The sequence below is a fragment of the Sylvia atricapilla genome, chromosome 6 (assembly GCF_009819655.1).
Source record: "Sylvia atricapilla isolate bSylAtr1 chromosome 6, bSylAtr1.pri, whole genome shotgun sequence".
In the NCBI taxonomy this organism is placed as follows: Eukaryota; Metazoa; Chordata; class Aves; order Passeriformes; family Sylviidae; genus Sylvia; species Sylvia atricapilla.
Window position 1 is genome coordinate 41,085,945 of NC_089145.1, and position 56,565 is coordinate 41,142,509.

Genomic DNA, 56,565 nt, shown 5'->3' on the forward strand with positions numbered 1-56,565 from the left:
CCCAGCCCCCCAGCCTAGCTGAGAGTGCCTCTTCACCTGCGGCTCCTGGGCCCAGCCTTCCCTGGAAGCAGGGTGCCAGAGCGGGTGCTGCCAAGTCTGCTGTCAGTTCCTACATTTCATCTTCCCTGCTACACTGCTTTCCTGTGAGTGCTCTCTGTTCCACCTTCATTTTATGCTTATGAAAGATGGGATAAGTGCAAATTTATGCTAAGATTAGCCTCCTTTTAGTTCAGCATGAGATCATAGCCATGTGCTTGAGAGAGATGGTTCAAGAGGTTGCTAGTCCCCCTCCTGCAGCAAGGCACAGTGCCTGATCAGGCATGAGCTTTTGAAGGGTTTGCTGCACAACAACAAAGTACAAGGGCCAAAAAATAGCCCCAAGCATCCTCAGAGATTAATGGAGAATGTTCTCCAACCTGCACTTCCAACATCTCTCTTCTCTTGCAGGATGGATTCATGAATAGGCTATTTTTTTAATACTCTTCTTTGCAGCTAAGGGTGCCAACTAGGTCTTGTCCTACCAAATGGGACACTGAGGACACTTAATTTCTTCTAGCTAAGTACTCGATGGTCCTCTTGTCCTCCTGTTGCTTAGAGAAAAAACTAATTATGTACAAATTTGTTCTCTGTGGGCTATTTGGGCCTGATCCTTAGCTGGTGTTATGGCCATCCATCCCCTGTGCTGTGCTGTTGGGAGAGTGCTGCATCCCATCCTGTAAGAAATAACACAGATTTATGTTTTTAAGTAGTGCTGGGGACAAGAAAGAGGAGAAGATGTTGCTTAGTTGACTTGTTGCATGGCACCAGCACCACAGAAAGAAAACATGATCTAGCTGGGCCAGGATCTGCTGTCCAGCTTACCCAACTTCTGACCTACCTGATCCTTTGCTTGCCGCAGACCCTGCCTTTTATTTCCCTTTCACCACAGCTGTTGGTGCTACCATCTGCCCCTGGGGCATCAGGAATAATTGGATTCCATGCAAAGTGCTCCTAAAGGAGATTCATGGCAGCTTGCCTCCAGCACACCACCGCGTTCCCCAGCCTCAGTTAGCCATCCTCATTGTCTACTTCCCTGCCTCCAGCAGCAACGAGGGAAAAGCTCCTTGCATTGAAGGGCCTCACTTGGCTTTAATAAAGCAGTGGATGGTAATTAGAACCCACCACCCATCTCAAGAGAGAAGCTGTTTCCAAATGAAGTTTATTATCCTGAGTGAATGCGAGCAAACACATCTCAGAGGGGAGCTTTTAAGAAGGCAATTCCTTGTGATGCTCAGGGCACTTTTTCTGCCCTCCTGGCTGGCATTTCAACCCAACTAACCCATTTTGTACCTTTTTTTTTCCCCCCCATAAAGAAGCTGAGGAGGAGGGAGGCCATGTGTGGTTTTCTAAGCCTGGCCTACACTGGAAGCCACTTGCAAGTTCAGAGTGGTGCTTTGCTCAGTTTCTCGTGTGCAAACATGCTGTGAAGCAGTTAATGTCTGTAAAGCCTTTGTGGGCGTCAGCTCCCCGTGGAGATGAATGGGGACGTTCGGGCATCTCAACTGCAGTTTCCTGTAGTTCATCAGCTGCACTGGGTAGTCCGTTTTCTGGAGGCTCTCCCGTCAATCATCACAGCTGGAGACGTGATTTTTTTAAGTCAGATCTCAGCTGCTTTGGAGAGAAGAAAGGCTCCGATGAAAGAGGCACTTTCTCTGGTGTTCTGGGCATGGATTAGTTTGAAGCCAAGAGCTGGCTGTCCTTATCTCCACCCCCAAAGGTGTAGCTCCTGCAGCACTGCCAACAGTGAGTGCTGACAGCTGCGAAGGTTTCAGTGGCACACAAAAAAACAGCTCCCCTCCTTTCCCACAAAGCCAGGAGAACCCCAGTGGTCCCTCCTCCCTTCGGGCTCCCGTACAGTGCCTCCTGCTGCCACCGAGATCCAAACTACAAACCGCAGCTCGATTTCTGCGAGGACCTTTACCTCGAGCTCAAGTTGCTGGTTTTCTGGTCTGCAGCTGCTGTGCACAGCCGGGGCGGGGACGGAAGGTTACTCTGCCAGCGGGCGAGGGATCCTGCCCCATCAGGAGTGCTGCTACCCGCCAGAAGAGCGGTGCTATCCCGCCACGGGGGGGGCTGCTCCCCCGCGAGAGCGAAGGGATGCTGAGCGGCGAGAGATGCTCTCCCATAGCAGGAAGGAGGCGGCGAGCAGGTGCCGGCAGAGCCGGGCCGGGGCGGGGGGCGGGCCGGGGGCTGGCGGGGGGCGGGGGGCTGCCGGCAGCGCCCTCCCCGCCGGCCCGGGGGGCGCGGCTGCGGCGGAGGCGGCGGCGGCAGCGCAGCCGCGCGGAGCGGAGCGGGGCCGGGCCGGGCTGCAGGTGAGGGCGCGGGGGGCCGGGGCCGGGGCCGGGGCGGCTTCGCCTCGGGGGGACCCGCGGGGGCGGCGACACGAGCGGGGTCCCGGGGCCGCCCCCGCGCTCGGTGCCCCGGGAGCCCCGCATGCCCTCGGAGGGCTCCGGCCGTGGGGGGCTCCCCGTGCCCGGGCCGGGGGAGCGGCGCTGCCGGGCGGGTCCTGCTGCGCACCCGCGAACGCCCCCAAAACTTGCCGGGCGCGGGGGCGGCGCAGCCGGGCTGCGGGATGGATGCGCTCGGGGCACCGGCTGCTGCGGGTGCGCGCTCACACGGCTCTGACAGCTCCGCTCGCTTTCCCCTTAAAATAGTCTAATTAAAATAATAATGGTTTTTTAAAAACCCAGATGTGCTGCGGGGGAAGCGTGCCCCGGAACCCCCTTTTAATCACCCTACTCCTGAAAAGCAGAGCGCGAAATGCCGTGTAAAGCCCTGCCCGGAGCCCCCGAGCCTGTCCTGCAGAAGTTGGTCTGTTTGTGGTAACACCTTTTTGCATCGTTCTATCCAAGAGGTTCTGATGATGTTTCGAGGCAGAACTGCTTTTTTTTTTTTTTCCCCTAAGGTTGACACACATCTTACAACATCATGTCTTTGATGAGCACGCACGGTGTTAATTGAGGTTGCCATGGGAGGCATGCACGTAGTATAAATAAGCTCCGTTCTTGCCATGTGATTTCGCTTTTGTATTCCTCAAGCCTCCTTTTTGTATTCTCTGTTTTTTGCATATTGTCATATGGTGCATTAAAGATAAAAATATCTGCTGTCTCAGGGTGTAATTTCCCTAGCTGGAACTATAAGTGCATATGGAGCAGTGGGGAAAGGATTTAGCAAACCGTAGGAGAAGGAAATATGTGTGTGCCTGTGTAATAAGTATTCGCCATAATATGGACAGTTATATAAAAAAAAAGTCCCATTTTACCACAAAAAATAGCAAAATAGTACTTTGTATGATGGAACATCACTGGGTTGACATCTTGTGGCCTTATTTTGCCTTTGGATATTGATGCTAATTAGTGAAAAAAACCTGCTATAGTGCATCTAGCCGTAGTCTGACTCCCAAAATGAAATGTTTAGGGAGAAAAAACTTTTTGGTACTTTTCAAAAATTTCTCTCTAGGTCTTATCACTCGTTTATTGTGTTCCAGATCAAAAGATGAAAGCCTCGGTCATGCTTTGCAGCAAATTTCATGTAACACGAGAGGGGAACTGAAGCAGAAACTAAAGCCAAGGCAAAGCAGCATCTGACCTTGTCACTGGGGGGCAGAAAACAGCCGCTGGTTCCACTGGTGCTTCGATCAAACTCCATGGGCAATGAGGAATTGCAGAGAGCTCACAAAGTGCAAGTTCCTTTCAGGTCCGTGGGGTGAATAAAAACTGTTAATTACTGGCTTGATTTGTCATCCTTGAGGGGAAAAATAAAGGTATGTCAGACTGGCCATTATATGGTTAGACCAAGCACAACTGGAAGTGGATTGCTCCGGAGATGAGACTGACTGAGGCCAGCAAAGCCAAGGAGAAGCCTGTCCAACTCCACATCTCCCCGGGATTCCTTGGAGAGGTGATAAAATGAGTAATAAGGCGAAGTGGGAGTTATAAAGTGGATGCGACAGCTCCAGCAGAACTTCTCGCTGCCACGTACGCTCGTTACAAAGCAACTAACATTATTTGGAAATCTATTTGAGGAAAAAAAATGCACTTTGAGCATCTCTGTGGTTCTTCTGTCTGAAGCATTGATTAGGAAAATTGGCAGCACAACGCAAACAAAGGAGAAGAGAATATGGTGAAGGCAGCTAAGGAAATTCAAATGGAGAACCCAAGAGAGGCAGAGACTCCCAGCACAGGGGCCACATGTTCCCCGCCAGAGGAACAAGCAAAAAAACCCTCCATGCTCTGTTTTAAGAAGCGGAAGAAGTCCTGTAAGAAGGGGCTGGCTGTGAAGGATGCATGTGAAGGAGCCTCAGAGGAGAAAAGCCAATGTGTCAGCACTGACCGAGAGGAGGCAAAAGCTTCCAATCCATCACAATCCTCCAAAGGAGCCTGGGCAGCCATCAAAAACCTTGCCAGACCTGGGAGAAGGCAGAAGTCCTCCTCACGGAAGAAGGTGCCCTCTGATTCCCAAGTGCAGCTGGAGATGGATGCTGAGGAGAGCTGTGCTCAAGACCTCCCAAAGAAACGGGCAAGCTCTGGGGTGAAGATACCCTGTGTGAGGTTCTCCAGAGGCAAGAAAAAACCCAGCCCCTCAGAAGCAGTGGAGGAGTCAGAGGGCAGTGTTCAAGCAAATGAAGTGATGGGTGTTGTGAATAAGGCTAGTGTGGCTTGTGAAGAGCCAGAGGATTTGGCCCCGACGGACAAATCTGAATCCTTCAGCCCAGTCTCTGCACAGGAGGAGCAGGATATGGTGAAGCAGGAGCAGCATAGAATGAAAAAGGACCAGGATACAATGAAAGAGAAGCAGGATATAGTGAAGGAAGACCAGGATACGGTGAAAGAGGAGCAGGATATAGTGAAGGAAGACCAGGATACGGTGAAAGAGGAGCAGGATATAGTGAAGGAAGACCAGGATACGGTGAAAGAGGAGCAGGATATAGTGAAGGAAGACCAGGATACGGTGAAAGAGGAGCAGGATATAGTGAAGGAGGACCACGATACAGCTAAGGAAAGTGACACCTCTGTTGGGAAGAGTGAGCCCTTGACAGAGCCCACAGGTGATGCAGAGGAGCGTTCAGAGTGCACTGTTCAGTTGGAGATAACTGATTCAGAGACAGTTGATGAAACAGCCCAGGACAAACTGCAGGAGGGGAGCCTACCCCAAACCACCAATGATGTGGAGGGCAGGGAAGTTGCTCCTGAGGCTCCTGTTTCTAAAGATCAACCTGACAGTACCCCAGAAATCACAGAGTGGCAGGAAATCCCTAATATCTGCAAAGAGATGCCTGAAAGGGATGAATTGGAAAAGAGCATAAAACCTCCTGAGTGCAAAGCCGAGAAGGTAGTAACTGATTTCAGTGAGTTGGCATCTGGAGGTGATGTAGCAAGTGTGCAGGAGGCAGCAGGTGTGAAGGATGCAGCAGGTGTGAAGGATGCAGTGAGTGTGCAGAACGCAGAAAGCATGCGGGATGCTGTGAGTGTGCAGGATGCAGCAAGTGTGCAGGATGCAGTGAGCATGCAAGAGGCCGCGAGTGTGCAGGATGCAGCGAGTGTGCAGGATGCGGCAATCATGCCGGATGCCACAACTGTGCAGGATACAGCAAGTGCACAGGAGGCAGTGAGTGTGCAAGGGGCGGCAAGTGTGCAGGACACAGCAAGCATGACAGGTGCATCGACTGTGAAGGATACAGCAAATATGCAGGATGTCGTGAGTGTGCAGGAGGCAGCGAGTGTGCAGGATGCAGTGAATGCACAAGATATAGCAAGCATGAAGGATGCAGCAAGTGTGCAGGAGGCAGTGAGTGAGCAAGAGGCAGCAAGTGTGCAGGAGGCAGTGAGTGAGCAAGAGGCAGCAAGTGTACAGGCGGCAGTGAGTGAGCAAGAGGCAGCAAGTGTGCAGGAGGCAGTGAGTGAGCAAGAGGCAGCAGGTGTGCAGGAATGCTCCAGCCACCGGGTATTAGAGGCAAATGCAGGCCCTGGTGTCAGCATCGTCATCACCATCACCGAAGCTGAGGACTCTGACAACACCGACTCTGACCAGGCCTATGAGCCGTCCCCAGTTTTGCACCAAAAAAAGCAAAAAGGGAATAAAAAATCGGACAGAAATGCTGATGTTGGTCAAAAAGAGGGCCCCGAGGCTGGTGGCAGTCCCCAGGCAGAGGAGAAGGCTCTGGCTGACCAGGGTCACAGAACTGGGGAGCAGTACGAGTTGCTCCTCATGGAAACCGCCTCCTCCCTCGTGAAGGCGGCCATTCAGTCATCCATTGAGCAGCTGGTCAACGAAATGGCCCTGGAACAGAATAAACACAACAGCTTTCTGTGATGGCAGCCTTGCCCCAGAGAGAAAGAGTAGACAGAGTGATTTCAAGCTCCATTTGGCCTGCGGGGTGTGTGGAGAACTGCGAGCGCTCCCGGGGCCGAGGTGTAGTTAATTCTGCATGCCCGTTCAGTTGTGTGTCTATGTGAAACGGATCCTGGGATGTGGGCACACCCTCCTGAGTGCAGTGTGTCCCACGGGGCTTCAGACAGCACCTCTGACCACAGCTGCGGAAAAATTAAGGTGTTACAGTGACTGTATTTTCACTTATTGGCACATTTATGTCAAGGCCACATTTCTGCCCTCACCTGTTTCCCTGCTGTTCATGCTGTAGATCTGTACATATCATGTGTTTGAAGAAAGGTGCTGAGAGGCAGTGAGTGCCCAACCTGCTGCTGGGCTGGATTCGGGGCAGGCTGAAGCAGCTGGAGGTTTGCTGGGGCTTTATTGCCGATGAGGAAGAGCGACGTGTCTGCAATATTAGCATAAAAACATCGATGCCAGGCTGTGTTCTGTGCTGTGAACGGGCCCTCGCTAGGCACAGGAGCCAGCAACCGAGGCCACTGCTGTCACATGAAGCCGGCGGGTTCCAGCGAGCTCTCCCTCTCCTTCACTCGGCCTCTCCCCCTGTCAGGAGCAGCCTGCGCATCTCCAGACACGTTAAAGCTCAGCATCAGCCTCGCCTTGCTGACCCCGAGCTGCTCGAACGCCGAGAAAGCGACAGCGCCTCGTTGGCCGGGGGGTGCCCTGCTCGCCCCATTAAACTCCACGGGCAGAATTCCCCGCGGCGTCACGGGCGTGGGCTGGGCGGGGGCAGCCCTGCCGCAGGCAGCCCCTCTCCTCCCTCGCCTTCCTCCGTCCCCGTCCCGCTGTCGTGGTGAAGCTCTCCTCGGATGTAGCGTATTTTTTTATACATGGCATGTGATATAAATAGCAGTGAGCTGCATGCGTGTTAGCAAGTCAACATAGTTTGGGAAGCTGCAATGTGCTGCCGGCGCTGGGATTGCTTTGATTTGGTCTGAGTGCCGCTGGCATCCCTGGCTGCTGGCGGCAGCCTGTCCCGCACCGCTCCCCGCTCGCCGCAAAGCCCTCCTGCCTTCATCCAGCCCAGGCATCCCTTGGGAATCGTGCATTATGCCCGGCTCGCTGCCCGGCTGCTCTGGCACGCCATGTAGCTCGCTCTGAAACATGCAGGGAAAGGCTGGAGCAATCTTACCAAAGTCCTCAGGGAAAAGAATCCAGACATGAGGGCCTGAGGACGTGGCTGGAAAATGCCTGGACAAGCCTACTGCTGTGAAACCCCCGCGAACTGCCCTCCCTCGAGGGGGTTTGCACGGGCCTACCGTGTGTGTGTGTGTGTGTGTGTGTGTGTGTGTGTGTGTGTGTGTGTGTGTGCGTGTGTGTGTATGCGAGCATCGCCTCCAACTACCAGCTCTCCAGGAGAAAGGGGCCTTTTAATAATACGGGATTGCATCTGCATGGCGTCCAGCTGTGGGTGGGCAAGGCAGTGTGTTCCTCTGAGAAAATTCCCCTGCGTGTTCCTCAGCCGGCACAGGAATAGCAGCTGGGCAATTGCTCACTGACCACGCGCTGAGATTTCCCTTCCCGGCGTAGACTTGGGATTCCTGCTCAAATACAAGGGCTGTACCTGTCCCTCGTACCTGGTGCACAACCACGTTTTAAACCTCGATAAAACATCTCCTCAGTGTCACAACAGGACTGCCAGCAGCTAGAGCCACAGCTTGCAAGTAAAACTTAAACCCCAGAGGGTGGTAAAGAAAAATAAGTGTATTTTTTTTCCCTGTGAATTTGTTTATTAAGTTATCAGCTATTGATAATTCAGTGTGTACAATTTTAATGGCTTTGTACTTCATACTGGTCCTTCCAGGTATTTTGCCATAGTTTTGAAAAAGGGACTTTAAAAGGACTTTTAGCTGTACCTTTGGAGCTGCCACAGCACCCCAGGAAGAGCCGTCCTGATGCTGGGAGTGGCTTGTGGGATTACACTGGGCACTGTGGCAGGCTGGTGCTGAGCAAAGGGCTGCAGCATTGCTGTGGGATCCCACTGGAGTCAGCTGCAGAGGAGGATGTCCAAGCTTTAGTAAATAAACACAAAATTACCCCACAGGGCCAGGCTGTCATCCTCTGTCAGCCTGCTAAGCTGTTTTGGGAGGATTTTGTGTTATTTCAGTATTGCCTTTTAGGCGAAACATGTCTTCTAAAAAGGAGAATGGCAGAAATGCTTAGTCCAGACCTGCCCTGCGACTTGCACCATGTCAGGGGGTTGGGTTTGCATCCTCTCTTGTAGCTGGTTTTCCCTCTGTTACAGCTGTACATAGAACTGATAATTATTTCATTAAAGCTGAATGTACCTGTTGTTTTCTTGCCTTGTGATTGAGTGGGCAGTTATGGAGAGATTTTATATGTGAAAGGATTAACTCAAAGCGGTGCTCTGTTGTGTCCAGCTTTTTCAGGCAGTCATACAGTGAGCAGAGAGAAATCTTAATGTTGGTGGCAGATCCAAATTCTTTGGAGGTTTGTTCCTCCTTTGCCCTTTCTATGACACTTCCTTTTGCTTGTTGGTCAGTCACTTCCACTACAGAGTCCTGGCTGCCCAGGGACTGCTATAAGGAGTTTGTGAAGGATCACAAATCTCTGGCAGCTAAGAAAAGCCATCCTGCTGCCCCATGATTAAATTCCCTATCAGATACCCCGTGGCACCAGAGGAAAATGTTTGAGGCTCTGCAGACTGACAAGGGTCAAACCCCACTGCCCATGGAATGGTACAGCTCTGATTCCATGCAGGTGGTTTGGTTTTCTCTGTGAGCTGCTGGCTCCTGCCTCCTGCTCCCAAGGCTTGGGATTGCTGTTTCCAGGTGCACAGTTTGGTGCTGACAACGTTCAGGTTGGGGCTGGCATTTTGGGAGGGGGAGCACTGTCACTTTCTGTGACAGATCAAATCGGTCCCACACCCTAATTGTTGTTTTTTGCATAACGTCCTTCATTGTAATTTCTTGAGACACTTTAAAACATACACAAAATAGGGGGCAAAGAAGTTATACATTTTTAACAGTATTAATACTATTTATTCTTTCAGGTTTACAGAACAAAATATAGGCTCATAACAGCTGCTAATGACTTAATTAAGACTCTCTACTCCTTCCTTATGATTAGAGAGTAGAACATTAATAAAACATTTATTCTTTCATAGAAGAAATTATAAATTTACTATTGTGAAAGAGTGCTGGGCCAGGGAGCCTGTGAGGATGTGGCTATGTGGCTGTGCCAGAGCACCAAAGGGTGGCCTGACTTCAGTACCATCATCCTTACCAACAGCTAAAATAATCTGGAATTATCACAGGACCACAGGATCATTTGGGTTGAAAAAGACCTCTAAGATCATCAAGCACTGCCAAAGTCACCACTAAACCATGTCCCCAGGTGCCACAGCTACATATTCTTTTAAATCCCTCCACGGATGGTGACTCCACCACTGCCCTGGGCAGCCTGTTCCAATGCTGGACACTCCTCTCAGGAAAGAATTTTATCCTGATATCCAAACATTTTTATAGCCCTATTCAGCTTGCTTCTGAGCTGTCTGGCTCCTTACCCAGAAATTCATTGCTTGCTGCCCTCTGACTAATGGAAGTGGTTCTTCTGCTCACCCCACAGCCTGTGCTGCTGCTTTTGTCCCAGACATTTCCAGTGTTCTCCTCAGTGGGGACAATTCTGCTCTATATCCAACAAGTTCCCTATCCCTGCTTTGCTGTGTCATTTCGAATATTTTCATCTCCCACAGCTTTTTTACATTAGCAGCAAAGAAAAGGGTGTTTTAATAGTATAACTCATACCCAGAAAGGCTTCCAGCGGGATAAAAAGCTTTTCTATTAAGTCAACCCTGAGCCCAGCAGAAAACAAGTGTATCCATTGAAAAGTTCCTTGTGGAAACTGCCCGTAGACAATGATGGCACAAACAAATATTGCATTTTCTTTCCCGCCCTGGGACACCAGAAGTGCATTAGAAATACACAGGACTGAATCTCCAGCTGCTGAAGGTCATGTCAGCTCCAGAGGCTTCAAAGGACTGACTCTACAGCAGCCAGGAATCTGGTGCTTGAATCCAAGGTTGTGGCGGCTTTTGTTGTTGTTTTTGTGGGGTTTGGGTTCTTGGATTTTGGCTTTTTGGACTTTTTTTTCACAAATGTCTGTAAGAAATTGAGTAAATTCACAAAATTCGCAGGAATCCTGGTTTGCACTTGGGATGGATGGATGGATGCCAGACCCACATGTTACAGGCAGTGAAGCCTTAATATTTCCTGTGTTATAGATAGAACCTTTCAACATGAGTAACTCAAAATGAACTGCTCCAAGGAAACAGATGGATTTAAATAATTGCTTTAATATGATTTTACCTCTGCAGTTTTATTTCCCAGAGAAATGGTTCTTGTCAGCTCTTGTTGGGTAGTACTAAAATAATGAAATACTTTTCATTTGCAAACAGACAAAATCTTAACATTAAATGTGGCTTTTAAAACAAAAACTAATCAGAGGATGTTATTTCTTATATAGTTATTTAAGCTACAATATAGGTTAATGTTTTTTGGGGGGCACAGCTTTCATGTGTCTTCCTTTTTGTAGACAATTGTGAGGAGTGCAGTTCTGTGCTAAATGATGGGATTTTTCTGCAGTGGGGTTTAAATCCACATAGCCAAAAAGTGGATTTCAGCAAAAATACCCAAGCCCAACATTTTAAAGTAGGTTTTGTTATATAAAAACTGACAAACAGGCTGGATACAAAAGGGGGGGGGGAGATGGTAAGAAAACACGTTTTGCAATTCAGATTGTTAAGATGAAAGTATCATCTGCAGCTCGAGCCGGCAGTCACCCTGTCAGTCCTAAAGTTAGACCTCGCAGAGATATCTGCCTTCCACACCTCTTTAATCTGGGAGACGTGACAGCCCCTATCAGGACGGGTGCTCCAGCAGGGTCCCTTCTGTAGGTACCGCTGTCCTTTCGGGAGGCGCCTCTCCGATGCCAGCTCCTTACCGGTGCACGGACACACCGAGCATCGCTTCGCCGTAGTCCCTGAGAGAAGATTTCAGTCTGGAATCCCGGATCTCTGCGCCCCAGCGCCAGTCACCGGTGTCACATTCGCTGTCAGCATTTGCCATCTGAATGCAGACTCCAGGCCGCGGTGCCGGTGTGTCAGGGCTCGGCGCGGTGACAGCGCGGCGTGACGGGGAGCCCGGTGACATGGCAGCTGGGTGGGAAGCTCAAGGACTGCGACTCCTACGGAGCTCCCGAGCATCCCCCCGGGAAGGGGGAGCGGCGCATCCCCGCTGCTGCCGGCAGCCCCCGCCGCTCCCCGCCTGCCAAACCTCCCAGACTGCGCCGCACGAAGGCGTCGGGCTCCGGCGCAGCCCAGACAGCCTGAAAACGAATTTGCATTCCATTTCCTAGCTGGAGCAAGGCAGGGGAGGCCGAGGCGCTGGGAGACTCGAGTCCCGGAGCTCCCTGACGTGTGTCGGGCAGCCTGCGGGCTGGGGGCCCGGCGGGCGAGTGCAACAGGCGCAACAGGAAGGCGCACCCGCACCCCGATCATTAGAGCGATGAGTAAGCTAATCCCGAAAACAGCCTGGTGGGGGATGCTCGGCCCTAATGACAGGCTGGGGCCCCTGCCCTGCCGGCTCCAGCCGTGCTGCGGGTGGCGGAGGCGGCCGGAGCGGGTCCCTCCCGGGATGGCTGCGGGCAAAGGGGTGACGCGGAGCTGCGGCCGGAGCTCGGCGAGGCTGCACGCCCACCGCCGGATCCTGCCTCCATGGCTGACACCACTGTCTGCCTGCCTCGAGGTTATTCTCCTGCATCCATCACCCCTCGACGGCCCGCTCCCAGACCCTGCCCTAGCGCCTAAAACCAATGCGTTGCCAATCCCAGCGATTGCCAGGAGGGACAGAGGGCTTTAGACAGCGTTTTCTTAACAGCGATTGGGCCAGCAACAGGAGGATTCACACGGACTAAACATTGCTGCAGTGCCCTGTGCATCCCGGGGGGTGCCCCCAAGGCACGGACTGCCTGGAACCCCCAAAGCTTCCCAGGGCCATCTTCACTCAGGTGAAACCCAGTGCAGCAGAGAAGGCTGAGAGCTTTGCCCTGCCTCTGTTTCGAGGGTGTAGCCTCTGGTTTAGAACAGTTGGTGGAGAACATTTCCTCTCCTAGGCTGCTTTTGAAGTAGTGTCATTACTTTTTCTTAATGAAACATGCAAATCCTGTAGTTGCTGCGGTTGCATCTCAGGGAACTCAGTCTTGACAGAGCTCTGGTTGTAAATATTTAACCAGCATGTAATTTAGGGCACATCTGTCCTCATTACCTTTTCCCTCACGATTTCTTATTGCTCAGAATGTATTTTCCTAGCGCTGGACTGCTGGGAAGCCCACTCTGTGGCAGTCTTTTTTGGCAGTCCTGGACAACAGGGGAAGAGACTGAGTTTTATTAAACTGAGAACCTGAAGATCATGGCAGAGGTATGGCACAGCCTGGCTGGCTGATTGCTGTGGGAGGCCTCCATAAGCCATGAAGAAACCTCACATTTTGGCCACTGATAGCACATCGTTCCCTTCAGTGATGCTGAATTGCATATGCTGAAGTCACTTTTCACTGCAGCTCTGAAGACTTCACACAGGATGAATACTCTGTCTCCAAAATACCAGAAAACTCTTCAGTATCAGCATTACACTGAAGAAATGAAATCTCACGATAGCAGTATTTCATGGCCTTATTTTTAACTGTAATTCTCACTGCTTTAGGTTTACATTCCAACAGCAAATTTCATTTCCATGTTCAAACTTCTCAGTGTGCACAAAAGCAAGATTCTCAGTAAAATAACCAGACCCCACACTGTAAGGGGGGGATAAATACACTTTTGTCCACACACTTTGCTGCACTCTAAGAAGCCAGAGAAACACAGACCCTGTTGGATCCAGAAGCATCAGAGCACTAAAAATATTTCAAAATATTTCAAATTATCTATCTTGAAATTGTTTCTCATGCTTTGATGGCTGAGCAAGCTAACAGTCAGCATTTTGCAGCCAGCACCCAGATACATGATGACAGCCACTACTGCACTTAGTGGCATTTCAGAGGTTCACTTGAGCTGGCTGAGGAGCCTGCTCATGCTCAGGGGCTTTGGCAGGGGGATCTGAGCCCCAGTCTTTTAATCTTTACATAAAATATGAGCTGCAGAGCCCACAGACAAGGCACTTCAATAACTGTGGTTCATCAGCTCAGTACTCCTAATGATGGAACCCCTCCAGAGCACGAAGCAAATCTCCAAGGATCCCCTGGAGCTTTGGGACTTCTAGCCTTGAAGTATTCCCACCCTGGGGCTTTCTTTGCCTAAGCCCATGTGCATCTATTAACCACAGATATCTGGAAGGAATCACTAGTATAATTATTCTACACACTGTGACAATTTTTTTTTTTTTTTAAATCAAACTCCAACAAGAAATGAGTATTTTTCAAACCCAGCTGTGCAAGTCAGGCAGCTTTTCAAGCATGCACTGGCATAAAGGTTAAGCACCTCAGTAATTCAAGTGTCTTCCACATACAGTAATAAAACTTCTCATGATTTATCCAGGAGCAGCTGCTGCCCTTGCTTACCAAATGCAACTGCCCTGTAAAATTATTTTCTATTCATAAGACTTGGAGAAAATTATGTTTTTATGTTAACATAACTTGGAGCTGATGACTTCTGTCTCCAGCTTTTCCTTCTGCTTTAATTATAACAGTGCTTTAACATTTGCAGTAGAAAACTGCTGAAAATGCATTTCTTGTATTGCAAATGATGAAAAAAAAGGGTCTTTGGCAGATGTTTGATGTCACAGGTGTTCAATCCCACAAAGGTTAAGCAAAGTACACCTTTAAAAGGAGGTGTGAGGATGACAGAAAATAATTGTTTACAGTTGTGTCTATCCAAGGATACTCAGGACATGAACATAGCCCTGGTTTATGTCCAATTCGGCTTTACTGCTGTATTTGGAGTCACTGCCATGGAGTCACTCCTACAGCACATACAGCTGGAGTGACGTTTGGCTCTTTTGCCCGAGATCACAGCTTTTATAAAAGCTCCCTTTTTAATAGGCAAGAAGCGAACAAAACAGCCCAGCCCACGCACCTGAGGATGAGCAGCGTGTCCCAGAAATGCCTTGGGCACTGCTGCTTGCTGTCCCCAATACTGAGCTCTATTACCGCTACCCCATTACCTCTGCAGAGACATCAAGAGCCCTTTGACTTTCAATACCGATTACTTCAGGCAATTTAGGCGCCTATTGGACGATCCGAGGTGCCTATCTACTGACTGAATAGCAAATATTCTGTGCCTCTAGAGCTCATCTCTACAGCTCTAGCCACCCCAGGAAATGCTTCTCTCTGTTTTCAGATTAAATGCTGGAAGCCGAGGGAAGCAAGGAGCACCTGGAGAAGCTAGCCCACTCAGTAAAGCGTCACATACAAATCGGGAATGGCCATAAAATACCTTTTTCTTTTTTTTTTTCTTTTTTTTTTTTTTTTTTTAACCCCTCATGTAGAAATAAGAGGTCAGAGGAAGCCGGAGGGCATTTCCCCAGTTATGAGCAGCGTGTGCTGGATGTGATTTAGCTGATGCTATTAGGCTGGGAGAGAGGCAGAGAAGGCTCTCTTCTAGGAAATGCTCTGTGTGAACGGCTCCGTGCTCAGATGCAGCATTCACAGGCCTGGGTGTCGGCTGGGTTCTCTTTGTTTGCTTGTTTTCAAGAACGGTTTTTTAAGCAGAGTTCAAATGCGTTCACACCAGAGCAGCTTTAATGGGTACACGCAGCAAAAGGAGCACTGGGGCTTGCAGGGAAGCACATCCCAAACCACAGCCTGCATTTTGCCACACCATCTCGGCAGGCTCAGGGACTGCTTGTTTTGCCCCTTTGTCTTGAAACACAGTTTGGCAGCTCTCAGTGGCCAATCCATCCCCCGGAGTGTGCAGCTCCCTGCCCAGAAGAAGCAGCAACCGCCCTTACAAAGACCTCAGATGGTCTTTTAATTCGGCAGTGATTTAATTGCAGCTCTTGCTCCAGGACAGTATCAAAGACAGCTCAAGAGTCCCGACTACAAAGAGCTCTGGAGCAGGCGTTCTGACAGCAAACTGTTCTCACCATTGTTCAGGCTCCCCCTTTCCAAAGGCTCCACCAGGACTGGCAGGAAGCCTCCAGCTTCTCAAAAACTGGGTAATGAGATTACAGGAGCAGCTCACGAGGCTTTTCCTCTGCGCTGGGGAAGAGCCCTCTGCTCTCCAAGAACTCCGTGTGCCTCCTCGGGGCCTTCTGATTAACAGCATCTCTGAGGGGTGGGCTGCAGCCCATCTGCAGGGACATTTCAGCTGAAAAACTAGGGAGGGACAAACTATGAATTCAAGGGGCATATGTGTAACTTTAACCCCTTCTTGGATATTACCCTTCAGATAACAAATAATGATAAATAAAAAGCAACCTGGTCTAGTGGACAGTGTCCCTGCCTATGGTAGGAGGGCTGGAACTAGAGCATCTTTAATGTCCCTTCCATCCCAAACCATTCTATGATGACATGAAAGGCAAAAAACTTGCATGTTACCATTTCACAGTGGCTCTGCAAACAGAGAAAAAACAACACGCTGTGTATTTGCTCTGAGCAAATATACAGATTGTAATGTTTAAGAATGTGTTTACTCGAAGCTGTTTATAAAGTCAGAAATAATTTTCACTCGGAAAATATGCGTGTGGCATTTGGTCCTGTAAAGACTTAAGTTAGGGTATGTCTCCTCTCAAGGAAGAGAGGACACTCCTTTCAGCTTTCCTTCCTCCCTGTAGAGAAGACAGTCCAATACTGGAACGTGGTCCTAGAGGAGCATCAAAATCTGTCCTTGCTTATGCAGTAGCAGTGAATGAGGGAGGAGTAGGAAGGAGGAAAAACACATGCAAATCCCTAGAGTTCAAAAGTAAATTTAGAAGACAGATGAGGACTCCAGGGCTTGTCAAAATTAAGCTTGCCACCCCTACATCAACACTGCCAGTTCCCTTGAAAAGAGCAGCCTTATGGCTCCTGCAAATATTTATGCAGAAATTTATTAACTGCAGTTACGTGAACAACATGAACTTCAGGATTCATCTCCTTGAGATATTTATTTTCATTAAAAACAAACTGGGAAACGCAATACATATTTCCCTCTACACTTCAATCCATCTGGTTTCAGAGGAGCAATTCTATGGAATACAAACAGTCCTAGGCACCACACAAAGCACTAGACAATGTTTAAACCTCACACTCAGCAATATAGCCTCAACTCCAGCAAAGCAGAGCAGGAGTAAGTTCACATTCAGGAAAAACATAACAGAGTTACATGGATGCCCCCAAGAAGAACTGAGATGGGAATTTGCTAGAGTTGAAAAGTTAGAGAAGTAAAAAAAAAGCAAGTACATAGATCAAAGTACACAGTCCTTCACAGTTACTTCAGAGGTGAGGGGAATGGTGGTTCAAGAAAATCAGCTGCACAGAACAGCCACTCCCTAGGTGGAGAATGCCAAAACATCCAGTTTCAGCATCTCACGGGAGAGAATTACTCTACCAGGATGGTATCAACGCTTTCCTGGATGAGAGCTGACTCCAGTATACATTCATCTAAGTGCTCTTGGGACAAGCTGGAGCTCTTACCCACACCCTCGCTGTCACAGTAAGGGTGAAACCTGGGGGTGGCGGGGCTCTCCAGCCGCTGGCAGCGGCCATACTTGTGCTGCTTTCCTCTGTGCGTGTACATGTGCTCCAGCAGCTGGCTCTTCCGGAAAAACGTGCGGCCGCAGACGGTGCAGCTGATCTTTCTCTTTCTCGAGAAAGAAAAGTTACAGTTCAACTCCACCGGTTCGTGGTCCTTGGAGATGAGGGAGAGCTGTCCGATCTGCAGAGGCTCCAGGTCGCTGCAGCTCGGATGCTCCAGCTGATGCTCATCCTCCTTGAGGAGGAAGGCCCCGAGGCGATGGCCATCACCGGGCTCCCTGTCCTCAGCAAGAGGCTGCACCTCCCCCAGGTCACTGCTCTCCAGGATGGAGGCCGGGACACCGAAGGGCAACGAGCCCGAGACGTGGGTGTGCAAGTGCTGCCGCAGCCCCTCGCGCGAGTCGAAGCGCTCCCCGCAGTAGTGGCACAAGTGCACCTTGAGGCTGCCCTTGGCAAAGACAGGGCTGGCTACCTCCGGAGAAGGAGGGGTGCAGCTCTGGGACACCACGGGCTCCGAGTCGCACCTCTCCTGCTTTATGGAAACCGAGAGCTTTGGGCGCTCCTCTGCCGGCTTAGCCAGAGCCGCGGGCTGGGCCGAGGGGCGAGAGACCTGCTGCTCCAGGGGGCCGTCGTCCAGGCCGATGGCCAGGGACAGCTGCAGCTGGGGGTGGTCACCCTGGGCTGCAGACCTGCCCCCCGCCTTGGGCAGGCTCTCCTTGGCTCCCAGGCGCTCCTTTGCCAGCTTGTGTGCCGTAGAGATCTGGATCCCGTACAAGTTGGAGGACTGGACCGGCTCTGGGGAGAAGGCCTGGTTCATCTCGATGGCGATGTGGGAGAGGTGGTCGGCGTGCAGAAAGCGGATGCCCTCCTCCAGTCGGCTCTGGCTGACAGTCTGCTTTGGCCCTTTCCCAGTGTACATGATATGTAACAAGTAACTAAATATGTCAGGCTGGATGTCTGTAGGCTGAATTTTTATGCATTCGCTGAAACAAAAGAGATGATTAAGTACATACAGGGATCCAAATCCTGATCCACTACCTGCCCATTTGCTGTGAGGGAGCTTTTACAAGCAGCACTCCCTGCCAAGCCCTGCAGAAATGCAGCAGCTCTGTTTGCAAAGCCAAGTGCCTGAGTCCGCGTTTATCCCTGTGATTCTGAAGAACATGTGCACTACTGCAGCTGAGGCTGGTGCAGGTGACCAGCCCTGGCCACCCCATCCCTCCCATGCAGGGCCAGCTGCAGCCACACAGCACCACAGCGATGCCATGCAAGCTCTGCATCACCAATGTGTGCCACTCCATTTATTTAAGTAATAAATTCAGCTGCCAGTACTGTGCAATCTTGATGAGCATTGCACTTAAGTGTCAGCAAACAACATCCATAGGGAAGGGCAGTTAAGTCATCTCACTTCCAGCCAAGGGGCGATGCAGCTGATCCTAAAGGTTATCTGGCAAAGGTGCTGGAGGCCACAATCCTCAGGATGGAGGGGGAATGAAGAAGGGTTTAATCCATTACAAGCAGTCAGGCCCAGGTCAAAGGCCAGACTGGCAACACTGCTGTTGTTATACCTGCAGAACTACTCCTGACCTGGCCAGGTTAGGCATGTGAACAACAGCTTGAAACGAATTGATGATCTCAGTCTCAGCCCTTATCTCCAAGAGTCTGAAGCACAGAACTGTGATAAGGCCACAGCTTCTCGACTGTTTCAAGCCTGTGGATCCTGCCAGAAAGGACAGTCTCACCCAGCAAGTTTGACTACAACCTAAGGCAAAGTACTGGACATATTACACACGGGCAGGAGATACCACGATATCCCTGGATTCCAAATCTGCAAGGTCCTCTCTGCAGGAAGATAGTGGTACTCACGTGCTTTATTTACCTGGTCACACAAATGTCTCATCTCCAAAGTCAGGGTCTGGTGTTATATGCTGACTAAAAAAGTGGTTTTAAAGGGCAGCACGTTCCAGACTGGGATTGTTTAGGGAGCCAAGGCCTGTGTTGGGTTAGGAAAATAATCTCAGGCCATCTAACATCCCCATTTTTAGCCTTTTAGATATTTATACCTTTAGAAAGAAGAAAAAGAAGAATGCTGAGAGCGGTCAAAGGATAGGAGGAGAGCTGTGTGTTCTTACCTCGTCTGATGAATAAATATCATCTTAAAATAGTTTGAAAAAGCAGCGAGCACCGCTCTGTGGGCTTTGAAGTAAACATCTCCAATGGCAACTGTGCAGTCACACAGAAAGCCAAACTCCCGCTGCATGTTCAGCTGCTGGAGGAGGAGGACGCTGTGGCCGGTGGTATCCATGGCGTGCCTAGGAGCAAGGGAACAAGATGTTCGTCTCATTAAGAAATCAGAGAACTCCCAAAGGCTCAAATATTGACTTCTCACCACCGAAACGAGATGGACGCCTGCCATGGAGCCTCTTCCCTCCTCCACATGGTCCCTATACCCCAATGTAACAGTTTCTCCTTCCGATACCACCGCCGTTGCTCAAACCCACGACCAAGGAGCTCAAGCCCTCACGGGGACTTTTCCATCTGCCAGCTACACTCGGAGATGCGTCTCCGCTGATTACCTACGCTCCGTGGGGTGTCAGCACTAACTTTAACCCTGGCTCGCGTTTTCCCTCTGATCTGACGGTGCTTTCTACTACCCCGGAGGCGCGGCGGCAGCGCGGGGGAGCGGGGCCGATCCCGGCGGCTCCGGCACAGAGGAGCCCTGTGCGCCCAACAAAGCCCCCATTGTGCGGGCTGAGCCGCCCTCGCCCCGCCCCGCCTCGCCAGCGGCCCCTGAGCAAATAAACGCTGATATTTGCTATTGTCTCCGCAGAAAATTATTTTCGGGGCGGGGGGGGGAAGGAGGGAACACGACACGCGGCGGGAGGCGTCGAGCACGGCCCGCCCGCGGCCCGGGAGCAGCGCCCTCCCGGCCCGGCCCCGCGGCTCCCCGCGCCCGCGCAGCCGCTTACCCGCGCGGAAGCGCCGCGACCGCCCGCCCCCGCTGCCCGCCCGGCGGATGGGGTGGGCGCTGCCCCCCCGCGCTTCCTGCCGGGCGGGCCGGGCCCCGCCGGGCGGGCAGGGCTGGCCTTCTCCCGGGAAAGGCGAGCGCGGCCCTCGGCGCGGCCCCGGCGCTGCGCTGGGCGCGGCCCCTGCGCGCCTGCGGGCGGCACTGCCCGCGCTGCTCGCCCGCAGCCCCTGCGCCAGGGTGGGAAAGAGCATGTGCACCCCCGTGGTGGTGTTTTTTTTTTTTTTTTTTTTTTTGTTTTTTTTTTTTTTTTTTTTTTTTTTTTTGTGTGTGTGTGTGTGTGTGTGTTTTCCCGTGCTTTGCCAAAGGCATCATCACCCTGGGCTGAGGGGCTTGTCTTCTAAATCGCCCAGCGGCGGAGCGTCGTCTGCTGAGCGCCTCAGCTCTTGGCATAAAGTGAGTGGAGGGTTGATTGATTTTTTTTTTTTTTTTTTTTAACAGAAAAGAAAAGAAAAAGGAGCTTCCCCCGGTCTGGCCGCTCGTAAGAATGGATGAGATGACAAGATAGCATCTTGGTCTCACCAATGTCTGCGGCCTCTGTCCTGTGTGCTGCTTTAGCCACCACCAGTCCTGGGGACTCACCATTTCTCTGTCAGGCCGCCTGCAGTCGCTCACTGATGTTAAACCAGGGGTTATTTTAGGCGAGAGCAGCTGTGCCGGGTGAGGTGCCAGGCAGAGGAGGAGGCACTCCCGCCCTCCCCGCGATTGTCTGGCCAGCAGCAGCCCCTCCCGAGGGTCCCCCTGAGCCCCACCCCTCCGCTCTGGCACTCACTACAACCTCGGAGGTGTCCTTCCGATGAAAGTTACCGAATTGCATTCTAAACCTGTTCAAACTTCCAGTCCATACAGCGTCCTGCTGCCACCAGGCTAATTTGATATTCACACGTTTTTTTGCCAGCTGGAAAAGGCAATGAAAATCACTGTTTGTGTGCTTTTGTCATGATTTTGGTGCAGTTTCCAAGATCCGTCACACCCACCTCCTCCACGGCATCTCTGCTGACTCAGGGCCTCTGCAGAAGACATTCAGTGCCTCGGATCATCCCTCTTGGTTTCCTCTCAGCATTTGATAGTTTGTAGTCCATTTTCTTATTGCATCCCCATAACTGCAATTCTCGAATATTTAAGGCAAATAATACCCCTGGCCACCAGAATGCATCAGCTTATCAGTTTCCAGGCAGCCTGAGCCTGGGTGGATGATGAAGATGGGCTGAGAGATGACAGACCGTAGGCTCCAAAGCATTTTCATCCATGTGTTTGCTGCTTATCCCACTGACCAGCACAGCTTTATCTTTTCTATTGCCGTACATTTTATTTCTTCTATTTTAAATACATATTTTAAATATAAAGTTCACAGGACTCAGGGACCATATCTCCCTGTGTTTCCCTGTGTTTGCTGTGTTTGTGCAGCAGCAGAACTGATAGATCATGGAGCTATAATCCTGCTGCTCCAATAAATATCAGTAGCCACTTTTCTTCCCCAAAAGAGGTTGGCAGTAGGTGGCTCAAGGTTTAATACTCTGTTTTGGGTTATTTAACATATTTATTAACCTGCGTACAGAGTGAGTTGCTATTTGCAGATAGCATGTTATTTATTTAAATGATTAATTATTTACATGTTATTTATGTTGACTCTGGTCCAAAGAGGACATTGAAGAGCTTCAGAGAAACCAGAGCCAAACTGATGAAAGCAGAGGTGTGGAATGAAATCTGGTGTTTTGCTGTAAAACACAGGCAATGATATCACTCACCTCAGCCAATACAAAGTGACACAGTCTATGCTGGTGGGTCAGAAAGGCATCAGGACATAATCACGGCTCGCTCCATGGGTGTTTCTTCTCCCTCCTCCCCTGTAGCCAGAAAACAATAATTTAACAAAAAAAAGTAAATTGGAACGGTAAGCGTGGTGGGAGGGCAGTAAGAGAAGGGGGGTGGTGAGGAAGGGGGACTGCCTTGTGCCCCACCTCACCAGAGGTGGCAGGAGCTCCCGGTGTGACACACATGGGACAGAGCAAGAGGCTGCACAAGCCCCTCATGGGTGCTCTTGGCCTGTGCTGCCCACAGGTGTGTAGAGAAGTGGGGAGAAAAAGACTCTTGAACCGTAAGAGAAGCAACTTTTCGTTGTGATTTGAAAACCATGACTCTGTTGGCAAGTGGAGGTCGTTTATTTAACTTCCTATAAAACAGGAAAACCTACAATGTAGCTGTAACGTGGGGGTCCCTCCACTTTCTGTGGGAGCTGGTGTCTTACAGCCACAGAGGTTTTTTTCCTTTGGCACTGCTACACACCCTTGAGGCAAGGCTGAGCAGAGTGAGGGGGGAAACGGGGATTTTTTAAGACACATTCTGAAAGACATATTTTGAAAGCTCTGCTTTTATTCTGTAGTGGTTAGAAAATCCCCAGACAGACCCAGAAGGAAGGGCTGATCCTCGATTTGGAAACTAGGATTATGATAGTTGGGTTTCTCCTGTTTGCTTACACAGAGGAGGGTGGCCTCAGGAAAACCTTCAGGATACTGGAACATTTTAACATTGTGGCATTTTACCTTGTTGCCTTTTTTTGTTACTTTTGCCATTTTCAAATTTGTCATAAAATCTCTTCATTTTGCTACGATTTAATTTGCCCCTTTGGCTTGTCAGATGCTTTGAGGGATCTTGGTTGCAGCAGCATAAAAACAATGGCATCTCCAGAAACTGAATGATGGAGCTGTGGGGATTAAACACTTATAATGCTTGTGCTGGATGACAAATGTCACTTTAGGGGTGGAAAAGTCAAGTGGCAAGACCTGGAGGAAAGCCTGACCTGGCTTATGTTTTCTCTCAGATCTGCGGCAGAGAGCAGGGGGGCCGGAAATCCCACTTACTCACATGGGATAGTTCCGGAGAAGCTGGATGTTGTCAGACCGGAGAGGTCCAGACACTGGTGGGAAGAGGGCCTGGGACAGCTCCTGGAAGGATGAAAAAAGGCGCTGTCCTCGGGATTTGTGACAGAGCGTGGCGGTGGCTGCCAGCCCTGTGCTCCTGCATCACCGTGAAGCTCCAGGAGGGAGGGCGGAGGTATTAATGTGTGAAATTGTAGCGAGAAGGAAATACTTTCTCACGCGGCTTGCAGTGGTTTTCTCGCAGTTCAGCCGTCCCACGCGGGGGCCGTGGGGCCGCGGGTACAACACTCCATCGCCGGACACCCACACGGGTGACCGGAGACTTCCCGTTAGCACCGGCCGGCTGGTTCGGGGGGACAGCAGAGACTGCCCGCTCCCTGCGGCGAGCCCGGGTGCGCGGGGAAGGGGCGGATCGCGGGGGTCGTGAGAGGAGCGAGGCGGCACGGCCCGGCCGCGGGGTCCCGGTGGGCTCCCGCCGGCGAACGCTGCCCCGCCGCGGGTCCGAGGGGCTCCGCCGGAGGACGGGGAGGAGCCGGGCCGAAGGGGCTCCGGCAGCGCCAGCCCCGCGCCGCGCCGCGTCCCCGGCGGCATGGGAGGAGAGCGGAGCGCGGCAGGGAGCCGCCCGCCGGGCCCCGGCATTGGCGGCGGCGCAGCAGCGCTGGCAGCGGCGGCGCCGGGAGCCGCGGCCGCCGAGGGGAGGGGTCCGGCTCCGTGCGGTCGCGGCGGAGCCGGCGCTGCGGCAGCGGCAGCGCGGCGGGGCGGAAGTCCTTTGTTGCAGCCGCGGCGGCAGCAGCAGCAGCGGCGGGAGCGGCGCGGGCACAGCTCCCCGTCGGCGGCCGCCGCCTCTCCCCGCGCCGCGGTAAGCGGGGCCCGGGGGCCGCCGCCGGGACCCGGGGAGGAGGAGGCGGGAGGCGGCCGCAGCTCCGCCGGCGGCGGGAGGTGGGAAGTGCCGAGCAGCGGCGTGGCCCGGCGCGGCCCGCCATAGTGGCGGCGGCGCTGCCAGGTAGGGGCTTTCCAGCCGCGGCCGGTCCCTGGCCGGCGGCCGGCGCGGTGACCTTGCGCCCGGCGGCCGGGCAGGGCACGGCGCGGAGCGGAGCGGCGCCGCGGGGACCGCGCGGGGGCTGAGCGGCGGCGCCGCGGCGGCGGCTCCGGCTCCTTCTTTCCCTCCCTCCTGCCCTCCCTTCTGCCTTCTCTCCGGGGGTCGCGGCGGGCGCGCTCCACCTGCGGGGCGGGGGTCGGGGGATGCCGCGCTGGAGAGCGAGAAGCGGCCTGCGGAGGTGCAGGGGCGAGAGGCGGGGAAGGGAAGGGCACCGCGCCGCCCGCGTGGCTCCGGGGCTCGAAGTCGCGGTAAACATCTCGAGTGCCGCTATCGCGCCTGGCCCCGGCCCCCGCGGTGGGTCCCGCCGCTTCTCTTCCTTTTGTCTTCACAAAATAAACGCCCCAAAACTTCGAGTGAGTTGCGGTAGTTTAGCGAAAAACGGAGCGGGGCTGCAGCCTGGAGGGAATGCTCCACCCTGCCAGGCGGGAGACTTGGGTTTCACTCGGGGCTGGCAGTGCGCTGGATCGCCGTGGAGGCGGCTGGAAAGGAAGGGGAATACTTTTGTCACTTAAAAAACAAGCCCTGGGCCGCTGTGGGAGCGGTGTCGAAAGTCTCGTTCTTCAAAGGACTCCTCTTTCCTGCCCGGATAGAAAGGTAGTTGAAGAGAGTAGAGGAAATGGGACTGAAAAAGCTGTGAGTTTGGGGCTGGGGTTTTATTCTTTTCTGTTTTTCAGGATTTTTTGTAACTCAGTTTCTCAAGTTTACTCTGTTTCAGCTGATACAGGAGTGCCGGTTCCTCTTGACACGTAGGCGTTGGTAAACGGGTGGCATGGCTTGGATGCTGCTTAATATTTGGGTGTTTACTGCCGGGTTGTCATTTGCTTGCATTATTTCCCTCGCACTCGAGTATCGCAAGGTACAGCACGCACTGCAAAACTATCCGGGGTTGCAACAGTGCGGTGTTCCTTAGGCATTTAATTACACTAAACAAACATTCCTTTAATTAAAGGTGTTTGTTTAACATTCCTCATTACAGCGCTTGGAAAAACCCACAGAGCAGCCGTGAACAGGGGGATGCGGGCTTCTCGTTTTTTGCCGAATTGCAAGTTAAGCTTCCATGGCGAGTGGGGGAGAGGTGTTGGGACCATATGGCCGTGGGGAAAACCGGCCAAACGCGAGCGGTGCAGAGATTTTCCTAGGCAGCAGCACAGCAAGTTAACAAGATTGTGGAGAGATTTTTGGATGGCTGGCCAGAAAACCTGAGGAGTAACAAGTAGTATTAGTTGCACTCTGCTGGTGTTTGAGGTTGCAGGGAACCGGCAGGCACCCACTGGGGAGTTGGATGCAGGTAATGAAGATGTGGGTTGGTGCTGCGTGGGAAGCTCAGAGAAGTAACAGAAGCCACTTCTTCCTAGTAGCCTGAAAATTTTGTGTGGAATAAGATCACAGGCTTAACAGATGCTTCAGCTCTGCTTGCAAAAGTCTTTCCCTTCATCAGCCTCAACCACTGTTGTCACTGGCACAGGAATTAGCAGCGATTACATTGAGAGTGCTCATGCCAACCAGGGATTTGGGTTTTTCGATGCTTTCTTACTCGAATATCCGCGGCTGCTTCTTTCACAGACTTCTGTTCTTGCTGACAGTGGAAAGCCCTGAAAATCCAGGATGCACAAAGCCACAATAGCTATTTACCTGCTGGATGGAAATAGAATAGCTGCTCACAACTGAGATAATGAAACGTTTCCTGATAAAAGCCCACTGTCCTTTCTCTTAGTTGCTACAGCTGGGCCTCTTACTGGACCTCACACACATGTAGAGTGAGAAGCCATGTGTTCATTTTTCAGTTTGGGCAGTGGTTCTTCAGCAGTTGGGTTATTCTTCCCTGCCTTTGCTTGGGAATGGTAAACACCCTCACCCAAAGAGTTTTGCTGCTGACACAGTGTGTGGGCACAACAGCTGAAATAATTTGCATGAGGACCGTTTATATCCTCAAAGTGGTCTGGTAATTTTTAATTTGTGCACACAGTGTCACTGCAAAACTCCAGAATTCACTGGCTGTTGCCTTTTCTCCCCCACATTAGACATATCTCAATGGATGGAGATCTTAGTAGCCTTATTTTCATTTTTAGTATGCTGCAAATAAAATGTGAAACATTTAAGACCAGGAAGAGTCAAGAAAACCTGTAGTCTGATTTGTGTGTCACAAGTTACTGTGCTTCATTCATGTACCTCCAGCAACTTGTTACACCTGAGTCCAACCTGTATTTAGCCAAGGATCCTTTCCTGGAAGGCACCTGTGAGTCTCAACAATTTGAGGGTCTCAAGACATGGTTAAACCACCAAGATGCTTCCAGAAGTTGAAAATTGGTGTAACCCAGAGAGCCGAGATGAAAAAGCTCATCTTTCTGCTGCAAAGCATAAATTGGGTGTCATAGTTTTTTCCCCCACTAATTGTCTCTTTTAAACATATCATTACCATGTTGCCTGACAACTGTAAAGGTGCCAGATAAAAGATAACTGTGACTTTCTAGGGCCAACCCTTGTGGCTAGCAAGTTACTTTAAAGGACTGCATAAGGTCTCTCTAGGACTTCTGCTCCCTAGATCTGATCTGAAGTTGAGATGGGGCTTTAGCACAGACTTAGTTTTATTTTTTTATGTCAAGATGTGTTCCTTATCTTTTGAGAAGTGTTCTAACCTAAGACTATGTAATGTATCTTAACTAATTTTCAGTTAGCAGTTGAGAAGCATTACCTGCTAAAATTTGATGTCTGTTTCTCGTTTGTGGGCCTGGATGCTGAATCAGCAGAGAACTGCTGGCTGAGCAGTGGAGAACGGGGCATCCAGGAGCTCTGACAGCTCATGCTGGAGGCTTTGGAACATCTTCCCTTCCTCTGGTTCAAATGTTGCCCAAGTGCCATGAAACTTGTTCCTGTACATTGCCCAGGAGTCTGTTTAAAATGAGTTGATTCAGCCATGGGGATGTATCTGAAGATGAGTATCTGCCTCTTTGGAATCATCTTCCCGACTGGCATGCCTGAAAGGCAGGCGATTGAAAGAGCTGTGAGAGGAGGATAAATTATACCTTTAGTCCTTCATAGCCTGAATAATGGAGCTTAATTACATTTTCCCTGGCAGTACATGGAATTCCCATAGCTGTTTTAATTTATGGTCAAGGCTATGCTTGCAATGCAAACTGATCCATTCTCACTGTTGAGGTGGACAATTGTCACTTGGCCCCAAGTTCTTTGCTATTTTTTCAGCATTTGTGTAAAGTGAGGCACCCAGAGTAATCTCTGTGGCTTCCTATTGAGTATATCTAGGTAAAAGTTGTAGCCTGTCAATAGCTCTGTGGTCGGTGCAGTAGACAAACACATTTCTTGGGCATTGTGTGGAGAATTTATACATGTTCTGTAGGATTTTTCTGCAGCATGTCAATGCTGTCATTTAGGAATCCAGGCTTTTTAGTAGATCTAACCCACAATGGCAAAATTAGGGGGAAGAGTTCTTGGGAACCCACACCAGGGTGGGGTTTGGAGACAGATGGTGACGGGATTTGCTTTCTGATCCTCGTGCGCTTGTTTTTTGGATAGCTGGGCGTTGTTTGCTTGAGGTTTTCTAGTCTCATTTTCTATTAGCACCAAATTCTCCACTCATTTATTACACTTTTGTCCAGCCTGTTCTTGGTTTCCAGAGAAAAGCAGCCAGTAACTAAGCATATAAGCGCTATGTTTTTGCCTGCTCAGCAGTGGAAATGCTGGGTTTTGAAAACCACCTACTAATTTTAGGAGCCGAAAGGCTCCTGAATTCTGAACCTTGTGGTATGTCTGTTTTAAAGACAGAGAAGCTAGGCAAAAGAACTTCACTACTTCTTTGCTTGAGGACTTTTTGTACTTTTTTTGTTTTAAAACATCTCAGAAAACTTTGAGTGTGAGGAAATGATGACATGGAGCTGTAGTAAATAGCTGTTTTTTCCTGTTAGCAGACTTACAAACAACATAATTGGTTAGTCTAGTAGTGCAACTTAAACTTGTTCATGGTCACATCTTAATAGTATCTAAGTGGTGCCTCAAAAGAAAAGCCTGGTGGCAGACAAGTAGCTTGAATCAAAGTGTGGCTGTGTAAAAACCAAATATTTACTAGGAAAATAAAATGCTTATGGAGATTTGGAGTTTGAAAATCAGAGTGAAAATACTCAAATCAAATACTTCCAGTTTTCATTTTCATATCAGATGCTTTTTTAGCACATTTTTCCAGAACACCTCTGTGTCATTCAATATTACTTACAACATGGCCTGTGGTAGCTTTACTGCACAAATCAATCACTACTGAAGATGGAGTTATTTGGGTTCCTTGGACTTGGGAGGTTGGTGCCCCCAGGATTTGGATGCTTCACAAAGTGTGCTAGTCCCCTGGGCAAGTGGCTGGTGATTGTCCTGTCTTTGAAAAAGAGGATCAGAAACAATTAAAAGCTTTGGATTGACAAATTGTATGGAGCTCTACTTTTCCAAGATACTTGGATACTTGATACATACAGAGGCTAGCTCCCACTGGCCTCAGTTGCCACCAGTGGTGTTTGCCTGTGTGAATAAAACGGACAGCCAAAAAGTGCAAGCCAGTCTTATTAAAAAAAAACAAACCAACAACAAACAAACAAACACACACACACAAAAAAACCCACTCAACCAAAAATAAAACACACACACAAACACCCCCCCCCCCCAAAACAGAACAGAAAGGTTGGAATTACTTGTCCTGACATTGACAGCAATGAGATTATGTTCTCCAAGCAGTATTCATTGCTGTGAGATCGTAGTTTTTGTTCCCTACCTCTCATTTACTTCATATCCTCCAAATGCTTGGCCAAATGAGCAGGAATCCTGTCTTGTACTGCTCAGATCCAGGCCTGGACAGATCCAGAGGATGTGCTGAGAAAGGGAAATTCTGGTAAGAGGGGTGGAAGAATATACTATGATATATACATAATATATGTGTATACCTTGAATTTTCTGTAAAAAGACCTGTTTTCATTCTAATACCTGCTTTTTTTTTTCCTAAAGCAAACTTCAAAAATAGTTTGCAGTACTGATCCACCCACATGAGTGATAAATGCAGATTGCTGCCATTTTAGCAATTAAAGTAACAAAATAATGATGAATTACCATTTTCTGAGAGCTTGCTCTTGCTGGGAAGGAGTTTGTCAGCAAGCCTGTCGTGCTTGTTGATGTGGATGTCGTGCTTGATGAAAGGGATGGCAGGCTTGGGAATTTGGGGTAGTTGGATGCTGTAATTGTTTTCCACCCATTCCCCAGAAAGAGCATATCTGCATTTTTTACCCCTTCTGCCCTAGGCCCTGCAGCCTGGCTCTTCCCAGCCCCTTGCCCAAGTGGCTTCTTCCCTCCACCATTTAGACCCTCAATGCACCCATTTTTAATTCCCACTGCTACTTCCTAATCCCAGTGCTCTTCTCTTGGCTCTCACTCTGATCCCAGCCTGCCCTTTTCTTCTCTCCAGATTTCCAAGGGGTTTCTATTACATCCTTCTTACATTTCCCAAAGTCCTTGTGTTTTCTCTACATTTCCTGGCTCTGGCTCTCAGCCAGAACTGGGCATCATCTCCATCAGCTACCATAAGAGAAGCTGAGACCCCGTGGTGAGTCATGCTCAGGAGCAGTCTCCAGGAGGCTTTGCTATCAGCTGTGACGTTGTGGAGGTGGCACATAGAACCATGCAATGGTTTGAGTTGGAAGGGGATCTTTAAATGCCACCTAGTCCGACTCCCCTGCAATGAGCAGGGATATCAACAAAATCAAGCTGCTCAGAGCCCAATCCAGCCTCGCCTTGAGTGTTTCTAGGGATGGGGCAACCCTCTGGGCAACCTGTGCCAGTGTTTCAACACCTTCATCATAAAAAATTTCTTCCCTCTATCTGAATCAACCCTTTTGTAGTTTAAAACCATGCCAGAGCTCTGTGCAAAAGGGGATTTCACTGCAGATGGCTCAGGCAGGCCCCTGTGTACTAAGCAGCTGCAAGAGGATGAAATGTTCTCAGTGAACCTGTATTCTGAAGTTTTAATAACTTAACAGAAGTCTGAAGTGTGAATAAACTGATAATTTGTATCTTCTCCCCCTCAAGCATAGAGCTTGGCCAAATTCAGGCAGATTTTTATATTGTGATAACGTCTCTAAGACATAACGCTTTCTCCCACATAAAGTGTCTCCTCAAAGATTTTGGAAGAGAAACTTTTAATTTCTAAATGAAAAAAAGAATAATCTGTATACATGAAAGTTTTCTCCTAGCCTCATTTTTGGAACCATTTTGGCTGAGCTTTTCTGTGGAGGAGGGAAAAAAAGTAATCAGTCCAAAATTTCAGCAGGAAAGTTTTACTGTTGCTGGTTGAAATGTGTCAAAGTTTTAAATAGCCTGACACAACCTCTTGTGGTGGGAAGTCACATCCAGCAGGTTAATACAGCATCCAGAGGGAGGATGCCAGGACTTTCATTAACATAAATAACCTCTTACACTTTGTTTTAATACCTACATGTAATACTACTGTGGTAGAGACCAAGTACATGTCAAATCCAAAACCTTGCCATCCTGCTCAAGCAGCCTCATGCTCGACCCTTTTTTCCCTGAGTGGTGTTTCCCTGAGTGGCATTCCCAGTGGGTCATTGTTGCGTGTCAGGATCTGTGTGCTGAAAGCTTTTCTTCAGGAGTTCATTTGTCAAAAGGAGAAATATCTTTTACCATTTCCAAAAAAGAGGACTTGAAAAAGGCGAGTTTGTGTGCTGTCACTCATTGTTCCCACCATCTGGAAATGTCCCCATCTGCAGGTGCCTGCAGATAGTTTGTGATCACCTGTTTTGTACAGGTTTGCTGCTCGTATTGCTGTTTTTCTATTGGGGGACACAGTGGATTATATCTAGTGTAAAAAAACCCAGAGTTAAATAAAACATTTAAAAACATTTTGCCAGTTTAGGAGGATGGGGAAGTTAACATGAGCTGTCCTGAGCCTTTTCTTGTCCTGTTGGCAGCTCACACCAAGAGGCCAGTGGTGCCTTAGACTGCATCATCTCATTTTCTCATTGGTTTTTCACTTTTAGAATGTGGAAGTTGAAGTTAATTCTTTATCATTATGCAGCTGCCATTCTTAGTACAATAGATTGCATTACATTTAAGCATCTAATGAATTGCCTCAAATCCAAAACACGTTACCACTTGGAAGAATATGAAGTGCACTTTTATTATTGATGTCAAGAGCTTTGCTGTTCTTCACAGAAACATCTGAAATCACCCAGTGACACAGACAATAATGAGTTTCTGTAGAAAAGATGTGGAGTTGCTTCAGAGGTTCTCCTACTTTGAAAGCCACTGCCTTGCAAGTTAGTAAAAAAGAGAAGAATGGATTCCATGCAACGAGTTGCATTTCTGCAGTGGACATCACTGGCCCAAGCCAATCTGAGAATTATTATGGCAGGGTACTAGCCTGGAATTCTGGGTGTGGAGGGTTGCATGGAGAGGAGAGGAGCAGCTGCCACTCAGATACTTACCATCACTGTAGTTCAACCCAAATCTCAAGGTTCCTGTTGCCAGACAAGGTCTTGTGCTGGTGGTAATCCATAGGAACTGCTCTGTGAGTTGGCAGTAGGGAATATTGCTGGGTGGGGTGAGCATGTTCTTTTCTTGAGAGCTTAGGAGCCTTTCTGCTGTGGCAGTCCTTTGTGGAATGAAGAACGGGGATTTAATGCTAGGTTTCCTTCTTAACAAGCCAGGCAACGCCTATGACTTGTGAATTCAACACTAATTGTGGAATTTAATTTCTCTACCCATTTTTCCCCCTAGGAGATGTAAGCTGTTAGGAAAATAAAAAGAAAAATGGAGCAGTTATGTGTGTATTGTGTTTAAATTTTGGACAGTTGAAAGAGTGGTTGCAAATCAATCCGTGCATTTCATTGAGTCATAAAATGCCCTTAGTATATATTATTTGCTAGCCTGTACTTTATTTGTACAAACCTCTTACAGTTATTTACATTGCTTGCAATAACCTTTCAAAATGTTAACAATCTTCATTACTGCTTTATGTTTTTCATTTCAGTTAGAGTGTTCTCTATACCCTCTTCTGGTTCCTCACCCCCTCAGCCTGCGCAGTTAGAACAGCTTATGTGTATCAGTCAAGGTTTTCCAAAGTGAGTCGTGACTAGGTGTTGGCCACACTTGGTGAAGTTTGTCTTTAATCAAACTCACACCTCCTGTATGGAGTACATTTCTTCTGGATATTTTGATATACAGAAAAGCAAACCATGAATGTTTGCTTCCTCTTTTCTCTTGAGCACGAGTTAGTCCTTTCACATAGAGCAGCCTTCAGCACTGGCAGACCTTTTTCTCCAGTCTTTGCTGAGGCTCCATTTCACTGTGGCTCCACCTCTGGCTTGCTGGCTCTCTCAGTTCTCCATTGCTGAGTTTTTCTTTGTCCGGTTTCCCATCTACGTGTTTTGGTTACATTTCAGCGCTCTGAACGAGTGGTTTTGAGAGCAGTTGGAGGCACCGCGTGCACCACTTCCTGCCTCTGCAGTCCCTGTGGCTGTCATGCAGCTCGCCTGGTCACCATCTGCAGCGGGCTCGAACGTGGGACGTGCCACCACAGCCGGGCTGCCCTCTGCTTCTGAGCAGGAGTTTGAGTTTGCAGTTCCTGGTTTGCAGGATCCCTTGCAGAGAAGGTTGAGATGGTCCCTCAGCTGCCACAAAGAGCAGAATATGGGGAGTAGCTTGTGTGGGTGCTCTGTTGCCTCTTAATTTCCCTAAGTGGGTAGGGAAAGACCAGTTGGAGCCTGGCCTGGTTTCCAGTGTGTGTTGCATCATGTGCCCGTTGGACTGACAGGTAAAAAGGCAAGTTGAGACTGAAGAGTGGTTTCTGACAGCCAGCGTACCTTGTATAGGTGTTGTCCTGGGGCCATCTTACAGAAGTCTACCCTGTGAAGTTTTTCAAGTTCTGCATTCAGAATTCATATCTGAAAACCTTGGCTGTAGGAGTTTGAGATATACTTTCTAATTTATATTCCAGCAGCTCTGATTGACATGTGTACTGCTTATGTTTATTAGTTTACTAGTCTTGTAGGTCTAGTGGTGAGCATATGGAATTATGGATGTTTTCACTGGCATCAATATTTGTAAGTAGTTACCAGCAGAGATATCCAGACAGGAAGCTATACCTCAGACTGGCAGAATAGGAAGATCTAGAGAGAAAAGAGATGGCAGTTCCTCCCTACGTTTAAGTAGGCTTTGGGTTTTGTGCTCGTGATTTAACAGATACCTTTTTCTTTATGCAGGGCTGTAATCGAAGTACAAGATGGCAAAAACCAGCCATAGCAACTATGTCCTTCAGCAGCTAAACAAGCAAAGAGAGTGGGGCTTTCTGTGCGACTGCTGCATCGCTATCGATGATATTTATTTTCAAGCACATAAAGCAGTCCTTGCTGCCTGCAGCGCCTATTTTAGGATGTTTTTTATGAACCATCAAAACACTACAGCCCAGCTGAATCTAAGCAACATGAAGATTAGCGCTGAATGCTTTGATCTTATTTTACAGTTCATGTATTTAGGAAAAATTATGACAGCCCCTGCCAATTTTGAGCAATTTAAAGTGGCCATGAACTATTTACAGCTATATAACGTACCTGAGTGTCTAGAAGATATACAGGACACAGACTCATCTAATTTAAAATGTTCATCTCCTGCTTCTAGCACCCAGACTGGTAAAATGATATTTGGTGTGAGAATGTATGAAGATGCACTTACTAGAAATGGCAGTGAAGCAAACAGGTGGGGCATGGAGCCACCAAGTTCAACGGTAAATACATCCCATAACAAAGAGCCTGAGGAAGAAACTTTGCAGCTCAACAGCTTCCCCGAGCAACTGTTTGATGTCTGCAAAAAAAGCACCACGTCCAAATTCTCTCACACGAAAGAGCGCGTGTCACACTCGCGCCGGTTTGGAAGGAGCTTCACCTGCGACAGCTGTGGGTTTAGTTTTAGCTGTGAAAAGCTACTGGATGAGCACGTGTTAACATGCACCAACAGGCATTCCTACCAAAGTGCTAGGTACTACAGTGCTGAGAAAATAGACTTTAGTGAAAAGAACTCTACTTCTAAAATGATCTCCACACAAACAGAAAAATACAAGGGGGAATCGAACCATGCTGTGGACGAGTCATCATCTCCCGTGTCAAACATCACGAGCAGAAAAAGCAGCACAGTTGCCTCTGAGACATCAGGTGAAGAAGGAAGTAGAGCCTCTGAGAGGAAGAGGATTATCATCAAGGTGGAGCCAGAGGACAATCCTACAGATGAGCTGAAGGATTTTAACATTATCAAGGTGGCAGATAAAGACTGCAATGAGTCTTCTGACAATGATGACCTAGACGATGAACAGGAAGAGCCGCTTTACAGATACTACGTCGAGGAAGAGATGAGAGAGAAGAGAAATGCTCGGAAGACTCTAAAGCCTCGTTTATCCATGGATGAGGATGAAAGAAAATGTTTGAAAAGTCCACGGCACCTTAACAGCAAGGCTCCTTCAGTGCAGGAAGATGTGGAGAATGCTCCCTGTGAACTTTGTGGGCTAACAATCACTGAGGAAGATTTGTCCTCTCATTATTTATCCAAACACATAGAAAATATATGTGCTTGTGGCAAGTGTGGTCAAATACTGGTCAAAGGCAAGCAGCTACAGGATCATGCACAGACCTGTGGAGAGCCCCAGGATCTGACCATGAATGGGATCAGAAATTCTGAGGAGAAAATGGACTTGGAAGAAAACCCTGAGGAGCCGTCAGAAATAAGGGACATGATGTTTGCAGAGATGCTGGAGGACTTCAGGGACAGTCACTTCCAAATGAACAGCCTCCAAAAAAACCAGTTATACAAGCATTCTGCCTGTCCTTTCCGATGCCCTAATTGCGGCCAGCGTTTTGATACTGAAAACCTAGTGGTTGAACATATGTCAAACTGCCTGGAGCAAGATCTGTTCAAGAACTCCATGTTGGAAGAGAACGAGAGGGATCACAGACGTAAGCATTTCTGCAACCTTTGCGGGAAAGGATTTTACCAGCGTTGCCACTTGCGGGAACACTATACCGTTCATACCAAGGAAAAACAGTTTGTTTGTCAGACATGTGGGAAGCAGTTCTTAAGAGAGCGCCAGTTGCGGCTCCACAATGATATGCACAAAGGCATGGCCAGGTATGTCTGTTCCATTTGTGATCAAGGAAACTTCCGAAAACATGACCATGTACGGCATATGATATCTCACTTATCAGCTGGAGAGACTATATGCCAGGTCTGCTTTCAGATATTCCCAAATAATGAGCAACTGGAGCAGCACAGGGATGTTCATCTGTATACATGTGGAGTATGTGGAGCAAAATTTAATTTGAGGAAAGATATGAGATCCCACTATAATGCCAAGCATTTGAAAAGAACATAAGCATAAACATACTGTTAAAGCATTAAGTTGGCAGCAGAGAGAACACCAAAGCAAAGCATAAGTATAGTAAAAAAATTTGAAAAGGAAAAAAAATTTTGAAAATAAGTCTCTTTTTTATTATTTTTTTAAGACCCTCCTAACCATAGGTGTCTATTTAGGCTCATTAAGTATAAAGCTTTGAAAAGCATCATGTGTTTAATTATTACATTTTCACTGTTTCCTAATACCAGTTTCTGTTCTTAATTTTATTGTTTTACTACGTAGATATACAAATCATTATTTTTAAACTGTAGATTAAAAGCACAATGTTACCCCTTCACTGACTGCTATTAAACAGTTCTCGGATCCATGTCCGTAAGATGAGTGCTTTAATATTTTCATGTGTTGTTTCTTCATGTGAAAGTTTTAGAACTCAGCGATTAATGCGCAAGAGCATAATTTTTCGTAATCCCCAAATTAATTTTCAGAATGGAAAAAACCAAACAAACCAAAACCCAAACCAGCAATGCCAAGAAATAACCCTTTGCGCTCTGACTCTGCTGTAGGGCACAGCTGGCTGTCCTGATCCCCCGCTTCTTGGCTTTGTTGGAAGGTGCTTCCCAGGGGTGAGAGCGCATAGGCTCAGTTAACCCTTGCAGGCTCGGGCTGCTGTGCACAAGGGCATGGGAGTTAATGACTGTTGGGATAACTGAGGGGTTCCAGCACAGTGGTTGTTTTCCAGACTGGAAGTCCTAGCAGAACTGTTCAACTGATGTTGGCCTTTCTTTCACTGTCTGTACCTCTGTGGATATATTTAACCTGCTTATCCTAACATACAAGGGAGGAGTGGCTGTGGTAGGTTGCTAGGAATGCAGTATGGCCATGTGCACTGAAGACTGCATTTTCAGCCTAGCCGTGAACCGTGCCTTGCTGCTTGTGTTGGAAAGTTAAAAGCAGGGTGGGTGTGGAGATAGTCCCATTGCTTGGGACCTTAAGAGTTTTTTTGCCTCTCTTGTTTTCATGATACTTTATGAATGTTCTGTTTTTCAACAAGAATATAACAAGAAAAGACTGCAGAGTTTGCTTAATAAATGTAAAGATATTTTATGCCTTTTAAGATTCCTTTCTGATTCTAGCAGAGTCCTAATCTATGCACCTTGTCTCTTAATTTAATTGAATATAAAAATCCTACTAAGTACCAGCTGACACCAATTCAGTGAGGCACTCTGGCCTTTGAGAGAGCAACTGGCTTTGACTCTTAGGCACTAGCTGTCTAAACGTTTGTTAAGTGTGTGATTTGTGATGGGGTGGAGGAAAAGAACCTAATACGTAATTGTGGAGAAAACAATTAAAAAATAAAACCTAGTTGTACTTTCTCCCAGCAGATCTCACTTTATTAAAGAGGGTGGTAATGCTATTTCCTGCTGAGCTTTGGAGGGAGGAAAGTAATTTAGATCAGCAATTAAGGCAGTTGGATTAGATGATCATTGCAGGTCCCTTCCAACTGAAATGTTCTATCACCTCATGTGCCAGTGGTGGGGTTGAGAATAGGAGCCAGGAGCTGATGGTGTAGTCCAGGGCTTTCATGTGCTTGTTTCTGTCAGAGTTGAATTTCATTCCTAGTTTCTTGGGGATTATGAGGAGTATCGAGTTTTAATTTAGACAATTCAGAGGACTGAATACAATTCAGAATCTCCACTTTAACTGTTAAAAGTAGTGTGAGTTGCCTTGCATTTATTCACTTTTAAATGTGCATTAGGATTTCTCTGGTTGACACATGTGTGCATTTCTGCAGTGATTTAGGAGGCTCCCCCACCAGCCCCTGGTCCTGAGCCAGCAGCTGCTCTGAGGCACCAACTGCTTTGGGTGCAGTTTAGTGGGCTTTTAGTGTTTTGCTTTAACTTCTCAGCCCTATCTTTTTCTTGCATGATGCTGAATCCTCGATAGCATTGAATCCTCGATAGCACTGGGGCCAAAAGGCATGAATACACTCCAGCACTCCAGAGCTGGGGGATTCATACACTGCACACAGTGATTCTCTCACCATGTGGGTTATCCCTCACAGTATCAGCTGGATTGGGAAAAGCAGGCAAGGGAAGTGAAGGAGGACTGGAGAGCACTGGGGGAGCTGGCAGGAGGGTCTTGTGGCACTGGAGGAGCAGGAAGACTGAGTGTGAGAAGAGATCCTGAGTGGGAGGGAGTGGCAAAGGCAAGCAGGCAAGGCAGGACTAGAGCGGTGCAGTGGGAAGCAAATCCCAAAGGTGGCATGGAGGGGGTGGCTGGAGGAGTGGATAAAATGTCCCGGCTGTGAGACGAGAGTGAGGATGACTCAGCTTGGCTGGGGAGCTGTGGGCCTGAGCCATGAGCTCACGAATGAACGCGGGTTGCGTACCAAGCACGGCCGGCCCCGCTGCCCGCAGCGCTGCGGGGGCGCAGCACAGCCCACACTAAAGACCGTGCTGAAAAGCAGGAGGTGACCTCTGCCATGTACGGGATCAGTCCTGAATTCAGTGAAGGGCTAAGGGTGATTTATAGAGCCCCCTGCTCAGGATCAGGAGCCCTTGTTTACAGCCTGTTGGTTTGAACTTGACCCAAAAATGTTTCTTAAAAATTGTGACTTCCTAGTGTTAAGTAGACCTGCCAGCTACAGAAGTTAAATGGAGAAACTGAGAATGATGGTATTTATGTGTACTATCTAACTTTATAAACACCCTGAGTACCTCTGTTTTTCAATTATAAGCTGTGTTGTAGTAGCCTTTCAAAGTAAAGTTTGTTAAACCTTTCCAACTGAACTTGAATTGATGTTTTTTCCTGTTCTAGTGAAACAAAGCCTTGGAGTTCACATGTATGAAAGTCCATGCTAAGGCTCACAAAGAACATGAATTGCACTGCAGGGAAGCTTAGAAGTGGATCTACTTACATGTAGGCAGAAAAAATCAGAATGACTGAAGTAGCCTGAGAAGTGATCAAGGGGAGTATAGGAGAACATAAACAAGTCAGCCTGGCTTGCAAGTAGATGGGTGTTTAAATAGATGAATATTTAAGATGACATGTAAAAATGTGCAGGGGAACAGCATGGGACTGTTAGAGAGAAGGCCTGGAGTGACAGGAGGAATTTGGCTGCTGTGAAAGGGGAGAAGGTCTGGGTGCTGAGGCAGCCTGGGGCTGGCCACTCCTCCCCAGAGGAGTGTCATGTCATGTTCTCCCCAGAATGTGACAACATCTGCAGGAGAGTGAAGTGATGGTGTTTCAGTGCTCCTACCATGACAAAATTATTTAATGTGGAGACAGAACAAAAGCAGACATGAAAGTTTTGCTGTTACTTGAAAGATCATAAAGAGGAAGGAAAAATATTTTATTTGAGGTCTCTTCCTCTAATTTGTACTTTTCTGTTGCTATAACATTGTTCCTTTGCCTCTCCTTAGTGAATATGAGTGAGTTAAAGCACTTATCTTTAAAACTGGAGGTGCAAGAATTGCACAAGGCGTAGTCAGAAAGAAGAAAGATTTGCTGGATGCCATAAATTATATTTTTAAGTGATTTGTTATTCTTATTTTTGGAGGACCTCTCTGTGTTCTGTTGTTTTTCTCATTTTGGCAGTGCTGTGGGCTGCAATCCTGAGAATTTATAAGTGGCCAGCCTAGCTCTTAGCTTTCAAGATTTACTGGAAGTTAAAAAGAGGGAATTCATGAATACCTGGTATGAGCTTTAAAATATCACAAAAGCTGTTGAGCTTCTTTTTCAGGAGGAGGATGTTTAAAATGTTAATATATATATACTTGTAAATGTTTCCTGCTGACTTGTTAGTTCAAAGAGTATTTACATTTGTGTATAATGATATTTGTAGCCAACAGGTCTGTGGAGAAATCTTGGTTTCAATAAATAGAGTATCATGGAATTCTAAGAATTTATGCTTTAATTAGGGGACTTCTCAATGTAATATTTTCAGTTGATGTAAAACATATAATTCAGTGTATTTTTTATTCAAAGCTGAAGACAGAAAATATATTGCCCTGGAGAATGTATTAAAAATACATTGTTATAAAAGTGAATAGTTTGACTACACTATTGTATTTGAATACTCTAGTGCTAAACCATCAAGAGTCTCAAAGCTATTGGTGAGGACATGAATTTGCTCCTGGAGGCTGTGCCACCTTGAGCCCTGGCAGCCCTTTACTTCTACCCCATTGGTTTCAGCTCTCCTCTCTCTCCCCTGTGTGCCACCCTCTCCATTGTCAAAAAGCACAGATCTATGTAGCTTCACCATGAATTGAATCAAACAACAGGCTTTTTTCTATTCCCTCTGGGGCTGTTTTTTGGCTGGATCAGTTCCCTGCTGTGCTTCCCTCTCCATCTCTGTGTCAGATCTTGTGCAAGCACAATAGAAGGGGTGGCATGAGAGGAGGAATGAGTGGCTGGGAGGGGGCTCGTTTGCTTAAAAAGAGCTGTACCAGCACTCAGAGCATGTCCCAAATTTAACTCGGTCTTTGTCTCCCCCAAGCCTCCTTGGGGAAGCTGAACTCTTATGTTCATCTCCTATTTCCTGATAAGGAAAAAGGCAGCCCAGCCTTTTACAAATGAGACACATCTCTGCTATCTGCCCTCTTCGTGAGAACTGGAAACCTTCCTGCATTCAGCTCATCCCACAAATATGCTCTGGAGCTTTCTTAGTGTTTCTTGAAGCAGACTGGGTAGTGCTCTGTGCCGCTGGGTTTGTGTGGTTGGCCTGGCCCCAGGCCAGGAATGAGCTGGGCCCCTTGTCTGGCCAAGCACCAGGAATGGCTCCCACCTTCCTCTGGCCTTCCTGCCCTCCAGCTGTGGGCCCAGATGCAGCTGTGGAGCTCCTCTGTTGCCCTGTGCCCCTCTCTGCTTTTCACAGTAAGGGGAGACAGTCGTGTCATTTTTGCTCTAATGCTGAAAGCTCGGGATAATTCCATGTGTAAGTTAAGCTGATGCTGGCAGTATCTTTTACTATCCCTGTGTGCTTCCGACTTTTAAGTGCTTCTCAGTCTCAGAGGGTTAAAAATCAAATCTTCTGACTTCCCTAATTCTCAGCTGGTTTGATGCTTGTCACAGACTTAAAGACCTACAAGATGAAGCATGACTAATTTGACTTTATAGAAGTCTGCTGAAGGCTAGAAATTAGGAACATGTTTTCAAAAGCTGACATTTCTGTAGTTCTCAGCCATAAACCAGTTTTTTGTATTTTCTTCCAACTTCCAGAAAACTCCTAAAATATTGCTGTGCAGTGTATTCTTGAGATGTGTGAGTAGGCTGAGATTTTGTAGGGGAAACATGCCAAAAATCAGGACACATTTTATAAATTAAGTGTCTTTTGCTACTTTTACAGTCACTTCCACAATTCTGGAATTAATTATGATTTTATTTTTTTTAATGCAGAAAGACAAATTTAATTTATAACAGGGCAGTAGAGCTCATGACTCAGGAATCACTTCATCATGACTATAAATATTCTGCCCTTAAACAAACAGCCCACGTCCCTTTTCATGTACTTGAATGACCAGTGCCAACTTCATAGGAGAAATGCTATCAGATCTTTATTTGAGTTATTTTTTCCCTCAAATATCTTGTAGGGTGGAGATTTTTTTTGTTAAGACATAAGAAAACAACGCTGTGCATCATGCTTTTCGAGAAATGGTTTTCAGTAATTCATGCAGATTCCTTGTGTAAGAGTAGTTAGAAATACATTTTTTAAGTTTCATATTAATATATTAAAGGGAACATAACAGAACTGTGACATGAGAAATCCTCAGATGGTCCAAGGCTTTGACTGTCTGTCTTGTGTAGCCAACATGGCACACCTCACCCCAGCAACCTTGAGGTTCAGACGTGGTCAGGATCTCAGATTCTCTTGCAAGAAAATGAAAAGGTTTAATCCTTTCCTGTGCCTTCTGGCATACTAAAAACCATAGTAAATCTTCCTGCAGCTACAACCACAAAAACAATGCTGCATCTAGAATTTCCGGTGGGAGGGAAAAAAAAAAAAAAAAAGAAATGGTTCAAGAACTTCCCTCTCTGACAAAGTTCTGCTGCATTTACTGTTTTCACTCAAATTCATGTGTGATTTGCATCAATGAGATTTTGCGGTATATATTTTTTTTTTGTTTGCAAGTAAGATGTCACTTCAGATGAATACGTCTTGTAGTTCTGTAGACATCTCAAGACTCCTGACAGGGAGTGAGAGCAGTCCTTATAGGCCTCTAAATCCTGGAAGCTGTGTAGATTGTAGGAAATCCACTGGAAATTAGGACTGTTGTAAATCCTTAGTTTCTCAATTTGTCTGTCAGGCAAAGTGCCATCAGTGTCAGCAACTACCAAGGTCTCTGCAGCAGCTGTGTTGCCAACACAAAAGATGCAAAAATCAGTCTTTCCCCCTCTCTTTTCCCCCATCTCCCCTGATGACAAGGTTGCTATTTTAAAAATGCATCCTTTCAGCTCTTTTATTTGCCTTCTGTTTTTTTTTTAAAAGGAAGATTTGCTTTCTTCCTGTTTTAAAGCAATGACTAGGGCTAAGAACTTGCCTTTTTTTAACAGTTCTCACATGTTCAGTTGAATCTACACAACTCAGTAATCCCTGTTCTCTCCTTTTTAGGTAACCATCCCACTACATTGCGGGTGGTCACCAGAGGGACTTCTGCTTCTGACTCCCCAGAAAATGAAAGGGAAAAAACCATATTGTCCTTCTCTCCATGGCAAAAGCCCCAAAGACTATGAAAGTTTGTGGAAATGCAGATAAGCTGGCTAAAAATAGAGTTTGCTGAATACCATAAATTGCTTTTGGTTTTGGCAGCAGATACACCAGACTTCTGGTATTGGTTACGCTCCTCTTACACAAGTCGTTAGGGTTTTTATTTAGGATGCTAAAGATGGTGCTCTGGTTTCTTCCCTGCCTGTGGGTATCCTACTGGTACCTATTGATACAGTCCCAGCTTCCAAACTACTGAGATTCTGGTTTCTAGCCACTGGTTGCTGAATTACTTAGACAAATCAGAAATTTAATGAGACAAAATCTAAAGTATCTCTCCTTTGGGAAAATAGAGTAATATTGTAGGAAGAGGAAATAAAGGATCCCTTGGAACTGATGAAGAAATTGTCTTAGTATGTCCCACAGCCCAAGAGAGAGCTCAGATGTCTGAGCTACATTGTTATCAGGTGAATTAAATAGAAGTTGTGTACACTTACATATGCTGTAAAATATGACACTTAATATTCGCGTGCCTGGAAGTCTGAGGGTTAGCCCCACCTAGTCTGCTTTCAGATGGATTGTGTTTCACTTAGATTTTACTGGCCATGGCTGACATGGTCAGTTCTGCCAGAAAAGACAGAGGTCCTAGTGTGCAATAACTTAAAAACTGGAAATTAACTCAGTCAAGACACAAGAGATTTTACAGTAATTGTTACAGTTTTTTTTTCAGTTTTAGTTTGTTCAAAGAGTTAAATAGTTCAAAGGCAGTTTCCTTTGGAGAATGTTTATTTGATCAAGTTCAGTGTGGCTTAGACCCCAAATAGAAATACCAACTTCAAACAGAGCACTACTATGAGAGAAGGAATAGCCTGTGGCCTTCCAGACCTCACAAGCTATGTTGGTTTGTTACACAGAGTCAAAACAAAGATGTCCCTTAGCACAGATATACATTAACTCAGTGTATTTCACACACCACATCTTTTATCTCCCATCTGCTTCTCTCCCTGGTCCTTTGGGCAGTGACAAAGTCACTGAGATCCTGGATGAAGTACAGACTCCTCAGTGAAAAGCATATACAGTGTGACTGGACCATCCAGGCTACTTAGACTGTTAGAGAATGTTAGAGGAGCTACTGCTCCTGTTTACTAAGTTTGAAGTACTACATCCTTTGGATTTTGGAACAGTGCTTATCTTTGCTTCTTGGTTCCCTTTACATTGCAGGAAGCAGCGTGAGGAAGAACCCAGTGGGTGCTTGTCTTAGATGGAGCCTAGAAGATCTTGTTGGCTGAGGCATGTTGTTGTTTTGTTTCTTCAGGTCCTTAGCTGGCTAAATCTTCAGACTTCTAATAAATGCACTAAGCCTTAAAAAAGCATTATTAATGCACAATGAGATACACCAAGTTCAGCCACTGAACCTAAGAATGGAACCCATGCATATGCTGTTAGTGCAGGAACCTGATATTGGGCCAAATCTGGAGAGTCATCTTTGATCTGTCTCCAGATCCTCCTTTTATTTGTAAATATCCAGCTAATCACAGACTTCCTCTGACTTTGATGAAGTGGAAGGAGCCGCATCCTCTGTGAGCTCTGGGAAGGGCTGGAATTCTGCAGATGCTCAGGATGCGGGGATGGGGGTTCCAGCGCCATCTCGTGGCTCGCTGGGAACGCGCCTGTGCTCGTTCCCAGGCCTGGAATGCTCCCGTTTGCTGGGAGGAGGGTGAAGCGGATCCTCCCGCTGCTGTGCATCCCCGAACAGCTTCTGTGCTTAGGGCAGCTGGGCGATTTTAGAGTATGCGAGGAGGGCAAATGTTTTATCTCTGATCTCCCTTCCTGTGGGCTGCAGGCTCTCGGCAGTGCCGGCAGCTCTGTGTGTGCTACTCCCCGCCCCACCACAGTTGGCACTGATTAGCACGATTTCTGCCGTCTCATCGGAAAAATGTGATTTAATATTCACAGGCAGCCCACCTTCCCGCACTCTGAGGTGGTCCCACACAGCACAGCCAATGTATTTGAGGGAGGAGTGGAATGAAGCTCAGTTGTGTGTGTGAATTGTCTATGATTTGCAAATGACAGAGATTTTGGACTGCAAAGTGCAGGCCAGTATGGTAATGAACAGCAATGGTAAACACTGATGTTGCCTGGGAAAAAGCAGTGCTCACATGCATACTGTAGTCAAAGCACCTTTTTTTCCTCCTTTGTTAGTTTACAAAAACAAAACAAAAAACAACCCAAAACCCAAAAACCAAAAAAACCCCAAACAAACAAAAAACCCCCAACAAAACAAAAAAACCAAAAAAAACCTCACCCCAAAACAACAAAAAAAAACTTCCTGACTTCTGAGCTAGTCATGTAAGAGTTACTTTGCAATAACAGCACCAGTCCAGTAGTGAATTCCCCTCCAAGATTTTAAGAATGCGGTAGGCAGACACATGGCCTGGCTGCCAGAACCAGCAGTACTTTGAAGGTAGCAGTTTGCCTAAGACTTGTTTCCCCTTGTTCACATTGCCCTCGTGGCACAAAACAAAAGCCTTTTGTCCCAGCTGGCCTTTTTGCCCACCTTAAGTTTGTGACATGGCACAGAGTGCAGATAAAATACCAGACAAGCCTGGGCCTGGCACATGCAGTGAGTGAGGGCCTGGCCACGGTGCACACCGAGGTGTGGAGCATCACTCGAGGCTTTCCTCTCAAAGGTGTGCCAGGAAAATCAGCCCTGAGCTGGCCTTGAGGATGCTTTGGCAGGTAAGTAATGCAAAGAGCTGCTAAACCTGGCTTCATGTGCAGCCTCTGCAGTGTAGACACAACCACTTGGGCCAGGGCTGCCACGGTGTCATAGAAACACCAACTGTAAGTTATCCAGAAGCGACACAATTGTATACTTTGCACAATGTGATTCACATATCCAGAGAAGTCAGTGTGCAAAAAACCCCCCAACAAACGCAACAACTCTGAGGATTGAGCTCAAAAATTGCATCCATGCATTTCCAGTTTCTTGATTATTCCTGTTTGACACAAAGCTGCTCATATTTGTCATGAACTAGTGTGGTTGAAAGAGACTTACAGAAAATGTAAATATTTATATAATTTATCTGCATTTAATCTAAAATAAGAATCTGGGGTGTGTGTGGGTGTGTGTGTGTCGAGTAAATATATAACAGTTACCTCTGACTTAGGCAAGATAAAAAAACCCACAGCCAAAAATACAGTCAAATATGAAGCAGTAAGAAGTATTCAAGAGTGGGGATGTTCCAAGCTATAAGTGGCTGAGGGGAAATAATACTTGTGCAACTTTTTGAGCATCCACTAAGCCAAGCCATAAGCCACTGCTGGAAAGTAATACATACAGTATGGAAAGTTACTTCTGGGAGGTTTGGGAAGTGAAGTTTTTCTTCAGCAAATCTGTAGCTGTTTTGAAAACAGAAAGCAAAGGAAAAAGAAGCAAAAGTTTTTGAAACAAGATGACAACATTGTTTAAGGTCGTGTTCTGGTGGGGTAGGGGTTGAAGGAAATGTATGGCTTTTTAAAAGAGTTCCTGACTGTGGTGGGTGCTCTGACTATAACTGAAGGATGGGTATTTAGAGCAAAACCACACATGGTGAGGTGGGAGGGACCACATCATGCTAGCAAATACAGTACTGCAGTGCGGGCTTCTGACTTTTAATATTTTTCTTGCATTTCTTTTCTGCATGGCAGTAGTGAAATAGGGACTTCTAAGCTTCTGAACAACTGAGAGAACCAGATTTGGAGAAGACATGAGGACGAACTGGTCGGCAAAAGATTTCATAAAAACTCAGAACCTCGTGTGCCAGATCTGAATTGGCACCACCTTTGCTTTTTTGACATACTGCAGCAGTCGCAAAAGGCACCAAAGCAGTCAAATTAGAACATGCAGTAAAAGTTGTTTTGGACTCTTCCATGTATTATAAATCTTCCTTCCTTGTGACTATTACTTACAGCTGTAAAAAACAAATTTGAAATCTTTCATGGAGCAGACAGCCAAAAGAGGCAGATGCCAGGTGTTAAGGGCTGCACTGAAATGAATTTGCAAAATTTCTATTCACATTCTGGAGTGCTTCTTTTCTGAAATCAGGCTTCTTGGAGTTGCTGTCAAAAACTGTGTAGATTTTTTAGTTCAAACATTACAAGTGTATACTCATGCACAATGCTAAACTATAAACATACTATGTAAAAAAAAAAAAAAAAAAAAAAAAAAAAAAAAAGTGAAAAAAAAAATCTTAAAAACTGAGGACAGAGGGTCCGTGAGGAAGGACAGGATGGTGAGAGAGAGATCCAGCTGACTTGATTTTCCCTGCTGCCATGATCATCATTTGCAAGCTGAAGAGGACCCTCCATGGAGCACAGTGCTTGTACGTGGAGAGTAAAGAAATAGTGCTCTGGTCTTTTAAAAAAAATGGTGACAACTTTTTACCAACAAGGAGATGAGTAAATGTGAAATAATCTTCACAGGGCACAGGGTGCACCTTGTTCTGGAGCTAAGCCTTGCAAAAGCTGGCTCAAAGAAGAGGATCAGGTGTTTTGTGTTCAGATTTGAACATTTTAGGAATACTAATGTTTCCAGCTAAATTAAAGAGGAGGGAAAAACCCTAACCAAAAAAGCAATAAGGCAGTAGATATTTCAAATTAGAGCAAGCATGAATTATAAAAATATTAATTTCTTTTGCTTCCCTCAAACAACAGTAGATCAAATTAAGACGTGTAAGCAGACTAAACATGCTGATTATATTCTGCTGTAGTTACGTATCTTACTAATTCTACTCATGATATAAAAGGATGTTTCATTGTTCACTATAACTGTTATCTCAAGAAGAGTCTGTCTATAATTTTATTTATAATTGGCATCATTTTCATTACTGTTGTTACAAAGTGTGTACAATATTGTCTGTATTGCAGCTTGTATAGGGCATGTGTCTGTGCTTGCTTTACTCTTTTTGAGTTTATAAAGTTACTATACAAATGCAAGAAAAGATGTTCAGATATCTTTGAATGTGGTTGCTTAATCTAATTATGTAGCCCCCAATGTTTCAGTATATAGATGTTAAAGGTATCAGCTCTATTAACACATAACACCTTAAACCTTAATGTAGCTATTTTAAAAGCCTCCAGTGCAGCACTAGAATGCTGACACTTCAGTCCCAGTGGCTGTATGGAGCAAAGGTGAATATCTGGGCAAAGCTGGATACCACTGGGGGCTCTGCAGGGAGAGGGCATAAGATATCTAAAAGCAAATGGGATGTCCTTTCTATAGAAAGCATGAAGGACCTTAAGATTAGGACCACCATAAAGCAGAGGAGAGAAGGGAATACATTTGTAGCATCGCTTTCAAGAGTATTCAAAGTGTAGGACATCTAGAACAGGCTGTGACTGTTCTGTAACTTAGCAATTGCTTCCAGTCTATGTAGAGTATCAGTAAAGACATTCCAGGTTAGTTATCATCATCTTTAAAGCTTATTCTGTGCTTTGCAACAGTATCTTTAATAAAATACTCTTACAAATCTGCTTATTATTCTCATTTAATTCCATCTTATACCTGAGTTGATAACAGTCCTGGAAACAGGGTGAAGTTACCACCTGCTTCATGAGTTCCTGTGTTTTTCCCATTCACCTGCTAGTGACAAGAGGAAAAAGAGAGATGAATAATTATAAAATAATCATAGAAATAAGAAAACAAGAGAAATTTATAGCATGCTACTGTTCAATTATTATAAAAATTGTTCACACTAAGCATATCAGTAAATCTGAGAGACTAATCATATACTCTGAGTAAGAAGTATTGGTCTTTGCCTGTGTTTACAGTACACCATTTATCTTGTTTAAGACTTAGCATAATTTTCCAGCTATACAGTTACTGCCAATAATTGCAGTATATTGTTTAACCCCATCACAGCAGTTCTAGATAAAATTCTCTGTTTTCATTTATTTACCCCCTGGACCATATAAAGTATCCTTTTAATATCTTCAGACAAGACTAAGCAGAGTTCAGGGGTACACTAACAGATAAGATTAGAATTCAGAATAATCCTGGCAAGGTGCAGACGGGATTTGAAAACATACTTAATAAGAACAAGTGCAAGCTGGAAACATTAGCTGTGCAAGTAAAGGAACAGCTGCTTAATTTCATAGAATCCTAAAATGATTTGGGTTGGAAGGGACCTCATCTCATTCCTGTGCCCGTGCCATGGGCAGGGACACCTTCCACCAGACCAGGTTGCTCAAAGCTCCATCCAGCCTGGTCTTGAACACTCCTGCGGATGAGGCAGCCACAGCTGCTCTGGGCAAACTCTGCCAGGGCCTCACTCATCCTCACAATAAAGGATTTCTTCCTAATATCTAAACTAAATCTACCCTTTCAATTTCAATTGAAAGGAATCAATGCATTATTTCTGATCATATTCTGAAAATTAATCTGCAACATCATGATGTTGCAAATAAAGGTAAAAACCGAAATGTAGAAACTGAAGTATCATCTATTCCTTCAGAACCATGAAGGCAAGAGCTGGTAATGCCTCCAGTTTTGAGCATAGCATTTGAAAACTAAGATTCAAGGTGCATGCAGAGAATCCAGGAGAAAGCAGTGAATGTCTGGAAACCAAGAAGACTGCTTGAGTACAGGTTGAGTGATTTTCAGTCATTTTACAGAAGAGATGGTGGAGGGAAAACACAATGATTTTTATATATAAAATCTGTTTGCAAAGAAACATGGCACAACTATTTCTCATATCCACAGTCAATATGAATAAAAATAATTGCCTTAAACTGCAAGAAAGGAAATCTTGGTTAAACACAAAATGGGACTAAATGACCTGTTAAGGTCCTTTTCTGATCTAATTCTGTGATTACTGGAAAACGTTTTGGTTTAAAGTCACTTGCTTAGGAGTGTCAGGAGAGCTGGTACTGGCTGCAAGAAAAGGAGGCTGCAGTTAAAGGAATAAAAAACTCGCTGCCTAAAATGCACAGCACACCAGTTTATCTAGTTAGCACTAGTGATACTAACTTCAGCTTTTAATCATGCCTCAGCAAACTGTCAGAAGTCTATGTAAATAAATGTGCTTAAAACCCACTTAATTATAAAATAATTATTCCTTGAAAAATCAAGCATTAGTTTAATCAGTGTTGACAACGTCCATGATTCTATTGAGTCTAATCAATCTGAGGCAGCCTGGTTTCGGTTGTGAGATGGTGTCATGAGCTATTTTATTCATTAAAAAAAACACCCTAGGCCTGCAAATTACATGGAAAATCCTAAAAGTGTAATCTGAACATATGGTAAAGCTGAAAAGGCCAGAAGGTGAATGAAGCCACTAGGTTTATAATTTTAGGAGATCTGACTCACAAGTTTTGAACTCTTGATTTGGCAGTATGAAATTACAGTGCCCTATGTTCTGCTGTTCTGAATATTTTCGTAGTACTGATCATACATTTGTGTAGTTTGCCAAAAACCATGTTATACAGATCTGCAGAACTTTACTTGTTATTCACAAAAACAAAGGAGCACTTAAATAAGTAAGATGATGTCTTGTGGCTGCCCTTTAAATTAACAAGGAGCAGCTGTGCAGAAAACCTGGAGGTATATAAATACAAAGTAAGTTACATAGTACCCCACACATACATTATGATTTCTAATGCAACACCTTGTTAGAAGAATCTTGTCATTTTAAACACTGGTAATTCTTAATAAACAAGATGAAGGATTTCAATGATGAAAAGGTATTGTGTACTACTTCATCTTAGAATAGCAGTTGCTTAGACTTTTCTGTACTTATTGCTGTATTATAAAATAATCCATTCTCACCGATACAATGTGATCTGTGAAATTTTGGGGACAGTTTTACAAGGGGAATGGTTATGGGGGAAATGGATACCAGAATTTAAGGTCTCTGTTCTTCTGACTGCCAAAAAATCATTCATTGCATTTCAACTTTATCTTAATGATTCAAGTGGCTGATGTCTGATTGAACTGTAACTTGGGTTCAGTCTTATTTTTATACTACATTGCCTTACAAAACACTTGGGGAAAAAAAAATTCCTTTATCAAGATAAGGATTAGGTTGAGTTCTCAGTTCTGCTCCAGATACTGAGCTCTTGCTTCACTGAAGAAATCTAAATATCATCTTCATTTCTGGCTGGGTGGTGTAATGGAGAATAGCCTACAGCGTATTACATAACGCCTGCCAACAGGAGACATGGGTGCATAATCAATCCTAAACACAAATAAATGGATCGCAAAGAGGCCTGCCACTGCCAGAGCTGCCAAACTGCTGCTCTGGAAGTTGCTGTGAAAATATGGCTTACAGATTCAGGATGAGGGAATAACAGCAAATGTTTTTTTAAAGGGAAAATCAGACTTGTGCTGAAGTCCTCCCCATGAAGCTCACTCTTTAATTTCTGAACCAGTTGGTTTGGCTCACCTGTACCATGATTGCATATGAAGCAACATAAAAGGGAATCATGCGGCTCTTCCCGTATGAGAGGATGACTGCATGGATGAGTTAGTTCACAAACTGCTGACAAAAAGCAGGCTGGTAATAGCTCTGCTGAGAAGAGAGAATACGTCTAATGAGGTTTTAGAGGCCGCTCCCTCTCGTTAGACTGGACTTTCTCTTAGGACATCAGTAAAAGGTGATGGCAAGAAGATCATGTGAACTTCTGGCTGAGTAGGAATGAAAGTTTAAAAAGCAGCTGGGACCTAGACATATCAGTGTACAGAAGAAACAGCACCTGTGTGCCCAGCTGGAAAAGAAATACTTCTGCAACAGGCTAAATGAAATTTTTGGTAGCTTCAGTCCAGAGACCTTTGGATTTTTCCTTAGGATGTCTCTACACCAGTAGCATTAAAATTATGTGCTCATGTTTTCCTCCAAGATCTTTCCCCCAGATTTACTACAGCAGTACAACTCAAATGAAGAAATAGGACTGAGGGAGTACTCTCAGCCATCCAGTCAATGCAAACACCTCTTTAGCAGCTTACCAGCACATGTGGATATCAGCACAACCATATTAGGGCCACACTAGTTATTGGGCCAAGGAAACCCCAAACTAGTGTTGTCTGGAGCTGTTGTATATATTTTGTGCCTGGGCTGATAAACACATAGTTAAAAGCTTTGGGCAAAATAAATGAAATGTCACTTCTGAATTGGATAAACCTTGTTCAGTTACAGCTGTAGTTAAATGAGGTATCAGATGAATTTTGTTGCAAAGGCTGTTTATTGTGTTAATCAATATTTTGTTATTTCCTACTCCACTTGTTCTCTCCATCTACTGTTTCTGTACATATGTTTTTTAGGCAGGAGTCTTCTTTACACTCTGGAATAACAGGGTCTGAGTTTGTACTGCAGCCATTAAAACAGGGTTCTTGTGCATTATAAGTGTTCCTAAGGGACAGTCCTCACAAGGATACAAATAATAAACAACATCAGCTTTTCAGATGAAACAGAACTTATTTTCCACCTCTCTATGTATTGCTCTGGCATTTCTCCCTGTTCCACATAATACAATCAACTGAATGAAGTGGCAGTGAATTACAGGAAGATGGTTCAGTGATGAATCAGCCACTGGTCTAACTACAAGAGAAACCGACACCCTTCCCCATCAAAGAAATATGCACACAGGATATACAGAGCAGCTCCTGTAGGCAGGGACAGCTGATGGTTCCCATTTTCCAGTGACTTCTTTTGGATTGCTCCAAGGTCAGAACCCGTGTGAAGAAACAACAACAACAAAAAAGGACCAAGATCCGTGGAAGAATAAAAGAATAATAGTTATTTAAGGACGTACAATATGTACAGTCAGAAATCTGGCCTCTTCCCTTTTAAAAGTACACACATAATCCACAGAAGAGGTGGAGTTCTGATGTCTTACAAAAATGGCTTTGAGAAATACACTATTGGAAACAAGGATATTTTTGACAGGAGTTACAGTGCCTGTAATAACTGTGTGAATACAAATCACTCTGTAAAAAGCTGTAACACATTTTCTATGAGGCCAGGTATAGCAAACTGCTGAAGGCTGAGGGCAAAACTAAAGAAAGAGAATTCAAGCATACAACAACATGATTCAAGCATACAACAACATGAACCCTCTCACATAAATCCTGAAATCTATGGATAGCAAACTTTTAGCAACACTTTAAAAGGAGCTGAAAACGAGCTACTCACTAAGACTCCCTGTATTAAAAAAAAAAAAAAAAAATCTCAGGACAGTGTTTTGCCCTCCTTACTAGAACCGGAATATTTTGAAGTGTTTGTCTCAGAGTAAGGAGGCATAATTTGGAGGAACCACAGTGGATTTTCATGTTTAATATATTTTCATCAAAGCACTTTCCTAGCTCCGAGTTAATAGCTCCATAGCTTTTGCTAAACGTAGGCGTGACGGCATCTCACATTAGCACAACAGACAAGAATTTGGAGGCGGTTCAAGAATGGTCACCACGCAGGAACACGCAGCAACAGGGCCCCGAAAGCTCCACCGATGCCATTCCCTAAGCTCTGGTGCCGGGACAGGTGGGGAGAACACGGTGCCATTCCCTGAATTTGGGTACCAGAACGGCCACGGGGCTGAGGTGTTGTCAGCCCGCCAAGTTCGGGCGAAATAAGGCTAAACACGGGCTCGGCGGGACTTTCCCTCAGGCACTTTCCCTCAGCGGGAGGGCGCGAAGCTCCGTGAGGGGAGGCGTTCCGCCATGACAGTTCGGGGGTCGCCGTGGCAGGGGAGGGGTGACGGCCGTTCCGCCCTGACAGCCGGGGGTGAGGTTGAGGGAGGTGTGTGACTGTGTCAGAGAGGGAAGGCAAAATTTCTGCCGCCCTGCGACCAAATATGGACAAATTGCCCAGTGTCTGGCTGGGCGCTCAGGAATTACAAAGACCGCATAGCGCGAGCGCCCCCGAACCCGCAACCCCCCACACCCCGCGGCTCCGAGCGGGCGGAGCGCGGGGGCGTCCCGTAGCGACCGCACAGCCCCACCCCGCCGGCCCGCTGCCGTCTGCCATTGGACAGTGCTGCTGTCAATCCTCCGCATAACGTCATTTCAACTGGAACTTTCTCGCTGAGTTCGCGGCGGGGGCGGGGCGAGCGCACAGCACCAGCACGGATTGGCTGAGCGTGATGGCGCACGAGAAAAACCCGGAAGAATCGCGGCCCCCGGGGGGGCGGGCTGGCGGGTAGGCGCTCGCGGTTCTGATTGGTCAGAGTTTTGGGGGCGGGCACTCTCGGGTGGCTCGCGGGGGCGATTGGCCCAACGACTGTTCCAGGGGCGTCCGGATTGGCCGTCAGGGTTCTGGCAGGTTCCAGAAGCGGCAGCGGCGGGTATAAAACGGGCGGCGGCGGTGCGAGCTGAGTATATCGCGCCGCGGCGGCAGCGGGAGCGGGCAGGGTGGACACGGGCGAACAGCAGCTCAGACAGCCGTCACCATGTCTGCCAAAGGGCCGGCGATCGGCATCGACCTGGGCACCACGTACTCCTGCGTGGGTGTCTTCCAGCATGGCAAGGTGGAGATCATCGCCAATGACCAGGGTAACCGCACCACACCCAGCTATGTGGCGTTCACCGATACGGAGCGGCTCATCGGGGATGCTGCCAAGAACCAGGTAGCAATGAATCCCACCAACACCATCTTTGATGCCAAGCGCCTCATCGGCCGCAAGTATGACGACCCCACGGTGCAGTCAGACATGAAGCATTGGCCTTTCCGTGTGGTGAATGAGGGTGGCAAGCCCAAGGTGCAGGTGGAGTACAAGGGGGAGATGAAGACCTTCTTCCCGGAGGAGATCAGCTCCATGGTGCTCACCAAGATGAAGGAGATTGCTGAGGCCTATCTAGGGTGCAAGGTGCAGAATGCTGTCATCACGGTGCCAGCGTACTTCAATGACTCCCAGCGCCAGGCCACCAAGGATGCCGGCACCATCACTGGCCTCAATGTGATGCGAATCATCAACGAGCCCACTGCAGCTGCTATTGCTTATGGCCTGGACAAGAAAGGAACCCGGGCTGGAGAGAAGAATGTGCTCATCTTTGACTTGGGAGGGGGCACTTTCGATGTCTCTATCCTTACCATTGAGGATGGGATTTTTGAGGTAAAGTCCACTGCTGGTGACACCCATCTGGGTGGGGAGGACTTTGACAACCGCATGGTGAACCACTTTGTGGAAGAATTCAAGCGCAAGCACAAGCGTGACATTGCCGGTAACAAGCGAGCGGTGAGGCGGCTGCGCACAGCTTGTGAGAGGGCAAAGCGCACCCTCAGCTCCTCCACGCAGGCCAGCATTGAGATTGATTCTCTCTTTGAGGGCATTGACTTCTACACTTCTATTACTCGTGCCCGTTTTGAGGAGCTCAATGCTGACCTCTTCCGTGGCACCCTGGAGCCAGTGGAGAAGGCTCTTCGTGATGCCAAGCTCGACAAGGGCCAGATCCAGGAGATCGTGCTGGTGGGTGGCTCTACCCGGATCCCCAAGATCCAGAAGCTGCTACAGGATTTCTTCAATGGCAAAGAGCTCAACAAGAGCATCAACCCCGATGAGGCCGTGGCTTACGGCGCTGCTGTACAAGCAGCTATCCTCATGGGAGACAAGTCTGAGAATGTGCAGGATCTGCTGCTGTTGGATGTCACCCCTCTGTCCCTGGGCATCGAGACGGCTGGAGGAGTGATGACCGCTCTCATCAAGCGCAACACCACCATCCCCACCAAACAAACTCAGACCTTCACCACCTACTCAGACAACCAGAGCAGTGTCCTGGTCCAGGTGTACGAAGGTGAGAGGGCTATGACAAGGGATAACAACTTGCTGGGCAAGTTTGACCTAACAGGCATCCCCCCAGCGCCCAGGGGAGTCCCCCAGATCGAGGTCACTTTTGACATCGATGCCAATGGTATCCTGAATGTCAGTGCCGTGGACAAGAGCACGGGTAAGGAGAACAAGATCACCATCACCAACGACAAGGGTCGCCTCAGCAAGGACGACATTGACCGTATGGTGCAAGAAGCAGAGAAGTACAAAGCAGAGGACGAAGCTAACCGGGATCGGGTGGCAGCCAAGAACTCCCTCGAGTCCTACACTTACAACATGAAGCAGACAGTGGAGGACGATAAACTGAAGGGAAAGATCAGTGACCAGGACAAGCAGAGAGTGCTCGACAAGTGCAAGGAGGTGGTCTCTTGGCTCGACCGCAACCAGATGGCTGAGAAGGAAGAGTACGAGCACAAGCAGAAAGAGCTGGAGAAACTCTGCAACCCGATTGTCACAAAATTGTACCGGGGAGATGGAGGGGCTGGGGCGGGCGGCTCCGGCGGCCCCACCATCGAAGAAGTAGATTAAAGAGAACTGAAGTATAGACTGGTTTATGGACAGTCACTCCATTCTTTGCTTTGTTTTTTCTAACGTTTAAGGAAAACGTCCTTGCCGATAACAGAGTTTATTCTGTTGGGTGTGTATAAAGGCAGATCTGTCAGCTTGGTTTTGATAAGAGGGAAGGCACGTCCTGCTTTATAAGGTTAGTAATAGACAAATGTTGTTAATTCAGATACAGCTGTTTGTATTCTGGATGTTTGTCTCTGTCTCTTCTAAAGTAACCACTTGACTGTTGCAGTTGACAAATTTCAAGTTATGCATGAAAAACTTTACAGAAGACAAAAAAAATTTGCCAAATTTGGTTTCTGGAAATTTTGTTAATTAATAAAATGTATTAAAAGCATAAATCTATCCTCTTTCTTTTCTCTCTGAAGGGGCAATAGTGGGGGGGGGGGGGCAGTGAGGAAGACCTTTCTGGTGGTGTCTGTGGCTCTGGGTGGTGACAGCAGTGGAGCAGGGGGGTGTTGGGCTCCGGAGGGGTGGCTGATGCTCCCCTAGAGTGACAGGGGGAGAGAGAGCATAGGGGCTTCCTGATGGGAACCCAGCTTGGGATGGGTGCTGGGGAGGGGGTGTCCTGGTGTTGCAGCTCCCCAGCCTCATGGCATGGGCAGTGGGAGTGTAGCTCCCGGGATTTTCACAGCAGGGAAAAATTCCCCGGAGTTGTGTGCCGGTGCTGTTTTGGGGCAGGATCTTCCCTTACTCGCAACCGGTGTCCAGGGCTGCAGTTCCCAGCTTGGGAATGCATCGTGTGCTTGTGGCTGGGAGAGAACAGCGGGGAAATGAGGACAACAGAAATAGTCCTGCTTGGCAGGTGGTGGGGCTCGATAAAATAGAGACCGGTTTGTGGGCAGCTGTAAAGTGCTGAGTTATTCTTGGGTTGCTTGTGTGCATGCTGAACTTTCATTTCTTTACTGTGTGTTTTTCTCCTCTTCAGACAATCAAAAGTAGAGCTGGCAAGGACACCCCCAGAGCTGGGAGTGCTGA

The 56,565-nt window shown here is 47.2% G+C and overlaps 4 protein-coding genes across 8 annotated transcripts; 3 read left to right on the top strand and 1 right to left on the bottom strand.

Annotated features, from left to right (window-relative positions):
- The first annotated feature begins 2,279 nt into the window (after positions 1–2,279).
- On the top strand, positions 2,280–8,721 carry AKAP5 (A-kinase anchoring protein 5). Its single transcript, XM_066321635.1, has 2 exons — positions 2,280–2,351; positions 3,527–8,721. The coding sequence occupies exon 2, from the start codon at positions 4,159–4,161 to the stop codon at positions 6,349–6,351; it is 2,193 nt and encodes a 730-aa protein (XP_066177732.1). The 5' UTR covers positions 2,280–2,351; positions 3,527–4,158; the 3' UTR covers positions 6,352–8,721.
- Positions 8,722–16,500: 7,779 nt separating this feature from the next.
- Positions 16,501–19,941, bottom strand: ZBTB25 (zinc finger and BTB domain containing 25). 2 transcript variants are annotated; one of them, XM_066321636.1, is made up of 3 exons: positions 19,505–19,941; positions 19,248–19,427; positions 16,501–18,098 (listed from the first exon to the last, which is right to left on the bottom strand). In XM_066321636.1, exons 1-3 carry the CDS (start codon positions 19,552–19,554, stop codon positions 16,961–16,963), a joined length of 1,368 nt encoding a protein of 455 aa, XP_066177733.1. In that variant the 5' UTR covers positions 19,555–19,941; the 3' UTR covers positions 16,501–16,960. The 2 variants fall into 2 exon arrangements, with proteins under 2 accessions (XP_066177733.1, XP_066177734.1); XM_066321637.1 differs by lacking the exons at positions 19,248–19,427; positions 19,505–19,941 and adding an exon at positions 18,448–19,240.
- Positions 19,942–22,991: 3,050 nt separating this feature from the next.
- ZBTB1 (zinc finger and BTB domain containing 1) lies at positions 22,992–47,736 on the top strand. Of its 4 annotated transcripts, XM_066321642.1 has the most exons (3): positions 23,569–23,878; positions 33,382–35,293; positions 45,913–47,736. In XM_066321642.1, exons 2-3 carry the CDS (start codon positions 33,402–33,404, stop codon positions 45,947–45,949), a joined length of 1,929 nt encoding a protein of 642 aa, XP_066177739.1. In that variant the 5' UTR covers positions 23,569–23,878; positions 33,382–33,401; the 3' UTR covers positions 45,950–47,736. The 4 variants fall into 4 exon arrangements, with proteins under 4 accessions (XP_066177737.1, XP_066177739.1, XP_066177736.1 ...); XM_066321640.1 differs by lacking the exons at positions 23,569–23,878; positions 45,913–47,736 and adding an exon at positions 22,992–23,194 and having other exon boundaries at positions 33,382–35,895; XM_066321639.1 differs by lacking the exon at positions 45,913–47,736 and having other exon boundaries at positions 33,382–35,895.
- A 5,822-nt stretch (positions 47,737–53,558) lies between these two features.
- On the top strand, positions 53,559–55,928 carry HSPA2 (heat shock protein family A (Hsp70) member 2). The gene has a single exon (XM_066321645.1). The coding sequence runs from the start codon at positions 53,644–53,646 to the stop codon at positions 55,546–55,548; it is 1,905 nt and encodes a 634-aa protein (XP_066177742.1). The 5' UTR covers positions 53,559–53,643; the 3' UTR covers positions 55,549–55,928.
- The last annotated feature ends 637 nt before the right edge of the window (positions 55,929–56,565 follow it).

Excerpts from the sequence above, each read along its gene's own strand:
- ZBTB1 (XM_066321640.1), top strand. The coding sequence starts at position 33,402 with ATGGCAAAAACCAGCCATAGCAACTATGTCCTTCAGCAGCTAAACAAG.
- AKAP5 (XM_066321635.1), top strand. The coding sequence starts at position 4,159 with ATGGTGAAGGCAGCTAAGGAAATTCAAATGGAGAACCCAAGAGAGGCA.
- ZBTB25 (XM_066321636.1), bottom strand. The coding sequence starts at position 19,554 with ATGTGGAGGAGGGAAGAGGCTCCATGGCAGGCGTCCATCTCGTTTCGG. Across the intron at positions 19,428-19,504 it reads GCGTCCATCTCGTTTCGGTG|GCACGCCATGGATACCACCG; the intron begins GTGAGAAGTCAA and ends CCTTGCTCCTAG. Across the intron at positions 18,099-19,247 it reads ATATTTATTCATCAGACGAG|CGAATGCATAAAAATTCAGC; the intron begins GTAAGAACACAC and ends CTTTTGTTTCAG.
- HSPA2 (XM_066321645.1), top strand. The coding sequence starts at position 53,644 with ATGTCTGCCAAAGGGCCGGCGATCGGCATCGACCTGGGCACCACGTAC.